Source organism: Bos indicus, chromosome 7 (genome assembly GCF_029378745.1).
Source record: "Bos indicus isolate NIAB-ARS_2022 breed Sahiwal x Tharparkar chromosome 7, NIAB-ARS_B.indTharparkar_mat_pri_1.0, whole genome shotgun sequence".
NCBI classification, from domain to species: Eukaryota; Metazoa; Chordata; class Mammalia; order Artiodactyla; family Bovidae; genus Bos; species Bos indicus.
In genome coordinates this window covers 24,747,614-24,815,449 of record NC_091766.1, presented here as the reverse complement: position 1 = coordinate 24,815,449, position 67,836 = coordinate 24,747,614, and the positions used below count along the sequence as shown (strand labels likewise).

The 67,836-nt window shown below is 39.3% G+C and overlaps 1 protein-coding gene and 1 long non-coding RNA gene across 2 annotated transcripts; both read left to right on the top strand.

Moving 5' to 3' along the window:
• The first annotated feature begins 7,423 nt into the window (after positions 1 to 7,423).
• On the top strand, positions 7,424 to 34,344 carry LOC139184114 (uncharacterized). The gene is made up of 3 exons (XR_011567587.1): positions 7,424 to 7,556; positions 8,203 to 8,442; positions 34,271 to 34,344. It is a non-coding gene; the product is annotated as an uncharacterized lncRNA (long non-coding RNA).
• Positions 34,345 to 35,403: 1,059 nt separating this feature from the next.
• ISOC1 (isochorismatase domain containing 1) lies at positions 35,404 to 54,917 on the top strand. Its single transcript, XM_019964591.2, has 5 exons — positions 35,404 to 35,729; positions 45,624 to 45,743; positions 45,851 to 46,054; positions 48,069 to 48,185; positions 53,779 to 54,917. Exons 1-5 carry the CDS (start codon positions 35,421 to 35,423, stop codon positions 53,923 to 53,925), a joined length of 897 nt encoding a protein of 298 aa, XP_019820150.1. The 5' UTR covers positions 35,404 to 35,420; the 3' UTR covers positions 53,926 to 54,917.
• The last annotated feature ends 12,919 nt before the right edge of the window (positions 54,918 to 67,836 follow it).

Below are 67,836 nucleotides of genomic sequence, written 5' to 3'. Positions count from 1 at the left end.
AAAGGATGAGCCATGAGGGATAATGAGGCACGCTATGCTATGCTATGCTAAGTCACTTCAGTCGTGTCCGACTCTGTGCGACCCCATAGACGGCGGCCCACCAGGCTCCCCCGTCCCTGGGGTTCTCCAGGCAAGAACACTGGAGTGGGTTGCCATTTTCTTCTCCAATGCATGAAAGTGAAAAGTGAAAGTGAAGTCGCTCAGTCGTGTCCAACTCCTAGCGACCCCATGGACTGCAGCCCACCAGGCTCCTCCGTCCATGGGATTTTCCAAGCAAGAGTACTGGAGTGGGGTGCCATTGCCTTCTCCGATAATGAGGCATATCTCATATTAAAACATTTCATAAACACTCAGCAGTTAAAGCAGTGTGTTCCTGGTTCATGGATAGACAGGTCAGCCAATGGAAAATGATCAAAATGTTGAAACAAAGACAAGAATTTTAATGATGTGGATAACCATGATGATGTGGTCACTCACCTACAGCCAGCAATCCTGGAGTGTGAAGTGAAATAGGCCTTAGGAAGCATTACTATGAACAAAGCTAGTGGAGGTGATGGAATTCCAGCTGAGCTATTTCAAATCCTAAAAGATGATTCTGTTAAAGTGCTGCACTCAATATGCCAGCAAATTTGGAAAACTCAGCAGTGGCCACAAGACTGGAACCTCAGTTTTCATTCCAATCCCAAAGAAAGGCAATGTAGACTTACATTTTTCAAGTACTATGAAAATGACTTTGTTCCCAGATGGTGACTTGTATATTCGCAAATTACCATACAATTGCAATCATTTCACATGCTAGAAAAATTATGCTAAAAATTCTTCAAGTGCTCAAAATTAAAAAAAAAAAAAACGAAAAAAGCTCAAAATTCAAGCTAGGCTTTAGCAGTATGTTAACTGAGAACGTCGAGATGTACAAGCTGGATTTAGAAAAGGCAGAGGAACCCAAGATCAAATTCCCAACATCCGCTAGATCATAGAAAAAGCAAGGGAATTCCAGAAAAATATCTACTTCTGTTTCATTGACTACACTAAAGCCTTTGACTGTGTGGAACACAACAAACTATGGAAAATTCGTAAAGAGATGGGAATACCAAACTACCTTACCTGCCTCCTGAGAAACCTGTATGCAGGAAAAGAAGCAACAGTTAGAACTGGACATGTAAACACCGACTGGTTCCAAATTGGGAAAGGAGTACATCAAGGCTGTATATTGTCACCCTGCTTATTTAACTTCTATGCAGAGTACATCATGTGAAATGCCAGCTGGATGACTCACAAACTGGATCAAGCTTACTGGGAGAAATATCAACAACCTCAGATATGCAGGTGATAACCATTTTAATGGCAGAAAGTGAAGAGGAACTAAAGAGCCTCTTGATGAAGGTGAAAGAGGAAAATGAAAAAGCTGGCTTAAAACTCAACATTCAGAAAATGAAAATCATGGCATCCAGTCCCATCACTTCACAACAAATAGATGAGGAAAAAGTGGAAATAGTGACAGATTTCATTTTCTTGGGCTTCAGAATCACTGCAGACAGTGGCTGCAGCCGTGAGGCTCGCTCCTTGGAAGAAAAGCTATGACCAACCTAAACAACATATTAGAAAGCAGAAACATCGCTTTGCCGATAAAGATCCATATAGTCAAAACTATGGCTTTTTTCAGTAGTCATGTACGGGTGGACCATAAAGAACATTGACAACCAAAGAATTGATGCTTTTGAACTGTGGTGTTGGAGAAGACTCTTGAGAGTCCCTTGGACAGCAAGGCAATCAAACCAGTCAATCTTAAAGGAAATCAACCCTGAATATTCATTGGAAGGACCGATGCTGAAGCTGAAACTCCAATACTTTCACCACCTGATGCAAAGAGGTGACTCATTGGAAAAGACCCTGATGCTGAGAAAGGTTGAAGACAGAAGGAGAAGGGGGTGACAGAGGATGAGGTGGTTGGATGGCATCATTGACTCAATTGACATGAATTTGAGCAAACTCAGGGAGATAGTGAAGGACTGGGAGGCCTGGCTTGCTGTTCTTGGGGTCACAGAGAAATTCACAAACCAAAATGAAAATATAAAAATATTTGATGACATAAAAGGAAAGAAGAAAAAATGAGGAGACAGCAGAGGGAGATGATGGGGAGGAAATATGAAAGAGAGAGAAGAAGAGAAGTTGGAGGAGGAAGAAAGAAAAGAGAAATTCCAGTTTGGGGAAAAAAATACCACAAAATCAAATGACAAATGAAAAACTAGGGGAATATCTGCAACTCACATCACAGATAAGGGATAATCTCTTAAAGATCTCTTAGAAAAGGTAAGTCATGTGGTACATATACACAATGGAATATTACTCAGCTATTAAAAAGAACACATTTAAGTCAGTTCTAATGAGGTTGATGAAACTGGAGCCTATTATACAGAGTGAAGTAAGTCAGAAAGAAAAACACCGATACATTATATTAACACATATATATGGAATTTAGAAAGATGGTAATGATGACTCTATATGCAAGACAGCAAGAGACACAGATGTAAAGAACAGACTTTTGGACTCTGTGGGAGAAGGCGAGGGTGGGAAGATTTGAGAGAATATCACTGAAACATGTATATTACCATATATGAAATAGATCACCAGTCCAAGTTCCATGCATGAAACAGGGCACTCAAAGTCAGTGCACTGGGACAACCCAGAGGGATGGGATGACAAGGGAGGTGGGAGGGCGGTTCGGGATGGGGGGACACATGTACCCCCATGGCTGACTCATGTCAATATATGGCAAAACCCACCACAATATTGTAAAGTAATTAGCCTCCAATTAAAATAAATACATTTTTTTTTAAAGAAAAGGCAAGTAGTACAGTTAACAAAAACAGACAACAACAAAAAATAGATGAAGGTTATAAACATAAATAGTTTGGAGAAAATAATTTTCTAAAGTGTATAAAAAATGTCCTTGCTTATTTATAATAAGAGAAACACATACATACTGAAAGTACACTTCGCTTCTATTTTGCACTTATATTGTCAAAATTCACAATTTTCCCAACAGTTGGCAAGGGAATAAGAAAACAGGACTTCATATATTGCTAATGGAAGTATAAAATTATATAACCCCACAGAAATCACTCTAGCAATATCTATAACTTTATAAAGCAGGTATCTTTGGTCTAGTGATCTCATTTCCGGGAATTTATTCTAAGAGTTGTACCTGGACATATACAGAAAAATACTTACGAGGTCACTGACTTGGGCACTGTCTGTAGTAGTACAATCCTGGGAACGATCCAGTGTACTTGTCTCCACCAGTTTAGATCTCAGTGGATGGTCTGAGTTAGATAAAAAAATTGGAATTGCCACATAAATAAGATATTTAGAATTAAGGAGCTCCAAGGACACTCAAGGAGCTCAAGTAGCAGAATGAAAGGTGACACAAGAGCAAGTTCAGAAAGCCTAGGACCAAAGTATAGAGAACGAACAGAGCTCAGATGGAGGTGGAAAGGTAAGGGGTGGAGTGCTACATTGTCACAGACTATGAAGGTAAAGTTCAACAGTGTAGAATGATTCTGATTGACCTAGAAAGACAAGGCTAGAAAGAAAACTGTTACTCGGGTTTGGCAAAATAGGTATCATTAATGACTTCAGAGGATGAGATGGTTGGACGGCATCACTGACTAGATGGACACAGGTCTGGGTGATCTCTGGGAGTTGCTGATGGACAGGGAGGCCTGGTGTGCTGCAGTTCATGGGGTCACAAAGAGTCGGACACGACTGAGCGACTGAACTGAACTGAACTGAATGACTTCAACAAGAGTAGTTTTTAACTGGTGGGGAGGCAATAAGACAGATTCAAATAGGTTGAAGAGTGAATGGTAGAGGAGAAAGTGGAGATAATTTTATGAAGTTTGCATTAAATGGGGACAGAGATGAAGAACTTGAAGAGTACATGATATCAAGAGAGAACTTAAATATTTGTATTTTCTTTTAAATAGATCATATTGTTTTAAATAAAGCAAAACATAAAGCAAGATGAAAAAAATACATGGTAAGTCTTGGTTTCATCCTCATTTGTCTCTCACCCATGGTAGGGAATCATTTTTATTTAGTTCTTGTGATAACTTTCAGTATGTCTTTATGACAATATAATAAATATAAATACGTATCCTTATTTCTGTGCCCATTTCAAGCATATAAAATGCTATTCTGTTTTCCATTTAATAACGTATATGGGAGATCTTTGCAAATTAGTATGCAAGGAGCTTTCTCACTTTTTATAATAGTTTTTGATGCAAATATCATTGTTAATTTAAGTAGCCCAATGCCCCCCTCCTCCCCAAGTGTCCTTAGCACACTCTCAAAAACTTAGACCCAATTTTAAGAGAAATTATAGATGTAAGAAAAGTCAAAATTGCCTGAAATTAAGTGTTGCAATCTTGCCTTTTAAAATGGAAATTAATTCTGTCTTGAACTGAAATTTAAATTCTCTAACTATTAATTCTTGACATAGAATTATAAAGAAGCCTCTCTATAGAAAGACATTCAGAGGACTGTTTACTGACTGTGCTTCTTGGGGTCTTCTAGTATGATTCATGGAGCAGATCTCTTAGGATTGACAGCTATTTTACTTCTTTCCATTTGTCTGTGAATTAGGTCTGGAATAGGAAGAACAGCCAAGGGATTACTATGGCCTCATTGTGCATGATGAATGAACAAGGAAGCCATTATCAGTAACGGTGTGTCAAAGAAAGACTTGTGCTGACACCGAGCTGCCAAGTGTGGAAATGGAAATAGGTAAGACATTTGCTATCTTTATTATCATAGCTCTTTGTGCTACTTCTTGAATGTACTATTATCTGTAAGTGGACATCTGAGCCAAAAAATGACGTTTTATATAGATATGTTTTATATATAAATTGTCCATAACTTAATGGAAAGTTAAAGCAATTCTTCATATATTAAGAACTGCAGCATGGAGACCAGATATTATATTCTCATGCAGACATCTTAAAATTATTGAGGATGATACATGAAAGCTTATGCCAAAGAGGCAATAATATAATGAAAAATTGCTATCAGACTGAGTTTAGCAAACAAAAAGGAAATTCTTTTTTGACATTGCCAAGAAAGTCAGTAAGGGAGAAATATGAACTAATTGGTTTATATCAAAGCTAATGATCAAACCTATGCCTATAAATCCTGTGTCAAATATTTTGGTGAATGATAAGCAAGCCAAACTATTAAGCTCAAAAAGGAAATCTATGAATGGTCAACTGTTTTTAATCTTCAGTTAAAAAACTGTTAAAAAACTGTTTTTAATCTTCATCAAAATACCCAATTTTACTATTTAGTTGCCTTCAAAACCTATTTAAATAAAAAAATATTATTTGACTCTTAAGATCTAATTGTGTGCTATATGAAAGCATGAAAGACATTTAGCTCAAATTGAGTTTTGTAGTAAAATGAATGAAATTTTCATAGGCTATGTGGGAAAGTTCTGTATATAAGGAGAGCAAAGCAATAATACAGACTTCTTATATGCTTTCATTAGACATTAGTTACTGACACAGTACTAAAAAAAAAAAAAGACAACATGTAGACAATAACTCATTGATAACCCTATTCTTATCATGAAAAAAAATTAAGAACTTTTTACAAAATACATGTCTTGTATTCCTTAAAACTATCACAGTCAGTAAAAACAAGGAGTTTAATTAAATAGCAATTAAATGAATGGATAATATATGGTATATTTATTTACTTTTATTTAGCAGACCCCTACAGAGAGAGAAATTGCTTGATTGGGGAGGTTTGCAGGAGGGGCACGGGAAGGAAAGAATCGGATATAAGAAATTTAGAAAAAGCCTGCTTGAAGCTCCATGCTGAGGGAATAAGCCCCCAGGGTATAACTGGCAAGAGACAGAAGTGGGGGTCTCTACTAGAAAAAAGAAGTTCATAAATGAGCAATCTGTTTAATTTCTTAAGTCTGTCTGAAATGCTGATGATAGTGATGATAATGATGATTTTCCCCTTCTAGTTATAAGATCTGTGTGATTGATCTCATGGGGTAGAAGTGGTTGGTCTTGCTATTGCCTTTACTAGTGACTTGTTAAGAACAGAAATGAGCTTCATATTCTAATTAATGAGAAACCAGGGCAGGTTTTCTGAGAAAGTCCTTCCTTACTTTTAATGGAGAACTATGGAAAGCCAGACTCTCCAGCCAGACATGAATGAATGAGGATGCAGGATGCCATTACTGTTGATGGCAACATTGTTGATGACATTCTGTTACAATGATGAGGGGAATCAAGCTAAAACAAACAAGCAAAAGAACCTGATACCTATGTTTTTACAGGGCTTCCCTGGTAGATCAGCTGCAATGCAGGAGACTCTGGTTTGATTCCTGAATGGAGAAGATCTGCTGGAGGAGGGATAGGCTACCAACTTCGGTGTTCTTGGGGTTTCCTGGTGGTTCAGATGGTAAAGAATCTGCCTGCAATGCCAGAGACCTTGGTTCAAACCCTGGGTTGGAAAGATCCCCAGAAGAAAGTAACAGCTACCCACTCCAGTAATCTGGCCTGGAGAATTCCATGGACAGGGGAGCCTGGCAGACTGCAGTCCATGGGGTCACAAAGTGTGACTGAGCGATTTTCACATGGAAGAACAGAGTTTGACAACTGCAGAGAAATGGAGATAAAGCCCTAATTGGACCACTCCACAATTTGTTCTTTTTCTGGATTGTTAGTTATAGGAGGCAATAGATTTCTGTTAGTTTGAGCAGAGTTCCTGTTACCTATCATTGAAAGTATCCTGAAGAGATCACTGTCTACTAGGAATCACATCAGGGACTTCCAGGAAAGCAGCTAAGTCAGGTTCACGTGCAAGTCAAGCACAGAGTCTGATAGTAGTGAACCATAACCAGAAGGAAAAAAAGGAGAATAAAATTAGAAGCGTCCATTATTATGGAAAAAAATCGCTTACAAGAACACATTTTGCTACATATTACCTTATATAAATTGTACTTTAAAGATGGATTAAATATGCTTTCAAATGCCAAAGTAAATTACACGAGTGAAGATATTGGTGTACTTCTTTGCTGCTGGCTGGTGTTAGTAGCTGGCACCCTAGTTCCTGAGTGCCCAGAATAGCAGGGGTTGGCCTGTGTGACCCAGACAAGCATGCCCATGCTGCCAGCTTCAGACTGTTCCCTTTACAGAACCATAGCATTACTTTAATCATAGGGATAAGTAGATTGTATACTTATACCAGGAGACTATAAGGCTTTTATATACTGGTGCCTGGATCCTTTTCCTGTTACTATGTAGAATAAAACTTACGCTGTGCTTTGAAAAATACAATCCTCTAGCAAGAACACAAGCATTACTTTAGCAACCATTTGTTTGTTGTTTAGTTGCTAAGTTATATCTGACTCTTTGCGACCCCATGGACTATAGCTCGCCAGGCTCCTCTGTCCTTGGGATTTCCCAGGCAAGAATACTGGAGTGGGTTGCTGTTTCCTACTCCAGGGGATCTTCCCGGCCAAACCCAGGTTTCCGAATTGGCAGGTGAGTATTTTGCCTCTGAGCCACCAGGGAAGCCCCTTAGTGACAATATAAAAATATAAGTTTAAGAAAAAGAGAGAAAGAGAACTCCAGTCCATAATATTTGATAGGTTATAAAAATGAGTGGATTTTTGCCCCAACACTTTCCATTCCTCATAGCATTAAAAAAAAAAAACTTAACATTTAACTTATTTTAAGAAAAATGTTAACTTCTAACTTCTACCAAATGTTAAAAGTGAGTTTAAATATTAACTGACATTCAGAGTTATTATTCATTGTATTTTACTGATCTTGAAAGTAAAGGTAATCTACCAAAAGCTAGTGCATGTTAGAAAGATGTAAATAAAATTAAGGCTGTGGTGGACAAAATAAGGTCTCCCCCACATACACCCTAAGGTGTCTATGTCCTAATTTCCAGAACCAGTGAATATGCTACCTTAAATACAAAAGGTTCTGAATTTGGAAAACATAGATCCCTCAGTTGATCGCTGTTTCCACAATAAATTGGTTGCACTGACCTGGAAAAGGGGGCCACAGCTTTTCTCGGTTTCTCAAAGTAGGTCTAGAACCTAAGAAAATTTAAGAAAGAAGCACTACATTAGAACCATGGTTTATTGTTCAATTTAATAAATGGTCTTTAAATCTTCAGTTATCATTAAAACTGAATCTGTATGAAGATGTGAAATAACTGAAACTTCAATGACTGCTCATGAGTTCTTTCTGACCCGCTGAGATGTCTGAGTTGTTCACGCTTACCACACAAGGATGCTGTCATGGATGCTCTGGATCTCCTATCAGCATAGTGAGTGAGAAAGCTCAGTAGTGTCCGACTCTTTGCGACCCCATGGACTGTAGCCTACCAGGCTCCTCTGTCCATGGAATTTTCCAGGTAAGAGTACTGGAGTGGGTTGCCATTTCCTTCTCCAGGGGATCTTCGTGACCCAGGGATTGAACTTGGGTCTACTGCATTGCAGGCAGATGCTTTATCATCTGAGCCACCAGAGAAGCCCTCCTATCAGCATAGTGTTGGTAACTAATGGACTCTGGGATTTGTGGTCAGACACCTTGGTAGCCATTTAACTTAACGTGTTCTAGTTTAATTCTTGGAGCTTCCTGGGTTGGGGGAGGGTCACAAAGAGTCTCTCCTGAAGCACATGACTAATCAGAAGTGATCTGGGATTTCAATGCACATCAGAATTTTCACTGACTCCAGGAAGTTAAATGGTGATGGCATTGGGTGGGTGGCTGGGGAGTGAGTGGGGGTTTCTCAAGTAATTCACAAGGAGGCAGATATTTTGAGCAACTAGGTCGAGCTGGGCAGTGGTTCTCAGGAGTGGTTCTGGAGCTGTGGCAGCAGCACATGAGAAGTTGTTAGAAATGCAGTTACCTGGTTCTTCTCCAAACCTACTGACTCAAACTCTGGAGGCAGGCCCAGCAGTGTGTTTTAACAACCCTCCAGGTGTTCATAAGATGAAAGTTGGTGAATCATTGAGCTAAAGCATAATATCCCTAACCTATCTGTTGAATATTTTGCATTGATTTTTGTATTCAAGAAACAATATTCAAAGTATTGGTTTTTCAGGATGGGAAGAGATAGGGAAGGGAAAGAAGGAAGGCAACATAAGTTAACAGAAGATGGAGAAATTAATTTGATTTCCTTTTTATCACTGCTTTTCTCTCCTTGTGTGTGTGTGCTAAGTCGCTTCAGTTGTGTCCGACTCTTTGCAACCCTGTGGACTATAGCCCACTAGGCTCCTCTGTCCATGGGATTCTCCAGGCAAGAATACTGGAGTGGGTTGACATGCCTGCCTGCAAGGGATCTTCCCCACCCAGGAATAGAACCCGCATCCCTTATGTCTCCTGAATTGACAGGCAGCTTCTTTACCACCACTGGTGCCACCTGGAAAGCCCCTTTCTCTCCTTAAAAAAATGTTAATACAATGCTTTCCTAATCACTTGTGGCTGCAAATAAATGCTTCTTTCTAGGGCACTGGGTTTTAACCTAGGAGCTAGGAGACTGTGAGAAAGCTTCCAGGGCCTTATGAGCCTCTTAGACATTTTTCCTGGGATAGATTTTCATCATCAGGTCAATAGTTCAGTCTTAGCTAATTTCCCATAGTCTGAACAACTAAACTTATATTACCAAGAATAACGAGGTCAAATTAGATTAAAGCAAATTACATTGGGAGTGGCTTAGGACAAATTTCAATAGACATCACCATCTGATTTAAAATTCTTGGCTATCCTAACTTGACTTATTCACTCAACTTCAGTGTGACCTTTCTTAGTGTTAACATTCCACTGCTGCTGCTAAGTTGCTTCAGTCGTGTCCTACTCTTTGCGACCCCATGGACTATAGCCTGCCAGGCTCCTCTACCCATGGGATTCTCTAGGCAAAAATATAGGAGTGGGTTGCCACGCCCTCCTCCAGGAGATCTAATCTGCATCTCTGATGTCTCCTGCATGGGCAGGCAGGTTCTTTACCACTGGTGCCACCTGGGAAGCCCTTCACATTCAACTAGGTGTGCCTAAATCTAAGCTCACCATATGACAAATGCTAAATAGAAAAGGAGGCTGGGATAACACTTGTAGACCAGGCAAAGAGGGATATGTGATCTCTGACTAAATTGCAAAAGTTAATATGAATGGAAGATTCCTAGGTGCAGTGAGTTGTAGTGAAAGCTTCAAAAGCTCTTTTCTGAGCTCTTATGTTGTATCATATCTTTAGTCATGTCCTCTTCTTTGACTTCTGCTGTCTCAAATATTCACCCTATGCTGAGGGACTGTATGTACTTAAAGTCTCAGGGTAGCCTAACTGATGAGAATATAACCTTTGTGGAACATGAGCAATTCCCTTATATCCCATAATTGTCATTCAACCTCAATCTTGTGTGTAAGATTTTTATTAAAATCTAATTATTGGATTTGTTCACAGTATAATTTATCTTATTTAGATACTTTATTATGTGGATGACTATTATAAGTTGTCATTCCTCATAATTGTAACATTTACATTAAAATCAACTTCTACTGAGTTTTCAGAGTGCAGCTTAATCAATGTTATCTTGCTGAGCTTAGGGTCTGGGTCATGCATCATCTACACAACTCATCTTCTATAAACATATTCACATCTGTATCTTCCTTAAGCAATATCACCTATCCTCAGTTGTTAAACATGTCCTTCTACTTTATATCCAACCACTTTCTCTTACTTTCTGTTAAGACCCCCTTTCTCACTTGGTATTTTCTCCAGCAGTTATGAACATTTCCTCCTGTATGTATCCTATCAGTCTCCTGAGTTTTCCTCAGTCTCTAAGTTTATTCTTCTGGAGGAAGAAAAAGAAACCCTCCCTCAATCTTGCGTTTCTTTACAGGTGCCATCCCATCTCACTGTGACTGAGACAGTGAAAGTCTTGAAAGTCTACTTCGACCTTATTTCCAGTTATTTACTTCTTTTGCATCTTAACTCAGTGATATCTTATTTTTGATGCCAAAATTGCTCTCTAAAAGTCCTTACTGATCAACATATTGTTAAATCCAATGACTTTGTAATATTTTCTGTTTAGATATACAGACTTTATTTGACATCTTTGAGTGTTTATTTCTTCTTGAAACTCTCAGATCTCTCCATTTCTAAGACACTACTTTCTCTGGCTTTTCTATGTTATCTCAAAGTGCTTTGCCCCTCTTTCTCAGCTTAGTTCTTAAATATTGATGCATCACAGGATTTCAACCTACTACATTTCTGGTAACAGTAAATGGCACCATTATCCATCCACATAATTACTCAAGTCAGAACCTTGAGTCTTTTTAGAGTCAGAAATTGCTCCTTTGGCGGTCACATAGTAATATCTTAAAATGTATCTCTTAGATGTCTCCCTGCATCAGTTATCCATCCCCTGTGCCCTTCTCAACATTTCTAATTCATTCTCATTATTCAATAGTCAAAGTTTTTTCTTTATCAGGAAATCTTCCTTAATCCATAGTTTCTGAACAAAACTGCATTAAGCATAACTTGAAGTATTAAAGTAACTGAGTCCATCTCTTGCCAATTGACTGCACATTGCTCATTCACACTAAGAAAAGCAACTGAAAGCCTTTGAGTTATTTAAGACTAACTTCTATTTATTTAAGTTCTGGTAGCTGTCTCATTCAGCCTGTTAACTGGCTATACCATCTGGCTTTGTTTTCATTATCAAGAATAGCCAAGCATAAAGTTGTGAAACTGAGATGGGAGAAATATTCACATGAGCCCCCAATTCAACATTATTTGCATACTAGGAAAACTGCCAGCTATTCTAAAACAGCTGCAAAGAGCCATAGCAGATCCTAGGAATACCAAGAGATAGTGGAATTTGTCTTCTACACGTATCTACCTTAATTTCTATCCTTCCTTTTAGCTTCATAGTATTCCTATCTTGTTTCTTCTAACCTATAAATATTTGGAGTCCACTTGCCCCATATCCCCAATATTTTATTTGTGCTCCCTATGTTTTTCCTAGTGTTAGCTAAGGTAAAGGAAGTTGATGTTAAACATGTTTGCATAAAACTTATGCCTGTTTTAATATTGATAGAATTGGGTATGAGGCATTGCGTACCATGAATCTGTTAAATGCTTGACTTATAAATATTAAATAAAGTATTAATTATTGAATTCAGAGATTGTGACTTTCAATGAAGTCTTATGCTATTCTATTAAAACTCTTAGTTTTAATAAGTTTAAGAAATAAATAAACCATTTAAACTAGATTACAAAAAGATGAAATGATAGTCCTTATGCATGAGAAAAACAAAAGGGGAATTATCTTTGCTGGTAGTAGCAAATTAGGTAATTAAGACCACTCTTCTCACTGAAACCAGCTAGAAAACTTGCATAAAATTTGTTATAAAACATTTATTTGCAAAGATCACTATCCTAACAAGACAGTAAAACAATTAGTGGCTGAGAAGACACTGAGAATTAAGTCCTGAGAATTAAGTCTTGACACAAATGCAGAGACATGCAGCATCTCTTTGGGATTTTGGCCCAGGGGTCTTTGATCTGCCCTGAAGTTGTGGTAGGGAAGCTGAGCAACACAATGGAAGAAACTGGGAGGATATAGGACAAAAGTTATCCTCCAGAACCCACCAGTGATGGGGAACCTTATACACCCCCAATGGTATAAATAAAGGCACAAAAATTACATTCTAGAAATTAGGGTAAACAGAATGAATCAGCTCCTGCGGAGACTATAGAATAGCTTTAAGACATCTGAGATGTTCTGAAAAATCCCAACCCTAGCACTTAGTAATTACATTTAATGTAATTAGTATTTGAAATTATAACCAGTATCAATAGTATTTGAATTAAAACTTAGCATCTTGCTACCTTCTTTCTACATAGTGTGTCTCTTTGCTTTTCCTTTCTCAACTGTTATTACTTCTTTAAACATCATCCTATTTATTTGCCACTAGCTTAAATTTCGGAGAAGGCAATGGCACCCCACTCCAGTACTCTTGCCTGGAAAATCCCATGGACGGAGGAACTTGGTAGGCTGCAGTCCATGGGGTCGCTAGGAGTTGGACACAACTGAGCGACTTCACTTTCACTTTTCACTTTCATGCATTGGAGAAGGAAATGGCAACCCACTCCAGTGTTCTTGCCTGGAGAATCCCAGGGATGGGGGAGCCTGGTGGGCTGCCATCTATGGGGCCGCACAGAGTCGGATATGACTGAAGCGACTTAGCAGCAGCAGTAACAGCTTAAATTTATCTTGATTAATATCTGAGTTTCTTGAATCTAGCGATTGAAGCCCTTCATCAGTTTTAAAAAATTCTTAGTTGTTATCTCTTTAAATATTCCTTTTGGCCCATTCTTTCACTCTCTCTCTTTTTCCTTTCTAGGACTTTAGTTAAATGTGTGTTAGATCTTCAGAAAAATACAACTTACTTAAGCTGATGCAAAAGAAAATGGTAAATCTGAATATCCTTCTATTAAGTAAATTCAATTTTTAATTAAATGTTTATCATACAGTTAAATTACTTATGATATTATCATAGCATCAAAAACAGAAAAATAAAAGAAAAAAGAAAATAGGAAAATCATAAACATACCTGTATGCATGTAAATTTCTGATTTATGAGAAAAGTAGCACTAGAGAGTGGTGGGAAAATTATATTGATTTCAAAATATTATGTTATGAAAATTGGATATCCATGTGGGAAGATAATGAAACTTGTTTTGACATCATGCCACAACCAAAAATCAATACAAGTTGATTGCAAATTTCAGTGTGAAAGCAAAAACAATAAAATTTTTAGACAATGAGAGATTATGAACTCAGAATGTGAAACATTTGAATAGAACCAAAACACTAACTATGAAGATGGCTAATATCTCTAATTCAGTTCAAATTAAGACCATATGTTTCTCTAAATTTATCACTAAGAAGATGAAAATTCAAGCCACAGATTATGAGAGAACATGTACACATGCAGAGAGCTCACTTTTTATTGAAAAAGAATGTGTAACATTAAGTATATGGCTAGAAAGGGCTTCCCACATGGTGCTGGTGGTAAAGAACCCACCTGCCAATGCAGATAGATGCAAGTTTGATCCCTGGGTCGGGAAGATCCCCTGGAGGAGGGTGCAGAAACTCACTCCAGTATTCTTGCCTAGAGAATTCCATGGACAGAGGAGCCTAGTAGGTTGCAGTCCATAGGGTCTCATAGAGTTGGACACAACTGAAGTGAGTTAGCATACAGGCATATGGCTAGAATAGCAAAACTCGTTAACCCTGTATTAAACTTATCTTTGAATTTTACCTTGCATGAGCATGGATATTTTTATATTGCAATCATAACTCACATAGATGTAATGGATGTAAGTAATAAGCTATTATGCATAATAAAATTTGAAGCTAATGTATATTAACATTTTAAAGAAAAGGAATTTTACTGGTACACAAAAAGTATGGCATAAGTGATAACACTTGGAAAATACTAAATAAATTAGTTTTACCATTTTATATTTTATGGCTTCCATTACAAAAATTGAATAGATTAAAGCAACTCAAGTACAAGAAAAGCTTTCAGATTTAAAATTTTGATAACACTTTGTGAAATTAAAATTTCCCTGAGGTAAAGCCTTAATGTTTAAATTAAATTTACACCAAATTATTTAGAAAGTAGAAGAGTAAACCCATAGTCATACAAACTAAAAATATATGGTTATAAATAATGGAAAAATATTTCTAAACTGAAGATGAAATTTTCATGTGTTAGTTTAAAATTCCAGAAGAACATGACCTTGAAACCATACCATTCAAATTATAATTTGATTGTTGTTTGAAATTCATCATGGACTACTACTGTAATTAATCTTAATTAAAATATTTAAGCCTCAAAGTTATTAGATATAATGTAAGATTATGATCACAGGAACTAGATTCTGTTCCATATTCTGCCACTTATACGATATGTGACCTTGGATACACTTAACTTCCCTGTGTCCAAGTGCTCTTTATTATATAAAGATACTTATGTGACAAAGGTTATACTTTTTAATTTATAATACATTTTACATATTTGTATACCTGATTTATGCATGTGTACGTTTACAGGAATACGTAAGAAAATGGTAAGGCACTCCTCTACGTAAAATTGTTTTTTCAGATTTTATGTTCACTGTTAGCCATCCACATAAACTTTATCTCAGCAGTTATATTCTACACAGCAAAAGAAATACTTCTAGTCCAAAAGGGTTAGTTTTATCTTCATGATAAATAGTCACCAAAACCAACTAGTTGTCAGGCACTATGTTTGATGTTCTTCTAAATGTAAGAATATGTGAACAATTATATTGTTTCATTTTAAGAACTTTTCATAACTGTCATTTAGATGAGCGCCAGCACCAACAGACATGAATCACCAGGTGATGTATTTAAGACGCAGACTCTGATTTTGTAAGTTTCAAGACTCACAATTCTGCATCTCTAACAAATTCCCAGATGATCCCCAGGCTGCTGGTGCAAAGATCATGCTTTGACAGTAAGAGCGAGTCTCCTTCACTGACTTCTGTTTAAAAGCTCCCCGTGTGTTTTTCTTTTCAATTGCTTATTCCCCCTGATGTTTGGCAGTCTGTACTTCTTTCAGGGTTATTTCATTATTTCCTGGTGTCGCTCCTCTTGAAGTTTAATATATATATTAAAAGATATCCCCATACTTTCTCATCTATAATTTATTTTTCAGCCAATTGTGCCATCAGTTAATGAAGAGTTGCTCTGTGAAAATTCCCCATCCTTGTAAAAAAAAATACTCCCTTTCTTTTTATAGATCTATCTTCAGTAGAGGAAAAATCAGTTGGGACCAAACAAACTAGATGCCAGAAACACAGACACTAGACTTCAGTCCAAATGAGCTCAGGGGCTTATAGACCACACAGGCAGGACAAGGGGGAAGAAGACGAGGTGGAAATAGATGAGAAATACATTTGCTAAAGGAGTCTGGAGTTTAAATTTAGCCACCCCCACAAGGGAATTTAATTTTGCAGATCTAGAAAGCTATAGACATGCCTGGGATAAAAGTAAACTATGTCATATCCTGGTGCCTATCTTTATACAGACTACATAGGAGTTTTAACTTCATCATATTAATTTGGCAAAGTATTGAGTATTGGAAGGCCCTTGTGTCTATCTTTTCCAGGTATTGCCCTAGTTTAGCATGAATAAAATGCCTGACTGATCATGCTTATTGGTAAAAGTCACAGAAGAATTACCACTAAACTAGTATTTTTCAGCAGTTCTTAACTTCCTGAACTAGCCTCCTATTGCTTCCAGCATTAGTCCATGCACACCCTAATGTATGGTGTGTGTATGCGTATGTGTATGTGTGTGCTGGACTTTAACTTGTTGACAGGTTTCCATTTCTAGAGTAGCTACATCCAAATTTGAAGTAGAAACTGATGACTATAATGCAGAGATCCAAGATACTGAGCTTAATGTCATGACTGAGTGGGATTTTTTTTTTTTTTTTTAGTTCTACCATGCAATATTCAGTTTATTTAGTTCCCCAACCTGGGATCAAACTCATGCTCCCTACTTTGGAAAACTGGAGTCTTAACCACTGGACCACCAGGGAAGTCCCAGGAGTAGGATTTTTGGATTGTCTTTCTTGGAGTAGGGGTAATGTAATCTCTTTGTGGGGCAAAGAGTGAGCCATTGAACCAAGATTTTTATAAACAGAATGACAGATTTAGGTAGTAACTATGCTCTTTGCCAAAGATCTCCAATTTCTTTCCAGGCATATCATGGAAAGTCTGTCAGTTATAGGTGGCAATGAACTTTGCTGGGAACAACCAAGTGTGGTCAGAAATGATGTATACCAACTTGGGGAGAAGGCTCTGATCACAGAAGCTTTCACCTCCCAAATAACTGCATTGGTCAGAGCCTTCTCTAACCCATACTGAATATGTAATATACATAAGGAAAAAATATTTATTGGGTTAAGTCATTATTCTAGGGGTTGTCTGTTACTGCAGCATAAACTCTCACCTATTCTGACTCAAGCAGACTTTAATTTGGTCAATTTCTGTTCTCCTAATCTTTTCTGACTCTTCTCCTTCTTACATCTCTCTCGTGCCTCCCTCAAGCTTAGAGAGAGTTCTTTCAGTCTGTACCTCATCAGCTGTGAAGAATGAGTAGGCTTTTTCAGAGTCTTTCAGTAAGTCGACATATAAGGAGCCACCAGTATCTACTGTTAGGGTCAACCCTGGGAGATGCCACACTATTCAAGTGAAATCCATACAGACAATATAAATGATCTCTCTATCATCTGGAAATGACTCACATTAGCTAATGACTGATATTCTAAGTGCTGGCCACATGTTTTTGTTGTAAATACTATTAACTGATGGACTGTAGTCATTATCTAAATTAGCAGGTATTTAAGCCTGGATGAGCAATACGAAAATCTTTGACAATTGGCAACATGTTTAGATTCTGTTGTGTTTACCTGCAGGGAAGATGAACAAGAGATTCAGTGCAATTGCATACATGTGTATTAAGTCACTTCTGTCATGTCTGACTCTGTGCCACTCTATGGACCATAGCCTGCCAGGCTCCTCTGTCCATTGGATTCTCCAGGCAAAAATACTGAAGTGGGTTGCCATGACCTCCTCCAGGGGATCTTCCCAACCCAGGGATCAAATCTGTGTCTCTTGTATCTCCTGCATTGGCAGGCAGGTTCTTTACCACTAGAGTTGCCTGGGAAGCCCATTAAGTGATAACCATGTAAAAATTTCTTTAGTAAGTGATTTAAATCTATTAAATTCCAATTAATCTTCAAATCCCCTTGAGAGATGATTACCTCAACTAAAAATTAGACAACGTGTAACTTGGCTAAGAGCTCCAACTTATGAGGACCAGAAAAAGTGAGTGAAGTTGCTCAGTCGTGTCCAACTCTTTGCAACCCCATGGACTGTAGCCTAACAAGATCCTCCATCCATGGGATTTTCCAGGCAAGAGTACCGGAGTGGGTTGCCATTTCCTTCTCCAGGGGATCTTCCCGACCCAGGGATTGAACCCAGGTCTCCCTCATTGTAGACAGACGCTTTACTGTCTAAGCCGCCAGGGAAGTCCATGAAGACCAGAAGCCAACATTCAAATCTGGATATATCTATCTGTCCTTGACACTTACGTGGTCTGAGTTCTGGGTCTATATCCCCACTACATTGTTTTTTTTTTTTAATATTCAGTTTTATTTCTTTTGAAAGATTGATGTGGCAGAGGCTGTTCATTAATCAAAAAAAGATTAGGTCCTCTTGTATCTGAGTACATAGCTTGATTACATTCCCAAGCTCTCTTTCAGTTAGGTGAATGATGAGTTTTCACCAATGGAAGGTAGGGGAAGTTATGTCTGCCACCTCTGGGTTAAAGCTTTAAGTGAAGGTAGCTTCCCTGTGCTCTCTCTCCTCTTCTCTTTGCCAGGTGCAGATGGTGGTGGCATAGGGGATGGCAATGCTTTAGAATGCATTTAGAAAGAAGTATCCTCATTTCTAAGTCATCTCTAAGTCAGCTTGTCTAGGAAAGTCACTCTAACCAGGCTACCTGAGTACTTACAAAAGTGAGAACTTAACTTCTTTTGTGTTTAAACCATTTACATGTTTGGAATCAGTTACAGCACCTCAACCTACAGCAACTTATGCAATAGAATTCTTAGATCAGAGATCATTAATATGTTTAAGATTTGTGATACATGATGTCAAGTTGTTTTCTTAAAGGATTGTAATAATTGACATGCTGACCAGAAATATATGAGGAACTGTCATATTGCACCTATCAACATATATTTTAAAAAATATTTCAATTCTGTGATTATTAGTCTTTGAACACATCTTTCCAGTATTTTGTAGAATAGCAATACCTGTGGTGTCTCAGAACTGGTAGGACAGCATAAGGCTATAAACTGAAGTGCATGTGAGCTCTCACGCTAGTCTGGCCAAGGGAGAATGAGATTTTCTGGAAGGAAGATGTGGCCTTTGGGCCAAGTGACCTGACCCTCAGAGTGTGGTGATGTGAAGAACTATGAAATTTATTTTGGTGAAACTAGGTTTATGGGGAAGAGAAATAGAAAATGATTTCACTAAAAAGGTGCTATAAAGAATGTAGACTTTGAGAAGGGTATAGATAGCTTTCTGGAAGGACCCCTAGAACATGCATACAGAGATGGGCTTAAGCAGCCTGCCCTGAGCAAGACGCAGAGATGGATGGGTCAAAGATTTCAAGGGGCAAAAACCTTCTGGTCTCCATAGCCCAAAGGTTCCAAGATTGTCTGCCAGACGTGTGACAAATCTGATGCCATAGGATGTTTAATCTAGAAAACCTTCTCCTGGGATCTGTGAATTGCTTAAGAAGGTTTAACTGGCTGAAATATTGAGAGTACAGAATCTAGAAAGCTTTTCTAGAAGGGTCTGTCTTCAATGTTAAAAATGATAAGGAGTACCTGGCTTATTTACCGCTTATTGTTAACAGTGGTGTTCCTTTGATGGATTGGTTAAACTTCCATTCATTCAGCAAATATCTCAACAGAATACAGTTTGTACAGCATACTTTTCTCATGTTACTCTAAAAGCCCTGCACTTAAATTGATTGTGTATGTATGAAAGGATAAAGTACACACTAGAACAAGGAGTCCTGCCAAAGATGAGAAAGTGAGGGAAATTCCATAATCTAGGAGAAAACTTTAAAGGAGAAAACTCTTTTCATTTGATCTCTGTCTTGGCACTTTCAGCTGGGGAAGTACTTCTATAGGAATTATAGAACTTGGGTTCAAATCCAGATACTGCCATTTAATGACTATTTGTTCTTGGAAAAATTATATATTCTCTCTGTCTCCATTTCCTCATCAGTAAATGGAAATAATAACTGTATTTCCCTCAATGGCTGTGTGAATTATATGAAGTATAATGTACTGTGCATGTCTGAATCATGACTTTCACAGATATGTGTGTGTGTTATTCACTCAGTTGTGTCCGATTCTTTGTGACTCCATGGACTGTAGTCCACCAGGTTCCTCTGTCCATGGGGTTCTCCAGGCAATAACACTGGAATGAGTTGCCATTCCCTTTTCCAGGGGATCTTCTCGACCCCGGGATTGAACCCAGGTCTACTGCATTGCAGGCAGATTCTTTACCATCTGCGCTACCAAGGAAGCCTAGCTTCCACAGGTATCTGGTCCTAATTTCTGGAACCTGTAAATGTCTTCTTATATGGCAGAAAGTGACTTTGTAGGTGTGATTAAGTTGAGGATCTTGAGATGTGGAGATTATCCAGGTGGCCCTAGAAGTGACCACATGTATATGCATGTATCACATGGAAATATAAGAGGGAGGAAGATGTGACTACAGAGAGACATAGGAAAAGGTGATGGGAAGATGGAAGTAGAGATTGGAATGATATGACCACAAGCCAAGGAAATCCAATACCCACCAGAAGCTGGAAGAAGCAAGAAGAAAATTCTCCTCTAGAGTCTCTCCAGAGAGAGCATGGTCTTGATGACATCTTAATTTCAGTTCCAGACTTAATGGAAATGAGGGAATCAATAATTTAAGGCTTCCTTGATGGCTCAGCTGGTAAAGAAGCCACCTGCAATGTGGGAAACCTGGGTTTGATCCCTAGGTTGGGGAGAACCCCTGGAGAAGGGAATGGCTACCCACTCCAGTTTTCTGGCCTGGAGAAGTCCATGGACTGTATAGTCCATGGGTGCACAAAGAGTCGGATATGACTGAGTGACTTTCACTTCACAGAGGCAATATGTGTTACGCGAGTGGAGCAAGTACAAGGCTTCCCCGGCTTTTTCAATCGCAATGCTCATGTGTTGAAAACATTGCAAGTTTGCTAGTAGAGTAACGGAGTGGAAACTGGGGCAATTACCATCTGCTGCCTTCACTAAGCAAAGTCAGAAAAGGAAGACTAGACTTGCCTAAACTTGTGGTAGTTTATAGCCCTTATTCTTCATTGTCCATCAGAAGCTATTCCTTCCTTCTTCCTTTGTACTAAAATACCTGCTTCTACTAATATTTCTTTTTTTTTTCTTTTTTTTAAAATTTTATTTTATTTTTAAACTTTACATAATTGTATTAGTTTTGCCAAATATCAAAATGAATTCGCCACAGGTATACATGTGTTCCCCATCCTGAACCCTCCTCCCTCCTCCCTCCCCATACCATCCCTCTGGGTCATCCCAGTGCAGCAGCCCCAAGCATCCAGTATCGTGCATCGAACCTGGACTGGCATCTTGTTTCATACATGATATTTTACATGTTTCAATGCCATTCTCCCAAATCTTCCCACCATCTCCCTCTCCCATAGAGTCCACAAGACTGTTCTATACATCAGTGTCTCTTTTGCTGTCTCGTACACAGGGTTATTGTTACCATCTTTCTAAATTCCATATATATGTGTTATTATACTGTATTGGTGTTTTTCCTTCTGGCTTACTTCACTCTGTATAATAGGCTCCAGTTTCATCCACCTCATTAGAACTGATTCAAATGTTTTCTTTTTAATGGCTGAGTAATACTCCATTGTGTTTATGTACCATAGCTTTCTTATCCATTCATCTGCTGATGGGCATCTAGGTTGCTTCCATGTCCTGACTATTATAAACAGTGCTGCGATGAACACTGGGGTACACGTGTCTCTTTCCCTTCTGGTTTCCTCAGTGTGTATGCCCAGCAGTGGGATTGCTGGATCATAAGGCAGTTCTATTTCCAGTTTTTTAAGGAATCTCCGCACTGTTCTCCATAGTGGCTGTACTAGTTTGCATTCCCACCAACAGTGTAAGAGGGTTCCCTTTTCTCCACACCCTCTCCAGCATTTATTATTTGTAGACTTTTGGATGGCAGCCATTCTGACTGGTGTGAAATGGTACCTCATAGTGGTTTTGATTTGCACTTCTCTGATAATGAGTGATGTTGAGCATCTTTTCATGTGTTTGTTAGCCCTCTGTATGTCTTCTTTGGAGAAATGTCTATTTAGTTCTTTGGCCCATTTTTTGATTGGGTCATTTATTTTTCTGGAATTGAGCTGCAGGAGTTGCTTGTATATTTTTGAGATTAGTTGTTTGTCAGTTGCTTCATTTGCTATTATTTTCTCCCATTCTGAAGGCTGTCTTTTCACCTTGCTAATAGTTTCCTTTGATGTGCAGAAGCTTTTAAGTTTAATTAGGTCCCATTTGTTTATTTTTGCTTTTATTTCCAATATTCTGGGAGGTGGGTCATAGAGGATCCTGCTGTGATGTATGTCAGAGAGTGTTTTGCCTATGTTCTCCTCTAGGAGTTTTATAGTTTCTGGTCTTACATTGAGATCTTTAATCCATTTTGTGTTTATTTTTGTGTATGGTGTTAGAAAGTGTTCTAGTTTCATTCTTTTACAAGTGGTTGACCAGATTTCCCAGCACCACTTGTTAAAGAGATTGTCTTTAATCCATTGTGTATTCTTGCCTCCTTTGTCAAAGATAAGGTGTCCATATGTGCGTGGATTTATCTCTGGGCTTTCTATTTTGTTCCATTGATCTATATTTCTGTCTTTGTGCCAGTACCATACTGTCTTGATGACTGTGGCTTTGTAGTAGAGCCTGAAGTCAGGTAGGTTGATTCCTCCAGTTCCATTTTTCTTTCTCAAGATCGCTTTGGCTATTTGAGGTTTTTTGTATTTCCATACAAATTGTGAAATTATTTGTTCTAGCTCTGTGAAGAATATCATTGGTAGCTTGATAGGGATTGCATTGAATCTATAAATTGCTTTGGGTAGTATAACTCATTTTCACTATATTGATTCTTCCAATCCATGAACATGGTATATTTCTCTATCTATTAGTGTCTTCTTTGATTTCTTTCACCAGTGTTTTATAGTTTTCTATATATAGGTCTTTAGTTTATTTAGGTAGATATATTTGAAAGGATAAATAAAATTGACAAACCATTAGCCAGACTCATCAAGAAACAAAGGGAGAAAAATCAAATCAACAAAATTAGAAACGAAAATGGAGAGATCACAACAGACAACACAGAAATACAAAGGATCATAAGAGACTACTATCAACAATTATATGCCAATAAAATGGACAACGTGGAAGAAATGGACAAATTCTTAGAAAAGGACAACTTTCCAAAACTCGACCAGGAAGAAACAGAAAATCTTAACAGACCCATCACAAGCATGAAAATTGAAACTGTAATCAAAAATCTTCCAGCAAACAAAAGCCCTGGTCCAGACGGCTTCACAGCTGAATTCTACCAAAAATTTAGAGAAGAGCTAACACCTATTCTGCTCAAACTCTTCCAGAAAATTGCAGAGGAAGGTAAACTTCCAAACTCATTCTATGAGGCCACCATCACCCTAATACCAAAACCTGACAAAGATCCCACAAAAAAAGAAAACTACAGGCCAATATCACTGATGAACATAGATGCAAAAATCCTTAACAAAATTCTAGCAATCAGAATCCAACAACACATGAAAAAGATCACCCAAAAACAACACCCAAAAAGAACAACCATGACCAAGTGGGCTTTATCCCAGGGATGCAAGGATTCTTCAATATCCGCAAATCAATCAATGAAATACACCACATTAACAAATTGAAAAATAAAAACCATATGATTATCTCAATAGATACAGAGAAAGCCTTTGACAAAATTCAACATCCATTTATGATAAAAACTCTCCAGAAAGCAGGAATAGAAGGAACATACCTCAACATAATAAAAGCTATATATGACAAACCCACAGCAAACATTATCCTCAATGGTGAAAAATTGAAAGCATTTTCTCTAAAGTCAGGAACAAGACAAGGGTGCCCACTTTCACCATTACTATTCAACATAGTTTTGGAAGTTTTGGCCACAGCAATCAGAGCAGAAAAAGAAATAAAAGGAATCCAAATTGGAAAAGAAGAAGTAAAACTCTCACTGTTTGCAGATGACATGATCCTCTACATAGAAAACCCTAAAGACTCCACTAGAAAATTACTAGAACTAATCAATGACTATAGTAAAGTTGCAGGATATAAAATCAACACACAGATATCCCTTGCATTCCTATACACTAATAATGAGAAAACAGAAAGAGAAATTAAGGAAACAATTCCATTCACCATTGCAATGGAAAGAATAAAATACTTAGGAATATATCTACTAATATTTCTACAGGTGGCTGTGTGAGCCGCTTCTGGCCAATGACATGCCAGCAGAAGTTTGTGCAGGATTTCTGGAAAGGATTTTTTTCCTTCAACAACTTTCTTTCCCTTGTGCTGCCCTTGCTGTCAGGCACTGAATATAATTGTATGATGCTTAGAACTGCAGTGCCTATCATGGGACCAGAAGAGGCAGGGCGAGAGAATTAGATGCCAACCTTAAACCAGACATCACTGCAGCCACCACCCTCCTCTGGACTTGTAGTTATATGCAAATGTAAATCCTTTGCCAGGAATTTGATTTCCTGCAAGTAAAAGTGTTTCTAATAGATACAATACATATAAGTAAATTCAGATCATCAATAATTTAGGTTCAGGGACCTTGGAGCACAGAATGATGTAACTGTATTACAACATTTTTGGGGAGAGAATGGGAAATAACTTTGAATTATTCAACCAGAGAATAAAAAAGAATGTTAGGGAGAATGATTAACCTGTTAAATTTAGTTATTCACTGGTTTGTTCAAGTGTTTACTGAGTTGTTTTTGACTGGTACTGAGCTACTGGGAATACTTTGATGAAAGAGGTGAACAAAGTATCTGCCTTTGTGTGGTGTGTACACGTTATCAACAGATTTATGGAAAAGATAAATACTGAATGGCAAGTGCTAAGAAAAAAACAAAGACAGTAATATGGTGAACAAATGGGGGTTCCATTGATAGAATCTCCTCTAGATCGAATTAAAAGATGAAGAAGGAGCCCAGCAGGGAAAATCTTGGAAAACAATGTTGCAAGCAGAGTAAGTGCAAAGCTTTGAGGCAGGAAAATTTCTAGAGAATTCAATGTTGCTGGAGCAATGTGGTATAAAGATAGAAGTAAGGTGAGCACAGAGAGATAGTGCCTAAGTCAGGCTTTGTGAGCCCTACCAGACTAAGGTAGGAAAGTGGATTTCATCTCACTTTAAGTTGGAATCTACTTTTTCACACTTTCAATGAGGGTTTTCAAGCAGAGAAGTAGGACGTTTTCATATATGTTTTCAGCAGTTCACTCTGTTTGGAGCATGGGCTAGGGGCAAGAGTCAAATCAGGGAAACCACTTGGCAGTAATCCAACTAGAACTGTTATGCTTCAACTAAGAGGACTGCAACCTGAGTTGGAACATTGGTTGGTAGGAACAGTGGACTTTGCTCATAAAATGAATGTTGTGGTACTGAAGGGGGATACGTCAAGATGGACTCACAGGTCTCTAGTTTGATCATTTCGAGGCAGTCTCACTTTCTAAAATAGTGCCACTTTCTAGGATGGGGGAACACTTGAAAAAACAATTCATAGAATGAAAAATTTAAAGTTCTGCTTTGACCATGGTATGTTTGAGAAGTCCTGGGGACATTGGTGGAGAGGTCAAGCAGGCAGTTTGACACATGAATCTGAAGGTCAAGGAAGGAGTCAGCACTGGAGACTACAACAACTTGATTGTTGTAACATCTAGATGGTATGCAACTGATGGGAATGGATCATAATCATTTGAGAAAACTGTGCAGAGAAAAGAGGATTCAGGACTGAGGCCTGCTGTGTGCTGACATTTAAAAGTCAGATAATGAAAGAACAACACTTTTAAAATAAAGGCTGGTGAGAACAGTCAGTGAAAAGGAAAATCAGGGGAATATAAAGTAATGGCAGGTACAACCTAAAAAGGTTTCACAAAGCAGAGAGTGATCAGAGATGTGTTGAATATATTTGAAAAGTCTGGTAAGTTCAGGGCATAGGCAGGTCTTTTGCGATAGACATGGTCACAGGATTAGGCAATAAGATCACTGGCGACCTTGACAAAAGCAGTAGACTGAGGAAGGCAGAAAGCCATAGTGGAGTGAGTTAAGGAGTAAATGGAAAGAGAATTAGAGTCACCTTTCCCAAGAAGTTCTTCTGTGGAGAGCAGAGGAAGGGGTTCATATTTATAGGAGAAAAGGAAAAGAGTTAATTCATTATCACCTCACTTCATGTCTAATCTCTCACTGAGAGATCAGTAGAGAGGGAGAAAGTGTTTATGTAGGACAGCCGTGGAGATGACTGGGAACAGAAATCTCTAAGAGATGGAGGAGCCCTTGAGAGGAGCAAGGATGCTTCCTTCAGCTTGTGAGGAGGGAAGATGTAGATGGTAAATGCTGTACTGACCCGAAAAGTTCTCTATACAAGGGCATCTTATATTAGGGACTTGAGCATCCACTGCAGCCATGAAATTAAAAGACACTTGCTCCTTGGAAGAAAAGTTATGACCAACCTAGACAGCATATTAAAAAGTAGAGACGTTACTTTGCCAACAAAGGTTTGTCTAGTCAAGGCTGTGGTTTTTCTGGTAGTCATGTATGGATGTGAGAGTTGAACCATAAAGAAAGCTGAGCACGGAAAAGTTGATGCTTTTGAACTGTGGTGTTGGAGAAGACTCTTGAGAGTCCCTTGGACTGCAAGGAGATCCAACCAGTCCATCCTAAAGGAAATCAGTCCTGAATGTTCACTGGAAGGACTGATGTTGAAGCTGAAACTCCAATACTTTGGCCACCTGATGTGAAGAGCTGACTTATTTGAAAAGACCCTGAAACTGGGAAAGATTGAAGGCAGAAGGAGAAGGGGACAATAGAGGATGAGATGATTAGATGGCATCATCGACTCAATGGACATGAGTTTGAGTAAACTCCAGGAGTTGGTGATGGACAGGGAAGCCTGGCGTGCTGCAGTCCATGGGGTCGCAAAGAGTCAGACATGACTGAGTGACTGAACTGAACTGAACTGAACTGAAAAGAGTATTCACAGATTTTGGTATCTGGGATGGGGAGTGTCTGGGAACTAATCCCCCAGGGAAACCACGGGATGAATGTGCCAACTTTTGTCAAAGAATGGTGAATCACAAAATTGCATTTGCCATGCATGACAAGGCCATCTGCAGCAGAGCAGTGATGACAAGCAAAAATGTGATTAAGGACTCCACACCAGCCATAACTGAACTTAGGGAAATTAAAGCCTAAGTGTAAATAGTGATAAAATTAATTAGGACTAGTGAGATGTTGCTAAACTCTCTTAGGTTGATGATTTCAAGAACTGAAGATAATTTTAGACACAACAGGAGTTCTGGGTTTGGGAAAGAGTTTATAATTTTGCTTTCTCATTTCCACTCCAGGAACCCGTTTATTGAAAACTGAACCAAACTCAGCAATGGACAGAAACTTCTTGATGAGATATGTGGAAATTCTAAAATACAGAATATAATAAGTTATAAACACCTTTCTATCTTCAAAAGATGATCATGGTGAGATGACTGTTTTAAAACAGAAATGTTACTCTGAAAATATGCTCTTTGAAAAGAAAATAAGACAGGTAGGAATACCTGACCAGGTCAAAATTATGACTGCCTTTAGTATATTAATCTATATCTAAATAATACCAAGAAATAAGGATAATAGACATTTAAGACAAAGTTATAAATAATATAAAAGAAAATATGATTAGGCAATTACCTCATTTTCTTATTCCAATGTTATTAACCTGCTTGTGTGTTTATCTAAATTTCGTTCTCAATAGAACAGCTGTCTCTGCCCCACAGGAAGCCCAAACTCCCTTCAATCTTATTCATTGATTGAGCGAATTCATGAAAAATTCAAGCAATTCAAGTTTATGTTAACGTGAGGGTGAGCATATTATTAGTGACATAGCTGGATACACTAGCAATTAACTGTAAGATCTTTGATGTTGTAATCAAATAATAAATTCTAGCATGAAGGTTCTGCTAGATGTCTCCATTAAATGATCTCTAAGGTCTCCTCTGTTTTAAATTTATCCTGTAGCTCTTTAAATCATTTGACTGCACCATAATCTATCTATGTATAAAGTGACATCTTGACACTCTTCCCTTTCCCTTGCAGAAAATTGTCAGAATTCCCCAAGGAGGAGAGGGTAAAAGCTGTCTTGATACTTGATTCCTTTGCTTTCCTTATCACAAACTTTCCAAAAAACACAAATGAAGTCAGATAATCTTGTTTGGAGCCTGCTGAGAAATCCAGTAATCCAATAAGTTATCTCAGGATTCATTTACAGTGCAGACAGAGCAGTCACCTAAAATATATCCCTTTTGACAGAATATACCCTGGATTTCTCAGTATGGTGAGCTTGAAAATATATTCAGGGGAACAGCCCTTCAGCAAATATTTGCAGACAGCCTACTATGTACCAGGTTGTGATTTAGCAGGGAACAACAGAGGTAAGCCTCTGTTCTCACAATATATACAAATGGTGAAAAGTGTTAAGAAAGAAAAGAAAATGAAGCAGGAAATGAGTATAGACTGTGATCACAGTAAGTAATCTATTTTATATAAGATAGCAAGGCTGAACTCCTTTGATTTGAGGTCCCTATTTGAATACAGATCTAAATTAAATGAGGGAACAAAAACTCATATAGACATACAAAGCTCAGAGAGTATAGCTCTCTAAGAGAAAAATGGTTTTCAGGCAGAAAGAACAGCAAGTACAAAAGATGAGGAACGACAAGGGGTCAATGGGGCAGGAGCAGAATGAGTGACAGAAATTAAAATCAGAGACCTAATATAAGACATTGAATTATACTTTTTATTTTGAATTATTTTAAGGTAAAAATTCATGTACAGTAAAATGCATAGATCCTAAGTACACAAATAAAATACAGAGTATTTCCATTACCCTAGAAAATACTGTCACCCCCTCCCCCCGCCCGCTCCAGTTATTCCAGTCCTCTCACAGATAATGGCTGTTCTGATTTCGATCACCAGAGATCAACTTTATCTCTTTTCAAACATGATTTGAAAGAAATTATACAATGCATATTTTTGGTGTCTGGCTTCATGTTTTTGTTTCTTTTCAGATTCAACCATGTTATTAAGATATTAGATATTCATTCTTTTCTATTTCTGTGTAGTATTCCATTGTATAAATATATCACTACCTGCTTATCAAATCTTATTGATATTTGGGTTATTTCCACCTTTGGGAAACTGTGAATGGAGCTGCTGTGAATACTGATATGTGATCCCTTTTGTGGAAATATGTTGTCATGTCCCTTGCATAAATAGTTAGAATCGAGATTTGTGGTTAAAGGCCAGGTATATATTTATTTAAGTAAAAAACTTCCTTATCAATTTTTCCAAAGTGGTTGTGCTATTTACACACCCACTGCAATGCATACTAATTTTAGCTCTGTATTATTGTCATGGCCTTTCAATTTTAGCTTTTTTCAGTGGGGTGAAGTAGTATTTTTTGTTGGTGTTGATTTCATGTGTACTTTCCAGACAACTAGTGACGTTAAGCACTTTTTCATGTACTTGCTGGACATTCATTTATCTTTTTTAATGATATCTCTGTTCCAGTCTTTTCTCCCATTTTAATTCAGCTACGTATTTGTTAGCCACTCAGTCGTGTCCAACTCTTTGTGATCCCGTGAACTGTAGCTTGCCAGGTTCCTCTGCCTATGAGGAACTAGGCAAGAATACTGGAGTAGGTTGCCATTCCCTTCTCTAGGGGATCTTCCCAGCTCAGGAATTGAACCTGGGTCTTCGCATTGCAGGAGGATTCTTTACCATCTGAGCCACCAGAGAAGCTTAACTGGGCTATCTTTTTATTATTGATTAATAGGAGTCTTTTATATATTCTGGTTGTATACCTGGTAGGATAATATTTATCCTCTAGCAGCTCCTTTTAGGGAACATTACTATATGATATGAAAATTGTCACACTTGGTGCTCATTCCCATATGAACACATTCGTGTGTCTATCCCAGATCTCTTTGTTCCTGATTGTCCAGTCTTTCTTCCTCCGGATTCCTGACTAGCTTGCCAAGCCATTTGCCATTGGCATGATTCTGTGTATTTTCTAAGCTCTGTTCAGGCAACTTCTCTTTCCAAGGAAAGTAGATGACCAGGTCACTGATCACTGGGAGTTTTGCCCACTGGGAGGATTTCCCCTCATTCTTGTCTTACACCAGGATATTAAGCCAATCCAAACTTTTTATCTCCCAGCAGCTAGTGATAATGGATTTCCAGTGGGACCTGAGGGACAGGCACTGGTGAGACAGAGGTGGCTGGTGCAGGTGTCTAGACTAGCTGCTCTTATAGTTCACTGTTCTGTCCAGCCTTGTTTATTCTTGATTCCATATGCATCATGCCAACTTTCTATTTCCTCTTGCATTTCTTAACCATACGCTTTGGTGGATCTGACAGAAATCAGCTCAGGATGGGCTCTTCCACCTGCATGGTCACTTTATGTCCTAGTAGAGTATAAATTTCTGCTGCAGGTGACATGGCTTTGTTCCAAAACTAATGACTGATGGTCTGCATTGTGATTCTTGCAGGAGGATTTGCCATAAATTTAACAGCATCCTTTTGTACCTTTAGTGTTTCCATTATCATAGGACTTGCCAGGTTGTATGGTCTGAGAGGCAGAGGTGCTTGCATCACTGCTGGGATCTACTGCAAAGTCATTTCCATTGCTCTGGCTACACTCAAAGTTGGCAGCATTTCATGGCACACAGAATGAGTCTTGGCTTATGCTCAGTTGTGGAAGATGCTGTCTCCATGATCTAAAGGGGCTTCCCTAGTGGCTCAGATGGTAAAGAATCTTCCTGCAATGCATGAGACCCAGGTTCAATCCCTAGGTCAGGAAGGTGCCCTGAAGAAGGGAATGGTAACCCACTCTCCAGTATTCTTGCCTTGAGAATTCCATGGACAGAAGAGCTTGGTGGGCTACATTCCATGGGATTGCAAAGAGTCAGGCAAGACTGAGCAACTATCACTTTCACTTTTATGATCTAAAGAGGTCTCCTAGGCTGTTTGCTTCCTTCTTCATGATGGGAAATGCAAGTGCAAGAAGTAATTATTTGTTTTCACTGGGTGTCTTGGAATGCCCTAGATACTGAACCCTAAAATTTTACTAATGTGGTGGGTCCTTGAAACTTCTGAGATTCTCTCTCCCTTCTGGAGCTCTTTTGTCTTACCAAGGCCTGCCACGAATAATTACTTTTTCCTTATCTTCTCCAATTAGCATGATGTTATCAATATAGTGGACAAGTGTGATTTTCTGAAGGATGTCCAGTCACTTTATACCTCTTTGGAGGGAAAGACAGCTGCCATAGCTTTGGTTTGAGAAATGTAAATGTATGGTCCACGTAGAAGCTGCTCTAGAAGCAGCTGGTCTATCTCCCAAAAGCTTTACAAGGGTGTTAAATCCTGTATGCTGGTAGTTTCTTGACTGATAAACTTATGCTTCACCTCCTTGACTGTGCACCCTCATATTTCAGGGCCATGCATGGTCTCAGTTCCTGCTGGTACATGCTTGTTAGATTCTGTAATTCCTATGAGATATCACCCCTTTCCTTCTTTAGAAGGCCCAGTACAACAATGGCCTGGTTTTGTTGTTGCATAAACCTATGTATCGGAGAAGGCAATGGCACCCCACTCCACTGTTCTTGCCTGGAGAATCCCAGGGACGGGGGAGCCTGGTGGGCTGCCGTCTCAGGGGTCGCACAGAGTCGGACACGACTGAAGTGACTTAGCAGCAGCAGCAGCAGCACGCCTATGTATGGGCCTAGGTACCAGGAAGGAAGGTGGAGGGAAAGTCCTGAGAAAATTCATGTCTTGCTAAGGAAAAGCCTTGTCTTCAAAACATGAAGGAATGCTGGTCATTAAGGAATCTGAGGTTAAACGCTAGTGTTAATCATTCAGTCTCATCTGACTCTTTGCAACCCCATGGACTGTAGCCTGCCAGGCACCTCTGTCCATGGAATTCTCCAGGCAAGAATCCTGGACTGGGTTGCATGCCCTCCTCCAGGTGATCTTCCCAATCCAGGGATCGAACCTGGGTCTCCCACACTGCAGGTAGATTCTTTACCATCTGTGCCACCAGGGAAGCCCAAGGAGTCTGAGGACTTAGGATTTTTAGTTTTATCAATCCTATTGCCTGTGTCATGGTTCCATTTCCCAACCAGGTCCCTGACCTTGGCATAGAAAATATGTACTGTTTAAGAATTTAATGTTCTTTGGAGCTCTGCTCCTCTTAATATTAAGTCCTAGTCCTGATCCTCAATGTTCTCTGTCTTTTCACTGCAGGAATTGAAAGCCTTGTAGTAAATGGCCTTTGGGGGTACAAAAATCAACAATAGGCACTGTTTAACATGATCATGTTTTAGTCAGACGAGGGACGATGGTGGTTTGGCCTTGGGTGGTAGGACTGTATGGATAAGAAAGTTTGGATTTTGATGATCAGATCTTGTTGATAGACTAGAGGGGGAGAGAAAGAGGAATAAAGGATAAGCTAATGCTTATTGTACTTAGTAAAATGAGGTTGACACATGCTTACATGCTAACACAGAGGGAGAAATTTTGGGAAGGTGCAAACCAAATTAAATGTGAGAAATCTATTAGAGATCCAAGTGGCGATATCAAATAAGCACTTGTATATATGAATCTGGCATTCAGAAATGAGGCCTGTGTGACATAAATCTGGAAATCAAAGGTCTATGGGTGGTATTTAAAGCCACACATCTTAAAGACGAGTGTGAGAACTAAGCCCTGGTGTACTGAAACATTTAGAGATCTGGGAAATGAGGAGAAGGTGGGAAAAGAGCTTGAAAATGAAGTAGAAGGAGAAATAAGAGAAAATGGTATCCAGGAAATGAAGCATATGATTCAAATGGAAAGAGTGACCACCTTGTCAAATACTGCTGCTCATTAGGGGGAATAAGAAATAGGCCTTTGTTGTATTAATCCACTGAGATTTTGAAGTTTGTTTCTGTAGTGCATTACATATTAATCAATACTGTATAAACCAACTTCTTGAATTGCTTAGAATTTAAATTCTGAAAGTAAGTACTTAAATTTAACTAGTAAACCTCCTGAGAGCCCTATATGAGACCATTTTGGGCATTTTATCTGTGATGATTTTGCCAGTTAGGATAGTTATTTTCTACTTGTCACTAGAATATCTGCTGATGGATTCTTGTTCATTGACTCTTTCCAACAACATTTATCAAATTTAGTACTCTAATAATTAAATTCCTGAGAAAAGTAAATTATCAATGAAATCTATACTTATGGCCCTTTTCTAGCATAGGGATGACACAGTTGGTACTCAGTAAATGTGGATGTGTTCTTCAAACACCTGCTTTATTAATGCTTTGTGTGTTATTCCCACAGAGACTGCAATATTAAATAAAATGGCCAAAGGCCAATCTCAGGTAGTACAATGGATATGGAAATTGGTTTCTTTGGAAACCTACTTAAAAAATCTGAAAGTGGAGTAAGTATGTTGACTGAAGACCACCAGAAAACATTGTACAGATGCAGAGGTGCTTGTTGAGGGGGTCTGAGGTTCAGACCAACTTCTCTAACCTGCTCTGTCTAGGAGGCATTAGTAAGGAGAAGGAACTCTTTTACAATTAGTCCCCCTAGACTAATACCTAGAATAGGTACCTTTTGGTAATCAGTCTAGACAAACTACCATTCTATTAGCATAGATTTGCACATCGGCACACAGAAGACGTTGCAGTGAAGTGGTATCTGCAAAGATGTCATTTGGGGTCTGATGGATTCAGACAAGTTTTAAATGGAATCTCAAAGTTTGATGAGGTGCCAGAAAATAGACTATTTTCAGTAGCCTGTATACAAGTGAGCAGTAAAGGCCAAAGGATGGTATTGGCATTACTTTAAAGCAGTGGCTCTGAACTAGGGGCAAATTTGAACTAGGGGCAAATTTGTCTCCTGGGGTATATTGAACAACGTCTGGAAACATTTTTTTTTTTTTTTTTGATTGTCAAGATCAAATTAAGTGTGAGAGGGAAGTGCAGGGTGATACTGGCATCTAGTGGGTAGAGGTCAGAGATGCTGCTAAAATCATACACATACACAAGATAGCCCCCATGGAAAGGTAGACTCCATTCCAAATGTCAACAGTGCCAACTAAGAAACCCTGCACCTTCCTTATTTCCTTCTAAGAGGAGGAAACCCCTGACATCTAAAATTTTATTTTATTTAGATTAATAAGCCTCTCTTCCGAGGACCTGACCTTTAAGGAAACTTGGTTCGTAGCGTATACTTTCCTGATGCTGCTGCTAAGTCGCTTCAGTCGTGTCCGACTCTGTGCGATCCCTGAGACGGCAGCTCACCAGGCTCCCCCGTCCCTGGGATTCTCCAGGCAAGAACACTGGAGTGGGTTGCCATTTCCTTCTCCAATGCATGAAAGTGAAAAGTGAAAGTGAAGTCGCTCAGTCGTGTCCGACTCTTCGCGACCCCATGGACTGCAGACTACCAGGCTCTTCCGTCCATGGGATTTTCCAGGCAAGAGTACTGGAGTGGGGTGCCATTGCCTTCTCCTAATTCCAGCTAATTATAGCGCCTTAAAGTGTTCACAAGTAAAAAAGTTATTTGAAGGTGATTGTTTTTACTTGCTTAAAAACAAAATCCTCAGCTTGAATAAAATAAAAAAAAATTCTGATTTTCACTCTTAAACCCCTTTATATTTGCCTATGCTCAATCCAAGTTCTCCCAGAAACTGAATTGAGATATAGAGAGGGTAAGATCTCAAATCCACGACTGGAGAGACTGTGTTTCATGGGGTTAAAAAAACATGAAATTCTACGTCTTGGATGGCACTCCTAAGGAAGCGTTGACTTCCACCGCTCTTCTTAGGGCATTTATCAGCTACCCTACCAGTTTTAATATTACTATCCCGTCTTCAAGGACTGCCTGCCTTTCGACAAGGCCGACAGGTAACGCACCCCAGCAGATCTCGCCGGACAGCCCCGAATGCCTAAGCACAGCCCCAAACGCCGCTGGACGGTGGGCGGAGCGGGCTGGAAGGCGGGGGCACCGATCTCCTCTGAGGATTGGAGCCCCGGGCAGCCCAGGAAGGTCGAGGGTGTGCGGGGTCCCCGGCCCGCCGGAGGTTGGAGGGGGCGGTCCCGGCGGCGGGCGCAGGCGCTTGGCGAGGCGCCCAGGTCCTACAGCCCGGCCCTCCGCGGGGTCCGCCCTCCGCCCGCGCGAGGAGGAGGGCGCGGGAGCCACGGCCGCCAGGACCCGCCCCCTCGCCTTCCCGAGCGGGCGGCGGGCGGCGCGGGGAGGCGGGGCCGCGGCGGCCGGCAGTGTCTGCGCCTCGCGGCCTCGGAGCTCGCAGACGCTCGGGGAACATGGCGGCGGCGGAGCCGGCGGTCCCGGCGCTCCCCGGCGGCGGCGGCGCGGGCGCGGGGGCGCCGTCGGGCACGGTCCCCGTGCTTTTCTGCTTCTCGGTCTTTGCGCGGCCCGCGGCCGTGCCGCACGGCGCGGGCTACGAGCTCCTCATCCAGAAGTTCCTCAGCCTGTACGGGGACCAGATCGACATGCACCGCAAATTCGTGGTGCAGCTCTTCGCCGAGGAGTGGGGCCAGTACGTGGACCTGCCCAAGGGCTTCGCGGTGAGCGAGCGCTGCAAGGTGCGCCTCGTGCCGCTGCAGATCCAGGTGGGTCCCGCGGGAGGGCCGCGCGCCCCGCCGCTCCGGGTCCCCGTGCGTCCCCGTCCCCGCCGCACTCCTCAGGTGCCCCGCGGCGGCCGGCCCCGCGCGCCTCGCCGACTGGGAAGGGCCGCGCCGGTGTCGCAAGCCTCGTGAATGGCCCAGCCCCGGCGCCTGTCCGAAGGTGACGGTCACCGGCTGTCCTCCGCCAAGGATGGGGCGTGGGCCTCCCAGCTGGAGGCGGCGCGCGCGAACGCCCCCACGTGTGTGGTCCTCAGCCTCCCGCATCCGCTTTGTGTGCCGGGAGCAAGTCCCAGCCGCCTGCGTAACCCAAGGGCTGTGCAGAGTAGCTGTGTTTTTCTTTGGGGTGATGCAGAACCGGGGAAAAGAGGTTGTGCGGAGTGTTGGCCTTGGGGTTTGCTCCCGGAGTTGTGTTTACCACTTGCGGAAACACAAACTTCTGGAGTTCTCTCCTTTCATCCCTCCTCTTTTCCAGCTTTCAGCTCCTTTGATCTTCAGCCTTCCCTAAGTGAAATAACCGTGTTTAGCCTCTTCCTAGTAACTGTCAACTGAATCTGTTGATTACACGTATACATTTGACTGCCTTGAAAAAGTCATTCGAATCAGGCTGCAGTACCTTCTTAAATACACAACTTTAGCCAGACCATTCTTTCCTGGTAGTGCTGGCTGGAAAAGTTGTTATACCTGAGGATTATTTTATAGCTTTTTAATATTTTTAAAAAGCCGTGTTCTTATGCTGCACAGATCTGCCTCCTGGGTTCTTTTTGTGCTCTGCTCAGAGGATTCACTCGAGGATTTACACTGTTGCAAAGCAAGAATAAAAGGTGTATTTTAGGTACTACACCGTCAACAGTTTTTTGGTTGAGAGACAGGTAAGCCATTTCTTTGGAAAACCGAACTGAAATGTGGGATTCAGGTTTAGAAGTCACTTTGATATTCAGGTGTCATTTTCTGACGACTGCCCTTTAGTTTTTTTTTCAGTTGTAGTTGTCTGAGAAATTGATCTTGTTTGCTATCACTCTAGCACCCAGTCCAGAAACTTCCAAAGCAGGTACTTTAATCAGAGGACAAAGGCTGTGAGATTACACGGTCAGCCCTTGATGAGCCAAAATAGAGGCAGGTACTTGGTGTCTGATACCCTAGAATTTGCCCTGCTCTTGGGAGTTGTGGTTGATAGGGGTTTGCTACTCCCCATTTCTTTTGTCTTCAGGAGTTTTCATGGCGGACACCTTCTGCAGTCTTCCTTGTCAGTCTGTTTAGATTAATGCTGCCAAAAATACCGAAGAAGTTGGATGCACCTTTGACAAACCCATTAATAAAGGCGAGAATCCAAATACTAGCTGAAGAGATATGGAGCTTTACTGAGGAGGCCGACTTCTTTGTGATGTTTCCTGTAGTGGTTGGGAGGGAAGGTGGGCTGTTACCTAAGAGATGTTATGCTAGACTGGTGCCCTCCCCAAGTTTTTAAGGCCTCCCCCTCCCCCAATAATAGGATTTTTTTTTTAATTTTGAAAAATTCAAAGTCTGGGTCTGACAACTCTTTTTAACTAAAGAAATTAATAATATGTATGTATCTACCTGAGATGTCTTGTACATTCTCAAAAGGCATTATGTAATTCAGGACACATGTGGCTTTTGAAATATTTTGCTTGGTATTGGAAATAAAATAATAGTTTAAGTTTTTGTGGTGATGTTTAAAATAATAATTATAGTAGCACTACTCTGCCCCATCCATTTGAAAATGTAATTATTTTTCACCAAATAGGCCAAGAATACCTAAGCATCTGTTACATGATACTTAGGATATTTTAAAGTATTTAAAATATTTTTATATTATTTCAGTTTAGTAGTCACAGTAGCTTGACCTCTTCAGCCAGGTGCCTCCCCAAGCTTAAAAATAGATAATGGGATGTAGAGGGTTGCACACTCATACCATGTATATCCATATGCTTATTCTGATACCTGTTTATACCTTCCATATGAAGAGAGAGATATATGTGTGTGTGTATACATGCTCACACACATGTATGTATATATGTATGGATACTCCCAGAAGGAAAAGGGAAGATATTTCTTTTCATGACCATTTTACTATATTTTTTGGAGCACAACTGTATAATCCTGAAGACATGGACATTTCATGGCTGGACAAGAATTTAAGAGTTCATTCTGCATTTGAGTGGCAGCTGTAAGTGCCTGGAACAATGAATGTAAACAGGGGTAAGACCGAATTCATTCTCCTTACCTAAAATCTTACTGCTTCATTTTGCCAAAGAGCAAAACATGTAGGAAATGGCCCAAGGTCCCATGGTAAATAAAGCATGTGAAGGTCCTTCAGCTGGCCACAGCATTCATGTTCTCTTTTCATGCTTAGTGATTATATCAAGCAGAATGGGAAACAAGTCACAAACTTGGGCTTGTAATATCAGTTGTTTTGATGCTATTTATTCCTTCTGTGGAACAGATGCCTGTCAGTCAGAAAGACTCAAGGTGGCTGTCAGGGAGACCATGCTCAGGGACAACAGGCTCCTTCTACCAGAGGCAGGGAGGAAGAGCGTGTTTGGCCACATGTCATCCATGGCTTAAATAATGCCATTTGTGATTTCGGAGAAGGCCTTATAGCCTCTGCAGCTCTGGCTAACATCCTGTATATTCTAGAATGTATTCTCAATTTCCACAGGGGTCTAAGTTTGCTTTTAGGCTTGTACTGACTGTTGCTAATGACCCTGCAAAACACACAGCCTGCACTGGTGGTTGGTTTGCGGTTCTATGGAGATTCATCTTTAAGACCCCCATTGCCAGTATTAGGCTCTGATAACTTTTTAGTGTCTTCCTTTCTGAAATATTCTGTAACAGTGACCGAGTATCTGCTGACAGCTCAGGTAGCTAAAGACAGCTCATGTTTCAAGCACTTTTTATGTGTCTTCAGCTTTCTCAAAATGCTTGAAGTCTGAGGCATTTTGAGACAAAGGGGAAGAAATATAAATGAGAGGCTTATACAGTGGGAATGTAGGTCATTTTTATGACTTACAAGTGTTAATTTTTCACAAGGTATTTCCCAAGTTTTAACTAATGGAGAGTTCAACCCTGGAAACTCATGTAAATTTGATATCATACCACTACCAGTGTATTTTTCCAACTTGTCACCAGGGAAGGCAGAACCCAAGTAGAAGAGAGGAAGAAATGGAGATGGTTAAGGGTGACACCAGTTAGAGGATTTTACTTGAGTACGTAGGAGGGACGGCTCTGACAGCTTTGTGTGGGCAGAAGATAAGGGCTTTCCTGGGAAGGTTATTTTGACCTTCTCTGAGGTGTTTACTTGGGAAGGGATTCTGCTCCAGGTTTTACCTTCTTGGAAGTGTATTAGTATGAAGATTATTTTAAACAGAGGTGTGGCCATTTTATAGCTAGAAGGTACCCCGGAGTTCAGGGTGGGAAGGAAGAGAAGGCATGGTTTGAAAAGAAAAGGGAAAGGACTTGGGTCTCCCTTGGGCTTGCTAGTTGGAAGGCGGTGATTTTTGATTTCAGAACCTTTACCGTGGAGTGTGTAGGAGGAGCAGGTAGATAAGCTAATGCTCAGAACTCTTGAGTTAGAGAAGTAGGCAGGGCTTTTCTCAGGAGGCTGACAGTGTCAGGGGCTCTGGAGATAACAGCTGAATCCTAAGGGATTGTCTCTCACCCACCCACTCACCTTGTAAAAAATTTAATATTTCAAATTACTGCCCAAAGCGTTGTACACATTTTGCTCTTTGTGGATACATGAGAGGCTACCTGTAAATAAACTGTGTGCCAGTGGAAGCTATGATCTGTGTTCGGGATTTTTTTTCTACGTTTAATTTGCCAGGGGGAATTCAGTGTAGATTCACATGTCACTGTGTTCCTGGGATCTGGTCAGCTTCACCGTCACCCCAACATCAGGTATGATGTAAAGAACCCCTCTGTCCTCAGCACTGAAATGGGTGGAGTTGGCTGGCCTCCCGCAGGCAGTTGGAAAGCTAAAACTTTAACTGATAAGCTTGAGTTGTAATCTTAATGCCAGTCACATTAGTGTTCACAAAGGTGAGTAGGTTGCAAAATAAGAGTGAAATAAATATTCTCTTGCAGTCTAAATTAAAAAGCCCCAAACCTATTTTTCCAGAAACAGATCATGTACCAATAATTGTAAGTCTTTTGGTAACATTTGGAAATCTACTTTATGAACCATTTCTTAATTCTCTAGACTGTGCTAACAAGTTAGATGTTATCAATGTTTCTCTATATATATTTCTTGGTTTCTTAAAGGATCATATTAGTAGTAAGTGGTATTTTAACCTCATTATTGAAGAACTGTTTTTAACATGTGCTAAACTTGAAAGCACAGAGTATGTTTCCTATAAGAGGGATGCACAGTAACCTAATACTTTTATTGATAGATTTACATGAAACTGATTTGTCTTTGAAATAGCCCTATGCTGCTGCTAAGTCGCTTCAGTTGTATCCGACTGTCCGACCCCATGGACTGCAGTGCACCAGGCTCCTCTGTCCCTGGGATTCTCCAGGCAAGAACACTGGAGTGGGGTGCCATTGCCTTCTATGTAGCCCTATGAGGTAGCAACTATTTTTAGTACTTTGTTACAGATTGAAGTGAAGGTGTTTAGTTGTGTCTGACTCTTTGTGACCCCATGGACTGTAGCCCACCAGGCTCCTCTGTCCCTGGGATTCTCCAGGCAAGAACACTGGAGTGGGGTGCCATGCCCTTCTCCAGGGGAGCTTCCTGACCCAGGGATTGAACTTGGGTCTCCCACATTGCAGGTAGTTACTTTCAGAGCCACCAGTGAAGCCAGATTAAGAAGCTGCTGTTTAGAAATGTTAATGATTTGCAATTGAAATTAGTGAAGTTGCCATTTGAACTCAGATTCTGATGCCCATGGGCTGACCTGTATTGCCTGGGAGAGTTGTGTCACAGGCCTCTGTTTTGAGTCAGTATTGAAACAAAGCCTTCCTGTACCTGTGGCAGTCACGTTTCCTTGGAAACACTTCTCAGTGAAATAATGATACCTCATATTCCCTTCTGGACCCCTCTCCCAAGCACATCATGCCTATATTGTTGCTGTAATAGACTACTAAAATTTTCAAAACACTGCATTCACAAGTTCAAACTTCAGTCATTTCTAAAGATACACAGTTTACTCACTGTAGTCACTTGCTCGGGTGCTGCTGTAACACAGTACCACAGACTGAGTAGCTTATATGACCAAAATGTATGTTCTCACAGTTCTAAAGGCTTTAGGTCAGATTTGGGTCTTGTGAGGACTGTGAAGGAGAAGACATTTCATGCTTCCCCTGGCTTTTGGTGGTGGGTTGGCCGTCTTTGGCATGGCTTGACTTGTAGACATACCACACTGATCTCTGCCTTCATGTTCACATGGCCTTCTCTGTGCTCAGATTTCCCTTTTTAATGAGGATGCTTCTCATGTTGGATGAGGCATCCACCTGAGTTGGGAAGGTCCCCTAGAGGAGGAAATGGCAACCCACTCCAGGATTCTTGGCTGGGAAATTCCATGGACAGAGGAGCCTGATGGGCTGCCGTCCATGGGGTCACAAAGAGTTGGGACACAACTGAGCACGCACGCACATGCTGCTCCAGCATGACCTCGTCTTAACTGACTGTGTTTTCAGTTTCCAAATAAGGCAATACTGGGGTGCAGTACTGGAGGTTAGGAATTCAGCATCTGAGTTTCGGAGCACACAGTTCAACACACAACTCTCACCATGTGCTACGTTTATGGAGAGATCAGAAGTGGCTCACCACGTATCACTGAACAAGACCAGCCATCGTGTTTGTGCCTGTCCCAAGAAACCAGGGGGACCAAGCAAGGGAGGAGCAGATTCCTTGCAGATGTAGCAGCTGTCGTTAGAAAATGCTCAGATCACATGTGGATGTGAAGCAGGGTGAATACTGTTATGATCATGGTAGTCATGGAATTTGGGTATGAAGAGTCTTTTGACTATGAAATCTAAGGTCAGATTCTAGCTATGACAGTTAAGAAAGTGGGCAAAAATTTTATACTTGAAATTTGTCTTAAACTATTGCTTGAGGAAGCTGTTGATTGTGATCAACTTTTTGTGTTGAAATATGTATTCAATACATTAAAATACATATTTTTTATGTATATGTGTATGGTGATGTATATAGATATATAAATATGTGAAGGTGTGTGTATATAAACATTTTTATATGTGATTTCTTCAGACTTCTTGAATATGTGTTGATCTCTAATTGCTACACGTTTACCTAGGACAGCATTTGGTCAAGTCCACTTTTAATTTGCGTTCTTGGAGTTGCAACATGTCTGATGATGAGCAGCACTTTTAGTTATCTGCAAGGTTTTGGTGTGTGAAGAGTTTCTGAGTCAAATTATGAAGTCCCTGGATTATAGAGTCAGTGTGTAATTTAACAGTTACTGAAATTCATGTGGAGTTGGGGTGGATAAGGGGTTGATTGGATATAGTTAGAGATTTTCAGTAGTTTTTTTTTTTTTTGTAGCCTCAGCTCCTCCTTTTTCTCCCTTGTATGGTATAGAGATTATTTATAAAGTAGTGGCTTTTCCCACTACTGTTATGACATAGGGAGACCATTTAATTTTTTTACCTAAATGTTAAATTTTAGAATAGTGTTGATTTACAAGGAGAGTTGCAAAGATAACACAGAGAGTTCATGTATATGTGACATAGTTTTCCCTCTTGCCAACATCTTCCATTACTGTGGCATATTTGTCACAACTAAAGAACCAATGTTGTTAGTACATTACTATGAGCTGAGTGCCACACTTTAGTCAGATTTCACAAGCTTTTTCCCTAATGTCCTCTTTCTGCTCCAGGATCCAATCCAGGATACTAGTTATATTTAGTTGCCACATCTCCTTAGGCTCCTCTGGGTTATGACAGTTCCTCAAAGCTTCATTGTTTTTAATGAGCTTGACAATTCTGAGGAGTACTGATTAGATATTTTGGTAGAATGATCTCAGTTTGGGTTTATCTGCTGTTTTCTCAGTGCTTAAACCAGGGCTGTGGGATTGTGAGAGGAAGATCATGAAGGTCATTCTCATCACATATCCAGGCTGAATACCATCACCCTGACTTCACTGATTGCCTCAGTCTTGATGGCCTGGCTGAGGCCGTATTCATAATTACCCTCTCACTCGATTGTCTGTTGTGAGGAAGCAAATTGCTCAGTGCAGGCCACATTCAAGGGGTGTCCACTCCTGGAGAGGAGAATATCTAGGCATTTTTGTTTCACGAATTTATAACCAGTCATCTCTGCTCTCACCCCCTGTCTCTGTGGCTTCTTTCTTTAACTGAAAGTTTAGAGATGATGGATTCCTCTGCTGGAAAGGATTTCAGGGCTGCGTTTGCTGACCTTCTCTAATATGACATATGTCTGATGAGGTCCCCTGCCCAGAACAGATACCTCACAGCTGTAATGAGGTGTTGGGAAGCACTAGGTAACAGGAACCCTGGGAGACCACAACTCTGAATAATCGAGGATTTCTCAGTAGGTATGGTTTTATTCCTTTAACATCCCAATATTCAATAGTTTGACCATTTTATATGGTAGTCCTGAAATATTATGTAACTGATTTTCTTAATGAGTCTAAGACAATGATTTTGTCCCAATTTATAACTTAACATACAGCTTGTTACTCCTTCATTGGAGTCTAGACTGAGAACTGGTTGAGTTTCGATCTGCATTTACTGTATTTTGAATCTCTTCTTCCTCGGCTGTTATTCCTTGCTGCTATCTGTTTGCCTATCTTCAGCAAACTTTCACCTTTGCTGTTTCTTACCTTATGTTAATTTATAATCCAGGCAACCAAACTTGCTAGGAATATATACAGAGTTAGTCCTTACAGTCTGAGATAAGATCTCAGAGCTGGAGATCCAAGTAAGCATAGGCTGTCGGTGTGTTAGTGCGTGGCTATCCAGCATACCCTGGCAACTTCGTAGAGTTTTATTTTGCCTGCTTGCTGGTCTTCATATGTTGTAGAATGGCAGGATTCCTGAGTTGCATCACAATTGTTTTAAACAGGGCAATTGCAGCTAAACCACTTTTCATCGTGTTCCTTCAACACATCATTTTTCACTGGGGACCCCTGGTTCAAAATAATATATATATATATATGGATTTTGAGCCAAGATTTAATATTTCCTGAGAATTTAAGATACATGATCATAAATAGTGGTTGGTTTTCAACCTAGTACCTTAAGTACTTATATAGTCATCAGATTCATTGCTTTTGATAATGACTGAAAGGAAGCATGGTACTTGGCATTAAAAATTTAAGTAAAGAAGCAGCCAAAGATGAGCATATATAATTCAAAATGCTTGAATATTTATTTTAAACATTCTTTATTGACAGAGGAGGAAAACCGTCTAGGTAGTTTTAGAATTACAGATGGTACTCCCATTCTCACATGGACATGCTGTTGGACTGCACGTGGTTAATCAGTACACATCTGTAGAGTTAATACCAGAGGGAGATTAAGGTGCCAGAGTCCTTCAGGCCAGGATGCAGATAAATAAAGTACGTACTGACTAGAGCGGTCATACTGCTAAGGATCAAAGATTCCTCTTAATGATTCATTTAATTCTTGGAGTAATTGTTTCTTAAGTGTGATACATGTGCCGAGGTACTAAGGCAGAGTCTAGGGTCAGGCTGCTGGTGAAGCCACCACCTTTGTAATCAGGACTCAGGTTTCTCTAGAAAATTAGAAATAATTATTATCTGTTGGTGTTTAGGTTCATTAGAGGGGAGCCTTAAAGGGTACCAAGAGCAGTGGCATGGCCTCATTCAGGATCAAACTGCGTCTTTTCCAGAGCTTCTCTAATTTGAGAAGGTGAAAAGAAAACCACAGTGGGTTTTTTAGAACTCAGTTAGATTAAATTCTTGTATTTAACAGTGATTTTTCACTTTTTCGGAGATCCATGTTGGGCCCAAGTTATTGTAGTAGACCAACTACGGCAATTAATGTAAAGCTTGGTAACCTAATACCCAGTTTTCACTTTGGTTCATTGATTTTCTTGATTGTGATAAATACGTGTAAGAATTCAGATGTCAGGTTTATGTCTCTCCATTTGACAGTGGGGATGTGGTTGGCATCATTTCATTGCTTTTTTTTTGGAATTCTTAAGGTATTCTTGAGAATACTGACTTAATATTTCTGTCTTGATAATAGCAGTAATTCTAGATTTGTTTGTTTGTTTGTTTTTTCATGTTTTGTTCCACAGTCTCTGCTACAGATTATTTTAAATTTTATTCTTTGTACTTGTAAGCAATCTTGTCATCAAATTTATTTTACTATTTTTTATTATAAAAGTAATACATACTTTTAAATAACATTTAGCAAATGTTTTAAAACAGCATTTGAAAAACAGAAGAAAGGTACTGAGAAAAAATATTATCAGCATCCCTAACTATGTAACCACTTGTCAATATTTTCATATATTTACTTCTACTTTTTATTCATATGTTTAGAGTTTTGAAATACTATTGAACTGTGCTCTTTTTAAAATTAACATTAGATTATAAGCATTTCTTCTTAGAGGTGTGCATTTTTGAAAACATATGCATATACTATTTTAATAGGCTAAACATGTTTTGTGAAATCATTTTTTGTATTGTCAATTCTTGGTTTATTTCAAATTTTCACTATTAAAAGCAATTCAGTGGACATCTTTGGGGATAATTTTTTTTCCTATTATTCATTTCTTCTAAACAATAGTTGTTAAAATTGACTTAATGGGTCAAACAGTAAGAATGTTTTTCTCTCTTTACTGACCTCCAGCTGAAAATAAATGTCACTGTATAACAAATGCTAAATCATTCTTTCTTTTTTTCTCAGCTCACTACCCTGGGAAATCTTACGCCTTCAAGCACTGTGTTTTTCTGCTGCGATATGCAAGAAAGGTTCAGACCAGCCATCAAGTATTTTGGAGATATTATTAGTGTGGGACAGAGATTGGTATGCTTACTTGTTTATTTTTTCCAATTTGCTGAAGCGTGATATACATTCATACACAAATGTATGTATATTGGTACTTATCTTTGTGCTTTTTATTTTCCCCCCAGTTACAAGGGGCCCGGATTTTAGGAATTCCAGTTATTGTAACAGAACAATACCCTAAAGGTCTTGGAAGCACTGTTCAAGAAATTGATTTAACAGGTGTAAAGCTGGTACTTCCAAAGACCAAATTTTCAATGGTATTACCAGAAGTGGAAGCAGCATTAGCAGAGATTCCTGGAGTCAGGAGTGTTGTGTTGTTTGGAGTAGAAGTAAGTACCACTTGTTCTGTTTTGGACACAATATCATTTGTAGAAAACTTGTTATTTCCAGAATGTAATTTTGTATATAGAATGTGTGTGTGTGTGTGTGTGTGTGTGTTAGTCGCTCAGTCCTGTCTGACTCTGCAACCCCATGGACTATAGCCCACCAGGCTCCTTTGTCCATGGGATTCTCCAGGCAAAAATACTGGAGTGGGTTGCCATTTTCTTCTTCATGTATACAGAATACTATATAGGTAAAAAGAGCTTCCCTGTTGGCTTAGTGGTAAAGAACCCACCTGCCAATGCAGGAGACATGGGTTTGATCCCTAGGTCGGGAATCCCCTGGAGAAGGAAATGGCAACTCACTCCCGTATACTTGCCTGGAGAATCCCATGGACAGAGGAGCCTTGTGGGCTACAGTCCATGGGGTCCAAAAAGAGCCAGATATGACTTAGTGACTAAACAGCAACAACTGATAGAAAATAACCCCCCCCATTTATTAAATGTTGACTGTTGTCAGGGCACTGGTCCAAACACTGTTGTATCCTTTAATTTGTTAAACTCTCAGCACAATCCTCTGATCTAAGTACTTTGGTCTCCTCATGTTATAGAGATGGGGAAACTTAAACACAGATGTTGTGTGTCTTGCTCAAGGTCATACAGTTAGCTAAAGGATCGAGTTGCATTTGAATGTAGGTTGATTGACCCTTGGGCCTTTACTTTGAACCACTACTCAGAACACACTTTCATCAAAGATAATATGTTTACTTATGTAGGAGTTATAGGAGTTCATCTTGGTCATGTTTTTGTTCTAGAAAACCTTAGAAGTCATGTACCTCATTGTCCTTCACATTTGAATCATGTACATTTTTTTTTTAAGGAGAAAATATATTCGTGGATTCTTAATACTGATTGAAATGATTTTGGGGGCTTTTTTGACATGTAGAAGCAGAGTATAAGTATTTATTCATAGCTTGTAAGAATCTCTTGAACTGAAATTATAAAATTATGAAAACCATAAAAACAATGAAATCCAAATAATTCAAGACACCCATGATGTTTTTATAGTAGGTTTCATAGTAGTAGGTTTTAATAGTAGAAAGATGTATCCTCAGTTTTATATGTATATTAAATATTTCTGTATTTTGACTTCAAAACTGACAAAATAAAAGAAGCCTATTTGTATAAATATGTCATGCCAAATCTTGTTGCTGACTTTTATACTTTTTCTTATTTGTTCATCATTATTAGCTCTTACGTGTAATCAAAATAATCTTTGAGCAGTCCTCCAGTGCTAACTTTAATGATTGTTAGTCTATAATTTTCCATGGCTCTCTTGTCATGTGAAGATAAAGTCAGCTTTGTCGCATTATTAAAATCTGCTTTCATTGCTTATATAATCCACTTATTGTTGGAGCCTGTTTTTACTCTTTATTCCCTGCCAATGAATGATACAAGTTTGTACTTGGAAAGCTGAAATCTGTATAATGCATTTGCTGGTGATGTATACTGGGTATTTTTTGCCTAAGCTACACGTTATTTTTAATTTGGCCTACCGTTACTACTGGGTGTCTTGTAACAACTCAGTTTTCCCACCATTATCTCAGTCGACAGTACTGCAGACGCATTCTTTGTGTCAGGCATTTGGTGTGAAAACAGAAATAAACCCGACTGCGAGTGGCATCAAAACCGAGCAGTAGTAGTCAGCTGAATGAAGGTCATCCAGGTGAGATACAGATGAAAATATCAGGGGAAAAAAAATGCTCACAGAGCTGTAAGAATATGTTCAAGGTCCCCAGGACAAAGACCGTTGATGTAATTCAGTTCCTGACTTTACAGAGAGGAGACCAAAGCCAGAGATGCTGTTTATGCTCTAGATCACTGGTGGGCTGAAGGTACAACTCGATGTAGGACAAGGTCGTTCAACCTGTGGTGCTCTTTCAGCTCTACTGCATTGCTGCACATTTGTAAAATGCTTGTCGTGTACCACAGTCTTACATGTGGGTTTTTACTTTCCATCTAGACTCATGTGTGCATCCAGCAGACAGCTCTGGAGCTCGTTGGCCGAGGTATCGAGGTTCATATTGTCGCGGATGCCACATCATCGAGAAGCATGATGGACAGGATGTTTGCCCTTGAGGTAAGTGTCCTGTTTTAAAATAACTTATTTACCAAGACTTCCAGACAAATCTGGAGAATATTAAATATGTAACAGCAATGAAAATTTACCTCTTAAATTTGAGCTTGGTCTGACAATAATGAGACTCGCCGATTTCCAAGGTCTCTACTATGCACAACCAGCCTCTAAGATCTCACCATCATATCCTGTTCTACATCTGCTCTGTCTTTATTTCTAGGGATGCTAAACACTCCTTTACATCTTCTGTCCTAACTTTACTATAGTTTTGCACAGGAACTAAGAGGTATTCTAGTAAGCTTACTCTGAACTATTTAAAGATTTGCAAAGTAAAAGCATCTCATCTAGGCTTAACTTGATCAAGGTCTATCCAAAACCTCGTGCCTAGTGGGCCTCAGCCTGGTTCAGCCTTGTGTAGATTTCGTCAGACTTGAATTTCTGGAAATAGGCGTGTCGCTGACGGTGGGCGCCACGCATACACAGTGTTTAATGGCTCTGCGTGGCGTGTCAGTGATTTTCATCAGAATTGCATAACAGTAGCCTTACGTAAGCAATTCCTATTCTGAGACTATTGAAAAGCAAACTCCCACAATTAATCCTTTGAAATCTTCACATTGTGGATCTCTGTCTGTTTTGTTTAATTCTAATTCTATCATAATTTTAAAGTAATGTCAATCTGGATTTGAATTGCTGAGTTTTTAACTAATTACTTTTATTGAGAATGGGAAATGTAGATTTTTTTTTTCTTTTTCTTGAGACTCTCCAGTGTTTCATGCATAAGCTGACCTATGAGCCACTTTCTCTGTAGATTGCTCAGTCATCTCTCATAGTCTAAAATGTTCCCTAGGGTGGTGAGTTCGGCAAATAAGTATAAGAAAGAAAGACGAAGGGTCAAGTCAGTGGGGAGGGCTGATGTGGAAGCCTGCAGGGTAGCTGGCAGCAGCAGTGCTTTCAAGGCCCTGGTTGGCCATCCCTTCTTTTATTCCTGAACAGGGAGGTTTTATTAATTTTATTCAACGATTTTCAAGTCCATTTGGACTATCAGGTTCTCTGGTTAGTTTGATATTAAGTATTGCTTCTTCCCCTCTCAGCAGAGAACTTTAAGCTCTCCCTACAGTCAGAGTTAATCAACTAACACTTTCAGATTTTCTTAGTAATCTGATCCATCCGTGAATAACCTTTATGGTAATGCTGAGGTCCAGAACTTGAAGTGTTCCTAAGGAAGCAAAGAACTTAAGAACGTATAAAACCAGAAATTTTCCTTTCTTGTAAAGAGATTTCAAGAACTTTTGTCCTGTGTTCATTTACATTTTTCAGACATGTCTTTATTATGCCATTTATCACAGAAAGTTGTTATTGCTGGCAGTTCTGTCTTTTACCAAGACTCAGAATAAAACAGTTGGCTTTTTAATACATGAGCCTCGTTCTTTCAGAGGTAGCCTGTAATCTTACTGATCAGGAGTCCAAACAGTAGAGGGATAATACAGGTTTGAATGCAGGTTCTGGCATTTTGTAAATTTGTGTCCTTGGACAAATCACCTAATATCTTTGCCTTAGATTTCTCATTAGTGATATGAAATAAAATTCATATTTTTATGGCAAAATAGAAAAATGTAAACTTGAAAAACTGTTCTTTGCCCTTTGGTTTCCTCTTTCCCCCCTACTGTGTATGCATATTATGCATCAAGCACATCTCCCCATCAAAAGAAATAACCTGTTCAACTGTAAAGAGTAGACAGCTCCTTGAAAGATAATACTCCTTCTTGATTGTCTCAAGGGTCATGTGACCCACCACAGTGGTGCTTGGATCTGGATTCTATAAACTGTCAATAATTTATCATTTCATGTACAGCCCTCTGTCTCAAAAAACTTACATAACTGTGCTTTGACATCTGATGGGCGGAACTGTTCTCAGAGTTTTCTGAGGGGCTGTTCCCAGGTTATGATCAGCATCTTGGCTGGAGTAAAATTTTCCATTCCTTTTTTAGATCAACTGATTAATTTTTTTTGTCAGCAGTGAAATAGAAATAGTAATAGTCATTATGTGGGAGGATTTTTGTGAGGATTAAATGAAATACTGTATTGGTAGTCCTTAGTGTCTGACACAATAAGCACTCAAGTGTTAGCTGTTGCTTTTATTTGTATTGTAGCTCTTATTCTTTTCTTCATGAGCTCCTTCCAATCAGAAATATATAAGCATATATCAGCTTCCAAGACCCGAAAGGGACTAGTCTTGAGAAGTTCTGAGGAGGGAAGGAAAAAATATGGGCTGGGGTGGATTTCTGCCTGCAATGCAGAAGACACAGGAGGCACAGGTTCGATTCCTAGGTCGGGAAGATCCCCTCGAGGAGGGCATGGCAACCCACTCCAGTATTCTTGCCGGGAGAATCCCATGGACAGAGAAGCCTGGTGGGCTACAGTCCATAGGATCGCAACATGACTGCGGTGACTGAGCTTGCACAGAACAGCCAGCATTGCTTGGGGTCACAGTGCTGAGGTTGGAGGGGAGAGAAGCAGGTCGAGAGGTGATGGGGGAAGATGTTCCACATTTCAGACTTTTCCTCTCGGTCTGAAGTTTCTATGGAGGTGTTTTAGTTAGTCCCTCAGTCCTTGGGAGAAATGTTCAGTCTCCTCTTTTCTTCTGTGACTATGAAAGTGAAACAGCGATCTGGTCAGCTCCCCTTCTTCTCTTTCCCTTGAGAAATACAACTACTTGAGATCGTTCCTGAGACTCCCCACCCTGCCTGTTCAGATCGTTAAATTCATAAGATTTATCGTTACTGTTATTAAAACTTCTCTGCCGGGATCTGTGGTGTGTGTTCTGCTCCTCACAGTGCTTTGAGCACCTACCATCTGCCAGGCATTTTTCTTTCAACTCATAGTTGCAGGGTAAATGTGGGAGAAGACAGAATAAAACCCTCTCTTGAACTTGATGTCCTTGTACTTCTGAGAAGTTGTTAAGTGTTGCTTGGGAATTTAATGGGTTTAGTCTTTTTTTTTTTTCCCTCCTCTGCCCTCTAGGAGGCTGTCGTGTATTTTTAGGTTTGTGGGTCAGAGTAACCTTTCTTTTCCTTTGGCCTAGTTGGACTGACTTTGTAAGTCTAAGGGAAGAACTCTGGAAGTCAATTAAGCCAAGTACCCATTTGCATTAAACAGCTGGAGTTTTAATTGTCCCTTTATGCTTCCCTGGCGGCTCAGAGGTTAAAGCGTCTGCCTCCAATGTGGGAGACCCGGGTTCAATCCCTGAGTCTGGAGGATCCCCTGGAGAAGGAAGTGGTAACCCACTCCAGTATTCTTGCCTGGAGAATCCCATGGACAGAGAAGCCTGGTAGGCTACAGTCCAAAGGGTTGCAAAGAGTTGGACAGGACTGAGTGACTTCACCTTCACCTTCACCTTTTTAAGCCAGGAGATGAAGTGAGTTTGGGACCAGTGTCTTAGGTGTCCTCACAGCTCAAGGTGGTGAGTGGCAACCTGCCTGTGTCTGGATCGAGTGCCCTGTTCTCTTTCTGCTCGGGCACCGTTTCCAGTTGGTGCTGGGCAGGTACCATGGGAAGATGTGTTAGCCTGACCTTAGCTTTCTTAGCAAAGGCATGAGCCATGCCTTCCCCTAACACAGGTTCTTGGCTTGATTACAGTTATTGGTTGTTGTTTGTTTTTTGGTTTTGTATTTTTGACCACACCTCGAGGCAGTGAAACTTGTGCCCCCTGCAGTGGAAGCATAGTCTTAACCACAGGACCTCCAGGGAAGTCCTGTGGCTTGATTACTTTTGAATATGCTCAGTATTGGCCATACTTTATTGTTGAAGTTAAGTAATTGTATGTAGGTTTCTGTTTACTAAAATGTTTTTGTGTGTGTGCCTCTTGCGTTCCAGCTTGTCCCCGGCCTTGGCCTCTTAGCATTCCTGAGAGCTGTTGGCTTAGAGTGAACCTGGTTCTGGTCAGCAGAGCACTGAGAAGCTGTGTCTTTGCTGGGTCATTGCATTTCTTTCTCAGACCTGGGAACACTTTTCTGATCTTCTGCCTCATGAAAGAACTAGAAAGATTACTGAGAAAATTGATGCTTCGTTAGCACTTTGGAATATAGAAAGCAGTTCCACAGACATTGAAAGTATGATTCAGATTCAGGCTGACTCATTGAAAGGCCATTGATTCAACGGAACAGTAAGGAAGGCAGGCCAGCCAGGGAGAGAGCTGGGTTTAGGTGACTCGACGTTCGGGGCCCTGAGACACAGCTTGTCTTATATTTATTGCCCACCCTCCTGTCTGAAGCAACCACACAGTCCTTTGAGATTTCTAAGGGTTTTGACTTGACAGTTAGGAGTTTACTGAAAAGCAAGGAGGAGTAAATTAGTCTCCAGAAGTCTTTAAAAAACTCAGAGACAACTCATCATCTGGTTATTTGTCCCAACGTAAAGGACACTGGCAGCCTTGCTTATTTCTTCCTCTTTTCCTCTGTGACTGCTGTTTTTTCATTTCTCAAGACTTGTGATCAGCTGCTCCTCACACTCCTCTTTTCTGGTGGTTGAGGCCCTAACTTGCTATCTGATAAGTAGGCCATGGCTTATACTCCCTTCTCGGTCCTTGGGGATAAAAAGGAAGAGGCTGTCAGTGGGAAGGTTGGGCCTATGGATCTGTAGCCATCTGAAGGCTTTACTTTGGCTCCATTGAGATGTCCTATTTATTCGAGTGATGCCCGTTATGATACGACACTGATTCACATGTTTTTTTCTAACTTGCTTAGGAATTGTGTCTAAACACCTCATCTTCTACAGCTCTTAACACTGGATGTTTCATGGGATGACAAACAGCTGGTCTCCTTTTTCCCCTAGCGTTTCTGAGAAATATATCCAGGAAATGGGTCTCTACCCTGGAATTCTCTTCCTGTCCCCGCTCCCACTCTTTACTGTGCTTTCTCTGCTTTGCCTTCCTTCCCTTCTCCCTCTTCATCCCTCCTGCGTACTCTCTCCTTGTCCCCTCCTGGAGATGTCTGTCCTTAGCTTTATTATGATTCCACTGGGACGATGTAGCAAGGATGTTCTTTGACCTGTCAGTGAAACTCTGTGCAACCTTAAATTTTATACTCTTGTTTGTGATTCTGGAAAGCTTATGATCGTGGCAAGGGTGGTGGTTCTGTTATCATTCACGGGAGTGTTCTTAACCTCACACGAGGCTTTTCTGCCACCCATGTTTTACTTATGGTATATAAGTAGGTATACAGTTTAACAAAGGGTATACAGTTTAATGTCAGATATTTGGAGAGAGGGAAAAAGAATTTAAGAATCATTGTTTTACAGTCCTCAGCCTTGATCCCTTCTGTCTCCGGCACATCTAAGTCATTATATTGGCTACCTTTTTTCTTTTTCTTATAATGTTAATAATTGGGACTAATATTAATAATACTGAGAATCATCCTCATGGGTTTCTGATATGGCTGGTTTGAACTGTCTCCTTGTCACTGAATTTGATGGTATGGCTGAGCACCGTGGTTTTTATAGAGGACACTAGCATGTCTCACTGTGCTTTTTGCGGTTTTAATACAGTGTTCATTCTCATGCTTATTTCTTGATTTGTGTTTATCTTTTTTTTTTCCTTAAGCGTCTTGCTCGAACCGGGATCATTGTGACTACAAGTGAGGCTGTTCTGCTACAGCTGGTGGCTGATAAAGACCATCCAAAATTCAAGGAAATTCAGAATCTAATTAAGGCGAGTGCCCCAGAGTCGGGTCTGCTTTCCAAAGTATAAGACATGTGAAAGACTGGTATGCTACTCACTGTCAGATGACAGGACTGTAAGCCCAGACAAACTCTTGTCTCTCGTAGAATTAAAATGTTAAGTCAAAAATTGGCTCCTTTTTTGCGCCTCTTAGTAAAACTTAACCAGTTAGACCGTTTGGGTACCAGCATTTAGTTACACATGTCAAAGGCTTCAGGTGCTGCTTAACTTCTTTTTATGTTAATGTGCTTTTATTTATTAAAAAAAATTGTAATGGAGGTGCCTGTTTTGTCTATACCGTATACACTGATCATACTTTCAAAAGTGCACACTCTTGTGAAGTTTTCCTATACTGTCACAAAGACAGAGATCTCCCAGTAACGGTTTGACCTTTGTATCATTGTAAGATGTATGTTATGATGTTAATATGGATTCAGTGCTTTTGCTTTACAGGTTGATTGAAGTAGGATTATTATATGAGAATTTGAAAACAGGACTCTGGATCTTGTTACCCCTTTCACTCACAATGCAGTCAAGTTATTTATTAAGTTGCGTTGGTTTAACCAGACGAAGTCATGTTGGATAATTATATACCTTTCTTAATTATGTTGATTTTCTTCTGCTCACCATCACTAATTCTCTGTTAATGTTCTCTTTTTTAAATTGAATCTTTTACCTAGAAGGACTCATTGGGTTATTACTTGTATTTTTGATTTTGTAAACAGATGGAATGATAGCAATGTCATATCATTTGTAGAGGGCTCTTTTAAGATCTTTGAAGTATTACTTTAGCTGAATAGCTTTATAACCATCTTGAATACATCTTCTAATATGTACTAGATTTAGCAAAAAGATAAAAGACTGGATAAAATGTAGTTTTAAAACATCCATCTTCTTGTTTGATATTTTCTCCACATAACATCCAATTACTGTTAATACAAAAGGTCTCAGTAATAATTCAGTAGTATTAATTTTGTAGTGATTACTGCCATTCAATAAATTAATTTTCATTTAATACTTATTATAGGGTTTTAAAACATTTTTTTAATGTTATGTGAACATGAAACACTTCTGTCTTTTGTATTAAAGTAATTAAAGAAAATGTATTATGTGAATGAAATCATTTTGTCCCCCACAACATGGATCTTTGATTATTATTCCAGGGATTTGAATATTTATTTAGGGGTATAAAATTTTTATATTTGTAATCTTTCAACTCATGGATATTTTCTAAAAAGGAAAATTCTTTGTCCATGGGAGTAACTGGATTTTATTGAAGGGCCTTCTTAATTATTTAAAAGCAGTAGAATTTTTTTTTAAAACAATGTAACAAAAGCAATATAGCATTCTTCTTATGGTTATGTTTAATTGTTTTTCTCAGCAAACTTGTGTGTCAAAAAAGAAGAATCAAAGCTTTCTACATGTTTTAAAATAGTTTTTAGTAAATTTAACCTAGTGCTCCTCAAACTAACATGAATACAAGTCACCTGGGGATCTTGTTAAAATGCTGAATCTGGTTCAATAGGTCTAACTTCTGTGCCTGACATTTTACATTTCCAAGAAAGCCAGTTTCCATCAGCACTGCTCAAAAGGAACCATACTTTATAAGTAGCAAGGATTTAACTATCATCACCTGTTTTCCTCCATGGAGCCCTGGCTCTTCCTTTCCCTTGGAACACCACCCCAGTGAAACCTTTTCACAGCTGAAAACAATTCTGTGACCTTGAGTCAGTCTCCTATGGCTGTGTTAAATTACCACAAACTGAGGTTTAAAACAACACAAATAATAATACAGTGGCATCTTCCAGGCCAGTAGGTGAGAAGTCTGAAATGGATTTCACTGGGCTAAAACCCATCTTTCCCACTAGAGTCTAAGCTCCTGGAAAGCAGGACCTATGCATTTATTCTATACTTATTCTGAAAGCTTATTTTGAGTACATCTAGATATTGCTCTATGTGCTAAAGATACAAAGATGCCCATAGAAGCTGAGAGTTTGGTACAAAATCAGATATAGCGTAACTTCTTAGTAAATGTGAATTGAATTATGTCAGAGGTTCAGGAATGTGAATACAGCATTAAAGTAATGCTGTATTTAGAGTAATATAATTTTGAATTCTGCCTTCTTTGCTGATCATGCAAGCAAGGTGACAAGGCCTTATTATTGTAGGAAACCTGAATTAATTTTAATACATTAGTCTTGGAATTGGAAGTGTCTGCAATTTTGTAGGGTAACAGAATTCTTTTAACTGATGTAAATAAAGACCTTGAGCACATAAACTAAAGAAGAGTCCAGTATATTGAATTGCATGGAGGGTAGAAACAGGATCAAGACACATCATTTATTGAAATATATGGAGAAACTTTAAAACATAAAATATTTGTAAAATTGAAAATAAAAGTGACAACTTGTTTTAACCAGGAAACCAAATACCCTATAATACCAATTTAATTATCATATTTCTCTAATTAGGAAGAATATTTTCTCTTTAAAAGTTGTTATTTTGGTAGATATGACTCTAGATCTGGGTGAAAGTTTAAAGATCATGATCTTGCAGGTCCATTTCTGCTGTAAAATTCTACAACCTGGACTTCCTTACAGTAGTTGATAATTCTAAAGATTATCAGAAGGAAAGGGGGAGAACAGTAGGCTCTGTTTTAGAGTTTGTGAAGCTGTATACCATTTACAGTGCTCAGAGCTCAAGGGCTGCTTCTAGTGCTGAGACCTTTCCCTTCCTTTTCTTCAATCTGGCCTTCTTTCCTGATGGTTTTTAATTAATTCAGGAAAATGGCTGATAATATGAAAATCGTAGTTTCATATTATGAAAATAATATGAATTTTCATTCATATTATAATGAAATATAATGTTTTCATTATATTCATCATCAAATAACTACAAACTCATATTCTGAGATCCTTAATGTCACTTAATCCTCCATGGAGCTTTATTTTCACTGTTTAAGGTGGCTCTGTGGTAAAGAATCCATCTGCCAATGCACGAGATGCAAGTTCGATCCCTGGGTCAGGAAGATTCCCCCAGAGTAGGAAATGGCAACTCATTCCAGTCTTTCTTGTTGGGAAACCCCATGGACAGAGGAGCCTTGGTCCATGGGTCACAGAGTCAGGCACGACTCAACAACTAAACAACTCCTGATTAAAAATAACTGAAAAATCACCATATCATGATGAGCTATATCAATTACTTTGATATGATGGAAATGGATTTATAAAATAATTGCAATTGGCTTTTAGAATTCTTATTGCTTTTCTTTATCTTTTAAGCCTAAATAGCAGACATCTTAACAAAAATTGACTTTTATTAAAGTCCCAAATGATGTTCAAGTAAAATAACCTGTTAATTCCTACTGAAGAGATTATTATTGTCCTGATTTGCATGTTGTAGGAAACAGAATTTTGAACCGAACCTCAAGGTTCCCACTCTGGTTGTATATACACCTTCTCCCTGACAGGTGAATACTAATTAATCTCTGTTCAGCTATAAAGAGCTTGCTCAAGTAATTAAGGTTTCAAATCAGTTCACCTTAAGGTAGGGAGACTGCCTTTGTGTTCTTGATTGAATCAGGTGAGCTTGTAAAAGGGGTTGGACTGTTCCTGGCAAAAGCGATTCAGCATGTGAGAGGGATTCCAGTGGAGGGAGATTCTCTATTGCTGATTACAAAGCCAAGGACTGGGGAGACCAGGAAGGAATCGGGGACCTCTGTTGTACAAGCACAAGGACCCAGTTTAGCAAACAAACTGAGTGAATTTGCAAGCAAGTTTTTCCTCAGACCCCAAGTAAGAATGCAGGCAAGACCCCTGCATCTTGATTTCTGCCTAGTGAGACTCTGAGTCTGTGCCAGGACTCCTACAGAACTGTGAGTTAATAAGCTTCTCTTGTTTTAAGCTGCTAAATTAGGCATATTTTGTTATCCAGCAGTAGAAAACTAGTATACTTGTTTTTTTGTTGTTTTTGCGTTTGTTTGATTTGCAATCATGTTTATATGAAGGAAAAAGAGGAAGGATCTAAGTGGGAATTTCAAGAGAATAAATATAAATCTCTACATTCCCATTAGCTTCTATTAGTTTGTTTCCAGAATAGTGGGGTGGGAGGGAAAGTGTATGTCCGTTGTGTTAATTATATAGCATTTTCCATTGTACGGTTAGCTTTTTGTATTTTTCATTGCAGAAAATAGTGCATATTTCTTAGATCATACCTGTCATATATGAGGCTTCATTTCTTGATATAATTGTTAGTTGCACAGTATATTTCACTACTCAGCTGTAAAAGTCCCTTGGCTTCAGATTTGTTCATTGTTTTCGCAGCTGTTTTCTTGTTAAATTGTTCCTCCCACTTGAGACAGTAAATGGAAGAAATGAAAAGTGATGTGTCTTAGAACCTATGGTTAATACACAAATACTCATTGTTAATGTATTTTGGATACATGCGGCTTTGAATTGGGCTTCTGGAAAATGCATATTGTGCTTTCACAAAATAGCCTGTTTGGCAGCCCCAACTAAAAATGTGGAATGCTTTGTAAGTGTTGGAAATGTGGGGATTTTTCCAAGAAATTAAGACCTTGGAAAGAATACAGAAACATACAAAGAAGGCAGGTGTAAACTGTTAGTTGTTACTCAAATGTTAGCATCTTTTTGGTTATACCGTTCATATACAGTAAGTGCTTTTTTGCTTTTGGGGAATTTGGCAAAACTTAAATATTCTTTGTCCTATGAGGTCCATGTTGGATTTCAACAATTCATTCCTGCAGATAGACAGCATGGTTTAGATGTAATGTTCTCTGTGTGTGTCTATCATATATCTTTCTTTCCATATTAAAAAAGGTTGGACATGTTGGCAGGAAAGAGAAGAATGGAGGATTTCCTTTAAATACTGGAGAACACATTTAAAACATAAAGGCATAAACACATGTATTTGGATATTTACATATAGTATGTTGTATAATGGAAAGCTTTGAAATGGCAGACCCAGCTTCATTCTTAAAAGGTTTAACACTTGGGGCAAGTGTCTTATGTGTATGATGAAGAGATTGGACGGAACTACACCATGGGTAAGGGTCTGCATTCTATACTTCAGATTTTTAAAGTGAATCACATTTAACATTTGAGTGTCCATCATACTAGGAAATGTGCCAGGTATCTACATCGTCAATATCTGTTAACTCATTCCTCATTAACAACCCGATGATGTAACTGAAGAACTAACTGAATAAGTAACTTGCCCAAGGTCATCCAGTTTGGTTGGAAGTGAGAAGGCTGAGACTTTAAAATGCAGATTTTAGTAACTGCTTCAAGTGTCGTAACTACTACTTACTACGTAAGTTACTATGTAACTACTACATAACTATTCCCTCTTGTAGTCTGAGAGCCAGGTGTCATGCTAGGGAAGCCTCTCTGAGCAAGTCATGGTGATGCAGGAAGCATGGGTGCAAATGGGAATTCTTTATTCCCAAGTTGTTGATGTTGTTTTAATGTATACAGACAACTTTATCTATGCTGTTTGCTATAAATAGCTTTTGTTGAAGACTAAATATTTTAAAATATTTATTTCTTTAGAGAGTTCATTGAGAAAGAGGAGAAAGAGTTCCATTATATGCCAACCATCTTGCTCTCTTTAATCTTCCTTTAAATATTAACTAAATTGATTTAGCTGTGCATTCAAAAAAGTAATTTCCTTAGAAATTTTGTCAACTCACTCAACCTCTGTATTCAGATTTTTCAGAGATAAATAGAAGCTTAATATATCTGTGGTGAATATTACTTTGACATACTACTTTCTGCATATTTTACTTACAAAATGACTGTACTTAGCTAAAACGAAATCTGCCTCGTAAATACCTGAATATTTTAGTTAGCTTTGAGAAAAAAGTCTTTGGTGACATGATTAGGGCCAAAATTAGCATAAAACTTTTTAGAGGAATGGGAATGCATATATACTGTCAAACCCTTATTTTCTTTCTATATTGACCAATCTCAGATGTTCTGAATAAATCTAATTAAATAATTTGCTATAATAACTGTAAACTTGAATTTTCAAGCTAAAATTAGTGTCAAGCTTGGGATTTGATTGTACACTTCTTAAAAGCTAGTAAATAAGAGTGCTCCTATTTCACGGATGCTCCAGAAGACATGGCATTCCTGGCTCAGAGACAGACCAGTGTGATCAGTAGCATACTTGCTTTGGTTCTCTTTGCACTTCAGTTTCCCGAGGTGATGCAGGAGGTGCCAGATGAATTCCATGCACTCAGTGGATTTACACTGAACTTTTATAGCAGACAGTAAGCAAGCCTGCTCTTTGTCCAAAAAGAGCTGTTAAGCCTCATTAGTCAAGGTTACTGGCTGCACAAACAAGGCTGAGAAGCCGTCTGGGTGCCTTGAAGATGTGGCACAGCCAGCCAGACCTGGAGGAGTACAAGCGCTCCAAGGAGGATGTACCTACCTCCCAGCAGACAGACAGGTGTGATGGATTTAATGGAGAGGATGGTGGGATGGGGCTGTGGTCCTTGTCTTCGCTCTCTGTGGCAGCTTTCCACAAGCCTTTCTGAGACAACTCTAGGTTCTCCTGTATAGGAAATGAAGTTGGATGAGATAACCAAAAACATCTACCCTTTCATCTAGATGTTAGTGTTATACTTTCCTGGAAACCTTCATTTAAAATAAGACTGACCAGGTTGCCTAAAGGAGCCTCAGAAGTTTTACAAATCCAAGCCACAGAAACACAGTATGGTTGATTGCCCTCAAGTGTTAAATGGATTCTTAGGAGAGAAGTTGAATCATTGTATTGGTTCAGTCAAGGATGCCCTTTATAATTTTAAAGGACACATCTTAGAAAATGCAAACACAATTATAAAGGCATGACCATTAAATGTTAACCTCGTTTTCTTTTTCTTTGACAAACATAAAAGAGAAATCCAGTGATTGTAATAAGGCATAAGGGCATTCATTAAAAAAAAAAAAAAATCATCTTTATGGGATGTCTGGACCAACTTAGAGACTTTAGATTGAATGCATTGGTTGATAATTTTTTTTAAAAAGAACAAATGAATGAGAGCTTGTCGCTCAGTTTTGTGAAACACTGCATAGATTTTTATTTTAGATATTGGAGTAGATTCTGTGAATTCACAAGTTTTGCTGAAGAGTATTAAGATCAGCTTGGATGGTTGAAACTTCTGAAAAATAGGTTAAGCATCTACTCTTGACCCCTTGAAAAATTCTACTCTATTGGAAGAGCTACTAAATTTATAAGTGATTCTTGGGATGATGTTAAATGATTTGAATCCACCTTAACTTGCAAAATAGCAAAATAGTTCTGGAAAAATTAATCATACAATCACTGTTAAAATGTAAATTGTACACAAAACTCTGTACAGTTGAGTTTTTGGCTACTTGGAATGTGGAAAAACGTTCCGGTGCATAGGGTTTATTTATATTAACAGCATCTGGTGAAACCTTTTCTGTCACTGATTGACCAGCCAATAGGTTTTGAAGTATTTTAACACGTAAGAAATAGAATGCAAGCAAACCGTGGCTACCAAGAGTTTTCTGGAGTGAGTACATATGGGTTTATTTTATCTGTTCTTTCGGTACTGCTTTATTGAATACCTACCCTGTGAAAGCCTCCCTGTGGGGGAATGTCCCTAGAAGAGAGAGCTGTTGTTCTGAAGGAATGCAGTTTAGTGAGAGAATAAACAGGCCACACAGGGTGGTTAGTACAGAGATGAAGTCCTGAACACAACTAGGGAATGCTGGAAGACTAATTCTCCCCAGATGGGATTTAAGTCCAGAGCCTCCAGCCTTTTTATTTTCATTCTTTCTGGTACGATTTGTTTCTTTGGCTTTGGGTTGGTTGGTTTGGTTTAATAGATAAAATTGTTGTTGTTGCTCAGTCACTATGTCGTGTCCGACTTTTTGCAACCCCATGGACTGTAGACTGCCAGGCCCCTCTGTCCATGGGATTTCCCAGGCAAGAATACTGGAATGGGTTGCCATTTCCTTCTCCAGGGGATCTTCCTGGACCAGGATCAAACCCGTGTCTCCTGCATTGTCTCTTTACCACTGAGCCACCAGAGAAGTCCAAAAGATATAATTGCGTTGTAATATGTCATGATATATATTACGGTTTGGTTTAATACTTGTAATATTTTCTGGCCTTTAACAGGTTAGGGCGTTTTACTCCAAGCTTCATTGTCCCTGGAAGGAGCTTAGTCTAGCTGTCTAAAAAGAGCTGCCCAACTTTGCACTGGGCATGCCCCACACCTGTGAAGGCATAGGCACAAAATGGGTAAGAACAGCAGCTTGACAAGTGAAGTAACAGTCATTCAGTCATGTCCAACTCTTTGGGACCCCATGGACTATACAGTCATGGGCTTCTCCAGGCCAGCATACTGGAGTGGGTAGCCTTTCCCTTCTCCAGGGGGGCCTATCCCAAGCCAGGGATCGAACCCAGGTCTCCTGCATTGCGGGTGGATTCTTTACCAACTGAGCTACCAGGGAAGCCCAATAAAAGCCAGGTACTTAGATAGATGCTGTGACTTAACTAATACTCATAACCTTGTCAGGTTATTCCTATTATCCTTACACTGACAGGTTAAGAATCTGCAGCTGGGAGTTAGAATGAATGAACCCTATTTTAATGGGCTCTCCCACTTCACTTTGTGGCTTTGAATATTCCTAAATACCAGCCATGGGGAAGGACAGCTCACAACACACCAGCACAGTTGAGTAGGCCAATTACTTGTTTTATGTATTGATTCAAGACAACTCTGCTGGGATGCTGCGAGTTGTGCCAGGTGACCTGGAGTCAGCGTGCAGTAGGCATTTCGTAACCCAGAGTGCTCAAACCTGATTGCCCATGGGATGGGGTAGGCAATATAAGTAAATAAAATGGGACCGGTAGGCCTGGTACATGTGCAGCCAAGTTTGAGAACCAAGTGCTCTAAGACTTCGCTACTCAATGAGCCCCTCAAATCATCACCATCATACGTATGGGAAATAGAGGCTCTCAAGTCTCATGCTGGTACTACCAGAACATAATCTGTGATTTACCAGAATTCCCAGGTGGTTCTATGCAGGCTAAAGTTAGAGGAGCATTGCCTAATAGTCAGATGACAGGTTGAACTTCACTCTAAAGCCTTAAGGACGGGGGTTCTTAAATCATAGCTCTGCATTAAAATCATCAGGGAGTTTAAAATGATACTGATATTCAGGCCTGTCATTGGAAATTCTGATTTAACTGATCTCTGATTAAAATCCTAGAATCATTATTTTTAAAAATTGTCCCATAGTGAATCTAATATGCCTCCAGAGTGGGGGAAAAATAACTCCTGTCACTCAGTTTGTTTTTAATTTTGAAATTCTAGGAAACTCTCTTCACCCAATACATCTTTCTTGTATGGAGTCATCTGATGATAATATTGAAAAAGAAAGTGGGAGAATTCTGCCTGCTTCCAAAACTGTTAGCTGTTATAACTAGGTCTGATTCTGATTATTAATATTAAGCTGCCATTCTTGGTAAAGAATCCACCTGCAATGCAGGAGACTCAAGAGATGTGGGTTTGATCTCTGGGTCGGAAGATCCTCTGGGAGAGGAAATAATAACTCACTCCAGTATTCTTAGCCTGGGAAATCCCATGGACAGAGGAGCTTGGCGGGCTACAGTCCATGGGATCATGCAGAATTGATCATGATCGAGCATCTGAACATGCATGAATGCTTGAAGATGGACTTAAGAATTAGTCTGCCCTAGTTGGTAAACAGGCAGCTCTTTACTTTGGTTATCAGTCTACACAGCAAAGTCATCTGGGGACCTTGCATCTACATTTACTGTACTTTCACAGAGCTTAGAATTCTGATGGGGAAGGGTATGTGTATGCACTTTTAGTTGGAGGCCCACAGTAAGCAATTGGAATGGATCAACCAACCAGGTGTCTTATATGTTATGACTTAGAGGTCACCTGGAATAAATTGAATTTTGTCACTTAGTCCTGTGAACTCCAATTTTTTCAGTGTCTAATATATATATATATATATTATGAGAACTTCATATAATGTTTGTAAAGTACTTAGCACAGTCTCAACTCTGAATAGTCTAATCTGAAACTTCTGAAAGTCTGATCTGACAGGGCAGGTCTTCTGATGAAAGATACCCAGCTCAAGTGGTGTGTATCAAAGACCTTGTCTCCAGTTTCTATTACTTCTACCCAAATTATGGTGTTTCCACCGCCACCCCCCTTAATGAACTAGTTGCATGCCTTCCAGTCACAAAATAGAAAAGTAGCTACCTTTCTTATCAAAAAGAACCAGAAGTACTCCAATAAGCCAAATGATGTTCTGTGAAAATTAAGGGTTTTTTTGTTGTTGTTTTGTTTTTTTACCTCCCTGGGAAAAGTAAGCAATTGAATTGAGCACTTCAGTTTATTCGGCCTTGTGGGGCAGGCTGGCTGGCAAGTTCAGGTGGCTGGTCCTACAATCACATGTACTTTAAGATCCATACTGAGGTTCTGTCAGCGGCAACAGGTCACACCTGTTGCTCAAGTTTAACTGGCTAGTTTGTTATGTGCTAAGTGGTTTTCAATCTTTCTGTCACAGTACAAATAAAAACTAACATTTCTAAAGTACTTCAGGGTAAACCAGTAAAATCAGTCCGGGAGAGGCAACATACTGAAATGCTTGACTGCTCAGAGGACTGAAAACATCTATGCCTCAGGGCAAGCACGCTTAGAGCCTAGTCAGCGAACACCTGAATTGGAAGCTGTATGGCGCCCCCTTGGGGTATGATGTGGGAATAAGGCTCTTAACACGGCTTCGTCCAGAGCCACTCATCTCTTCATGTTCATTATTTATCTTCCATATAAGTCTTCATTTACAGAAAAGTGAAGTCCCTGCTCTTCTGGGGCTTAAATTATGATGGTATCCCAGCTTTCATTTTATACAAATGGATCATGTAATCTAGATACCATTTGAAGAAAAGGGTAATTGCTCAAGTGGAAGGAGATCCAGCATTTTCAACATTCCGTTCAGAGTCTGTTTTAATAACAGGTTTCTATTTTCCCCCTGGCTCTCTGTTCTTTTCTTGTTTGTGGAAAGGCATGCATTTTTTAATGGGATTGTTATAAACTTACATGGTGAAATACACTGAGAAATAGTGAATGCTTAATTAGAAATTAAAGTTTTCAGTACATGCAACCTTAGAAATGAACTCATCCAATTTCATTTATGGATGAGATACCAAAATGCAGACTCATCTCCTCGCCAGTGATGCGTTCAGCGGGCTTTCATGTCTTCCTAACGAGGCCAGATCAAGGCTGTTGATTTTCCCTCAGAGCTTTGAGGGGATGTTGTTTATTTGGTAACCAAAGCTCAAAGAGCTGGTGGCCTCACATACAGAAAAGCTGATCGGAGGTATGAAAAATGAGGGCTCATTACTGTTTTAGCAAAATGCAAATTTATAAATCAGAAAATCATTTGTAATTGGTGTGCCTACTCTATTTAGCAGTAAGAAGTGTAAAGTATTTGATACAAACTCCCAATAGGATTTTACACTACTTGTCTGTGTTCGGTATAAATGCGTAATTGGAATATTTGGATTCTGTGCTTCCCTCTGCCCTGTGGAAGCAGTGAGGCCTGGATGAGGCAGTCGTGGGGAGGAGACACAGAGTGACTTCAGGAAAGCTCTGAGGCTCTGCTCAGAGTTTTGCAGACCTAATTGTCGGTATTTGGTGGTGCTTTCTGACCTTTTTACTTCCCTTTATTGTAAATAGTCAAACATCTGACTGAAACAGGGCCAGCAGAGCTCATTTTTCTTTCTTCTGTTTGTGTTCTGTCTCTAGCCATCCTCCTCTCTGCAGATTTTAACTTTTCAACATTGGTTTGTATGAATGTGTATGTTCTACGTGGCAGAAGGATTCTGAGGGTACGGTTTTGAAATTACCGTACCTTAAGGCTCTTGTCTATTCATGAGGGAATTTCTAATTAATCTAAGAATTCAAAAGTGAGACTTATCCATAATTCCTGCTGCTTTAAGTTTAGCCATTCAGAAATGCTCCTTTTTAAAAAGATTGAAGTAGCCACCGCATCAGTTTAGGGAATGCTAGGAAACATGGTAAATTTAACCAGATTAAAAGCTTTGGACAAAGTCATGATACAGTGGTGCATTTCTTCCCAGTGATTTCTAGTGATTTCTGTGAGCTCAGATTATTAAAAACCAACTTTATATGAAATTTAGAAGTAATATTCTGAGATAGTTGTTCAAATTTTATAACAAATTATTCACTTACATGCATTATTTCACCTAAATATTAATATTAAAACCTAACTGAATTTTCACTATCCTGAATTGGACCTTTTTCTAGGTCATTTTCAGAGCAACACAGAGATAATTCTTTTGTACTTTAAAAAGAAAATTGAACTGAATTCAGTTGCATTCTTATGATAACCGATTTTACTGCCATTCCTAAAACGAGGACAGTCAAGGGTAGCTGCTAAGTTCAGGGAAATGTAAGGTTATAGCTATAACCTCTAATTACACTGTTTGTGGTCTCTCAAGGAAGCATACTTGGAAGTTAAAAGACAAAGAAGTGTGGGCTTACATGGAAAGGTCACCCATTGTGTCAGAATCAGAGGCTGAGGATATCCATCAACAAGGGAAGCTCGAAAAGATGCCCACTAAGGCCAGAGGATGAATGATTATTTTCGAAGCGTACCTTTCAATCTTCAGGAAGAGAGAATGATGATAAGATTATTTAAGGACCACATTGTAAAAAGTATTCCAAATATGCACGCTTATCACTTGTACTTCTTTTGTTAATTATCAACTCAACACATGACCAACTCTTCACAGATTTCTCATAATTTAGAAGTTACAGCATAACTTTATTCATTTATTCAAGTTGATACCGTAAATCAGGTCACATTTTCCAAACTAAAGACCACTTCACCAAATTGAACTTTAATGATCCCCTATACCTAATGAGCAGATAGGCATGTTTGATTAAGCTTATCTCAGCATTGATAAAAATTGTAAAATACCAAAAAATGTGACCACAAAATAAGTGAAATCTTATGTTGGACAAAACTCTGTAGTATTAAAAAGCAAACATCAACTTGGGAAAATTCTGCAACATATACTTGAAAAGAACTTAACACTTTTTAATGTAGAGACTTGTTAGCAGTTATTTAAACTGGCAGCTGTTTCTTTCATATTAGGAATATGGGCAAATAGGAAATTGCCAGGTGTTTACCAAAAAAGAATGCAAATTATCACAGCATGAAAAATCACCATAAAAATGTAAGTGAAAATAGGGAGTTACTACTGTGCACAGTACTTGGAAAAGCAAGCACACACACAGACAATCTGGTACAGCTTTGTATGTAATTAGCAAAAATTACATACAATTACATACAAATTACATAATTATGTACAAAAGTTACCTACAATTACATTTTCAGAGGGTAGATGGTAAATTAAAAAATATATGTATAGACATGTCCTTTAATTTCTAGTAAGTTCTAGAGAGTGAAACAGTGAGGGATACATAAATAAATGGATATTTGTTGCTTATGGGAAAAGAGACATGGATATTTGTGAAAATATCAATAGTTACCATTTTCTTTTCAACCATATTAAATACTAAATAGCCAATTTGAGTGCTAGAACCTAGTCAAAGAACTGTATATACAGCAAAGACTAAAGCAAAATTTTCTGCTTCTAGAATTTACATTCTAGTTGAGGCTATTTAATAAATTTGCTTTTATAGTTAGTTTTTTAGTTTTTACAAAATATATTTTGTTTATATACTTCTCCAGTGAATATACTTTATCAGAAATATAGGTTACCTGATTTATTCTAGTTAAAAGGTGAATGTTTGTTCTTTTTAAGTATCTTCAGTTCACTTCAGTCACTCAGTCGTGTCTGACTCTTTGCAACCCC

What these genes read in the sequence shown, in the direction of transcription:
- ISOC1 (XM_019964591.2), top strand. Translation starts at nt 35,421, where the DNA reads ATGGCGGCGGCGGAGCCGGCGGTCCCGGCGCTCCCCGGCGGCGGCGGC. An exon ending in TTAGTGTGGGACAGAGATTG is followed by an intron (nt 45,744 to 45,850) that starts GTATGCTTACTT and finishes TTTTCCCCCCAG; the next exon opens with TTACAAGGGGCCCGGATTTT. An exon ending in ACAGGATGTTTGCCCTTGAG is followed by an intron (nt 48,186 to 53,778) that starts GTAAGTGTCCTG and finishes TTTTTCCTTAAG; the next exon opens with CGTCTTGCTCGAACCGGGAT.